General features: G+C 43.4%; 2 protein-coding genes across 2 annotated transcripts; one reads left to right on the top strand and one right to left on the bottom strand.

Moving 5' to 3' along the window:
* Positions 1-2,707: 2,707 nt before the first annotated feature.
* LOC139563446 (cysteine-rich protein 2-like) lies at positions 2,708-7,329 on the top strand. Its single transcript, XM_071382123.1, has 6 exons — positions 2,708-2,900; positions 3,141-3,272; positions 4,254-4,322; positions 4,530-4,624; positions 5,156-5,213; positions 5,544-7,329. Exons 1-6 carry the CDS (start codon positions 2,732-2,734, stop codon positions 5,609-5,611), a joined length of 591 nt encoding a protein of 196 aa, XP_071238224.1. The 5' UTR covers positions 2,708-2,731; the 3' UTR covers positions 5,612-7,329.
* A 17,418-nt stretch (positions 7,330-24,747) lies between these two features.
* Positions 24,748-38,448, bottom strand: LOC139563444 (cysteine-rich protein 1-like). Its single transcript, XM_071382121.1, has 5 exons — positions 38,047-38,448; positions 26,839-26,933; positions 26,087-26,144; positions 25,152-25,205; positions 24,748-25,037 (listed from the first exon to the last, which is right to left on the bottom strand). The coding sequence occupies exons 1-4, from the start codon at positions 38,084-38,086 to the stop codon at positions 25,162-25,164; spliced, it is 237 nt and encodes a 78-aa protein (XP_071238222.1). The 5' UTR covers positions 38,087-38,448; the 3' UTR covers positions 24,748-25,037; positions 25,152-25,161.
* Between the last annotated feature and the right edge of the window lie 16,697 nt (positions 38,449-55,145).

The raw sequence follows: 55,145 nt of genomic DNA, 5'->3' as shown, positions 1-55,145 counted from the left end.
CTCTCTCTTTTTTTTTTTTTTTTTTTCTTTCTTTCTCCAGCCAAGAATGTTTTTATGGGATGTTGCATATAGGTTTGTTATGAAGGAGGTCCTGTGAACAGAACCCTAATGCAGGAGCTATGTGTCAGGTGAGTGAGCATACCATATGAACTCCTGTCAACTAATACCCTTATAGATTATTTAATTAATTTGCTACAAAAGGAAAAAAATACCACTAATAACAGGAAAGGTGAAGGGTATTATTATGTGGATCAAATACTGATTAACATTTAAGACGTTTATAATATCTCATAATGAAAATCAAAAACGAATTGTTATAAGTGAAATGTGATAATGTTGAACAGGACATTGTAGATTAATCAGGAGCCAAGTGGAAAATGGATTTTTTATTTAAGTTAAGGCAGTCAGCTGAATAGTTTATCTGCATCAGCATCATTGGCGGAAATCCATGCTGCCTGTTATTGTTGCACAGTCTCCCCAATCCATTGTCGTTGCGTACAGTGACGAACAGCGAAATGTATCCTTAGAAGCACTATTCTGACTAGCTCTAACTACTGATCACTCTCACACCCTTACTTACATGATGCCATTGAGATGGATCCAGCAGCTTGAGACAATCACTGAGCCATTACCATCCACTAGGTTGATAGGGTTGTCAGGTTTCAAACTAGTGAATGGAGATCTTAGAGATTGGTCAGGTTATGACCGTTGTGGAAAGGTTAGTTGTTGTTGAATTACTTTAGCAGAATGAGCTAGCCACCCAAGAGTAGCAACAGATGCAAATGGTTTATTTATTGTTTAGTATACCAATCAGTTGATCTCCAGGGCGCCTGTGCCAGAAGGAATGATCTCTCTCAGTCCACTCCCCTCCAGGTGACTGTAGCTCACTGTGAGATATGTCCTGAATCAGAAGAGAATAAATGACATTTCCTGTGAGAAAGGACTGTCCTGGATAATCAGAACAGAAAGAGGAGAGTGGAAAACACATCCTCTGTGTGAGACATCGGCTGAACAGAGGAGAGAGTGACATTTGGAATATTTGGGTGGATGAGCTAGGAGATAGGAGGCAGTGACACTCCCGCTAACAATGTCCCTGGCCTGATGACAGAGACCAGACCTGTGTGAAACAACACTGTCCCTGGGCCTGGATCAGAACAGGAAGAAATGTGAATTCTGCATCTTTTTTTCTGACACAAACTCAATTTCCCTGGGTTGTTTCCTCTCTAAATGATTACATCATACATGTTAAATGTCCTCTCTCCGTCCTCGCCACAATTTCCCTCCAGACCCCAGTAGTAAATTTAGCCTGGTCCCAGATCGGTTTGTGCTATATAACCAACTGCAATACAGCACAAACACATCTGGGACCAGGCTATAACCAACTCCTGTACAGCACAAACACATCTGTGACCAGGCTGAAACCAACTGCAATACAGCACAAACACATCTGGGACCAGGCTATAACCAACTCCTGTACAGCACAAACACATCTGGGACCAGACTATAACCAACTCCAGTACAGCACAAACACATCTGTGACCAGGCTATAACCAACTCCAGTACAGCACAAACACATCTGTGACCAGGCTATAACCAACTCCTGTACAGCACAAACACATCTGCGACCAGGCTATAACCAACTCCTGTACAGCACAAACACTGTGACCAGGCTAGTATCTGTGACCAGGCTAGTAATGGATGCTGCCAGACCTGGCCTGGGTTGTTTAATCTCTATATATTACATGTCCTCTAGTCCGTCCTCCTCTCCATGAACAGACAGCAGATTCCACACACACACACACACACACACACACACACACACACACACACACACAGTGATTACATGTTAAATGTCCTCCAGTCCGCCCTCTCCAAGGACAGCATGTCCCAAATCCGCCCTGCGGCCCTAGACTGCATTGACATGGTGATAACCTGGCCGTGGTCTGAAAAGCCTGTAGCTTATCATCATGGAAACTGAAGGGCGGGTTCATAGATGGGGGGGTTATTGGTGTACTATAACGTCAATAAGACGACAAGGACTGTAGCCAGTGATATATGCTGTGAAGAGAACACTTCCAGGCCCAGGAAATCACATATCTCCTGTGAGGAGATTCCTCTCGCCTCCTCCTCAACTGTATTGGAGGAGAGTATCCAAGGTCCCTCCCTCCCCTCAAACCTCCTCCAATCCATTTTGCGAAAGTGGCGAGGTGAGAAATGGAGGAGTGGAGGAAAGATGAATTAGGACTGGACTGGATGTCTGCTCTCTGGTCTAGACCCTGATGAGCCTCCTACTGCCTGGCTGGCTGCCTGACTGGCTGGCCTAGGCCACTCTGTTACATCACCACGGTCTCCTCTTCTGGACGATGGTCTGGTATCTGTCCCAGGCCCTGATCCCTCTGCTGCCTGGCTGCCTGTCCAGTCTGTTACATGTTTGATTTGACCACTGACAACTATTACATGACCACCGATCTGTAATCCTCCAACCAAAACCATTCTCCTGAACAGGACCCGGATGTGAGGCTTTTGGTTTGATCCACACTTTCCATTCTACCATGTCTGTGTGTTGTATCTACACCATATGTCCAAACGTTGTTGTAACCAGGACACCAGTACTGTTGATTTATCAGACTTTCTCAGGAGGCTGTGGTGCTTTTTATCTCTGTCTCAGCCCCTCTCTCCCACACACACACACACACACACGATCCAATAACCATTTTTTTCCCAAAAATGCATGAGTCTGGCTAGAAAAGGGAAATTGCCAAGTAATGGTTGTTGGTCTTGTGTTTTAGACTTGTTATTTCCTCCGTCTGTCATTCTCCTCGTCTTTATTCCCTTTACACAGCACGATGGGAAGCCCTTCTGCCACAAACCATGCTATGCTGCCCTCTTCGGACCAAAAGGTGCAGTACACTTGTATGTCTGTCCAAAGCCCAGTGGTTAAAACTATCTAAAGATCTTCACACTGACTTCCTGATAACCTCCAGTTTGATTGTACTGTTTTAGAAACACACTGTTGTGTAGTAATCAGATGGGCTGAACCACAGCCATATGTTATGATTGTTAAATGTTTGGAAATATGTTATATGAAATAATATGTATCATATACATGTGGCTCTGGGCTGAACCTGTGACCTCTATAGGTGTAAACATCGGTGGAGCAGGGTCCTATGTGTATGAAGCCCCCCTCAACAATAGCCCGACCCCTACTGACGTGGACGCCCCCCCTAAACCTGAGGAGAAGGCGGCATTGGCACCCAGGGTTCCTGTCAAAGGTATATGCTACGTGTGCGCAGACTCTGTGTTGCCCTACTATACAGGCCCTACTATACAGGCTCCGCTATACAGACCCTACTATACAAGCCCTACTATACAGGCCCCGCTATATAGACCCTACTATACAGGCCCCGCTATACAGACCCTACTATACAGACCCTACTATACAGGCCCCGCTATACAGACCCTACTATACAGACCCTACTATACAGGCCCCGCTATACAGACCCTACTATACAGACTGGCTCATAACAGGCTAACACCTTTATCCTAAAGGAGTAGCAGACCCTTGTTGTCTTCCTGTGATTAGAGCCCTACTATACAGGTCAGACTCACTCCAGGGGAAAGGCTAACACCAGTGGAAAGGCTAAGACCAGGCTAAGACCAAGTTCACTTCAGGGGAAAGGCTAAGACCAAGTTCACTTCAGGGGAAAGGCTAAGACCAGGTTCACTTCAGGGGAAAGGCTAAGACCAGGTTCACTTCAGGGGAAAGGCTAAGACCAGGTTCACTTCAGGGGAAAGGCTAAGACCAGGTTCACTTCAGGGGAAAGGCTAAGACCAGGTTCACTTCAGGGAAAAGGCTAAGACCAGGTTCAGTTCAGGGAAAAGGCTAAGACCAGGTTCACTTCAGGGGAAAGGCTAAGACCAGGTTCACTTCAGGGAAAAGGCTAAGACCAGGTTCACTTCAGGGAAAAGGCTAAGACCAGGTTCACTTCAGGGGAAAGGCTAAGACCAGGTTCACTTCAGGGAAAAGGCTAAGACCAGGTTCACTTCAGGGAAAAGGCTAAGACCAGGTTCACTTCAGGGAAAAGGCTAAGACCAGGTTCACTTCAGGGGAAAGGCTAACATCAGGCTAACACCAGGTTCACTCCAGGCTCACTCCAGGGACAGTCACAGGGTCGTTTATTTAGCTGTTAACACTGGGTTTTTGCACCGTTGCAGGCCATAGGCCATACTACTGTGTTTGTGTGTGTGTACAGCTTCCAGCATCACTACCTTCTCTGGTGAGGCCAACCTGTGTCCCAGGTGTAACAAGAAGGTCTACTTTGGTACGTAGCCATTATATTACATAATATTAAGTACCTATCACACACTACCAGGGTGAGAATTATCTGTTGTGCAGTTGCCATGGTATCGTGTGCTCCTGTGTGTCATTCCTTTGAATTACGTTTGAAACATATCCGAGGCACCTGCTGAAGCAACCCTGAGATGAATGCATCTCATTTCTAAGGTGTTTGTGTCTGTGTGTGTGACAGCTGAGAAGGTGACGTCCCTGGGGAAGGACTGGCATCGGCCCTGTCTCCGCTGTGAGAGGTGCAGCAAGACCCTGGCCGCCGGCAGCCATGCAGAGGTAGGAGAGCGAGAGGGATGGATAGGGTGGGAGGTGATGGAGAAAGAAGGAAAGGGGTGTTTAACCAGGAAGGGGCCAGCTATTCAAAGACAATCACAGTGTTCAAAGGAGTTAGCCTGAACAAGGCCCTGACTGCACAGAATCACTGATCTACAAATAAGCTTGCAACCTAAATAACTAGTCATTATTAATATCAGGGAATCTACACAACACCTTGTTAAGGCTGGTCTTCTTGAATGCACCTAAATAGGATTTTTATTTTATTTATTTTACTAGGCAAGTCGGTTAAGAACAAATTCTTATTTTCAATGATGGCCTAGGAACAGTGGGTTAACTGCCTTGTTCAGGGGCAGAACGACAGATGTTTATCTTGTCAGCTGGAGGATTCAATCTTGCAACTTTTCGGTTACTAGCCCAACGCTCTAACCACTAGGCTACCTGTCGCTTGATATATGTGTTCTAATATGGATATCCTCAATGAATACATGGTATGGTTACATTTTCATGTGTATGTTTTATATTTTTTTACAGCATGATGGCCAGCCATACTGCCACAAGCCATGCTATGCTTGTCTCTTTGGACCCAAAGGTAGGGTGTGTCGCTTGTCTTCTTTATTCAACCACCAGGTGGTGCTGTTGTCTGACCTGTATTAGCTGTGCTGTAACTAGTCTATGCACTGTAGAATTGCTTTTTTAAAGAACCCACTCATATTGCTCTTCCGACACAAAGGTGATGCAACTTACTCAGGCTGTTTCAAAACCACCAACTGAAAATAAATTATTTGTTATACTGCAATACATTTTCCGCATGTGATCCTGCCTAGACGTCTGAAAATGTATGCACTCACTACTGTAAGTCGCTCTGGATAAGATCGCCTGCTAAATGACTCAAATGTAAAAGGTGTTCTTGTCTCTCCAGGGGTGAACACTGGTGGTGTAGGAAGCTACATCTACGAGAAGGATGTCAGCACAGAGGCCCAGCCCTGAGCTGCTGCTGTCTGCCCCGTCCAGTCCCCAGCCTCTGAGACCAACCTGACCTCTCCAATACTACTACCACAATCCAACAGTGTTATTATCACTAGGCTCGCCTCTATAAGCAGCCCAGAGACCTGGGACCCTGCCACTAGCCTCTATTTCCTCCCCTCCAACCCCTGATACCTGTACCACCTGGCTATGCCCACCTCAGCCTCCTAGCACAGCGACCTTCTAAATTACATTTTATTTACACTTAATTCAAAAATATGTATTTATTGAAAACAATTTAACCCTGAGTTAGTAAAAACAAAAGCACCAAATTAGTGTATGTGTATGCCATTCTCTCCCCCCACTAAAGCATAAGGGCCAAGAAGCCCATTCTTCACTTTAATGAGGTCATGATCAGTTTATGTAATGTTTATGTATATTTATGAGCGTGGATATATACGTGTTACAACCCCACATAAAATTTAACTTTAAGAACTGCCATAAAACATATTTTATTTCTCTTTAAGTACCCTTAACGGGACAGTTCAGCATAGATCCGTTGAGGGGGAGTTTAGAGACCAGGTGAAAAGTTTAAAATAATCCCTTTCTGTAAACATAACACATTTTAGGCTTTCCTCCGAGAAGTGATACATGGTGTTTTTAAAGGAAGGTGCTGCGTTGTCACGGTAACATGCTGACAGGCCAGGGGTAGGGATCTATCTCACCTGGGAGAGAGGGAGTAGTCTGGCTGCAGGTGCAGATGGTGCTGATCAGGACAGGAGCACTACTTTAACCATTTATCTTAACAGCAGGAATGTAAAGACCCAGATTTATACTGTTTTGGCCGTCCAACTACATTCCTGATCAAATGGATGATATTAAAAGGTTTGTCTGTGGGGTTCTGGTTTCAGAAAGAGTCTGGATGATGTTAAGATATGTTATTTTAGGGTGGTGGGTTTTTGAGGGTAGCCTGGTTCCAGATTCCTGTTTTTCCAATGGATACAATAGGAGTTTGCTATACAGAACAAACACATCTGGACCCAGGCTATTCTGAGATTCCTGTTACTGGTTGGGCAGGGTAAATTGTGTATGTACAGTACTGTATAGAGTTCAGGCATGGAATTCTTTTTAAATTGGTTTGATTGACACAGGATGTATTTATTGATTGGTTAAGAATATACCAGTAAAATTGCATACGGAAATTGCATTGTACTACAGCTACCCCTATGGGACGAAGGAAGGAAAGAAGATGAGGCAACATAAGCTGTTCAGTGACGAAACATAAACTTGTAGAATATAGACCATCCAAAAGCTGTACAATTCTATATGGTCAAAATGTTAGTGTAGTGAGGAACCCTGATGTATTCCCCACATTACTATGAGCTGAAGTATTATAGTTGGAATTAGCCTATAGAACCTTTTGTGTGTCTGAAATAGCACCTTGTTCCCTATATAGTGGCCTGGTCAAAAGGATTCAACTACAGGGTATAGGGTCTGATTTTGGACACAGAGTAACTGGCAGACACTGCAGACAAAGCATTCTGTTAGAATGTGCCTTAGTATTATATATATATAATATGATTGTTATTGATTATGATGATCAGTCATCTGTTTTGTGTAGTAAGGCTTTAAAACACTTCAGGACTCGCTGTTTGTAAAGACAATTGAAAATGGCTGCACTTCTTCAGTCCTGTTGCTTCCGTCTTTTGAACCCATGAATTAAACTTTTTATCTATACGTTTGATCTGATCTCCTGTGGTTTGACCTGTGTGTGAGCCATTCTATATACATATTTACATTATATATGTGTGTGTGTGCATGGCTGTGATTTGTCCCAGGCTGACCTCATAACCCATGTGGTTTTCTCTACAGCCCTCAATAAACACGTGTCATGGGATTCCTTCTACTGTTGACATAATCGGGCATGTGTTTTAAAATACTAGGTTCTGAGTCAAATACTTAAAGGCTGAAGAACACACAAACACATACAGTAAACACTCAAAATGGGTACTTATGCAAAACCGTTATCAGTATTAACATGATAACTTATTAATAGTTGTTTGCTTGCCTGTATCATGTAACCCAGAGCTGTAGATCAAATGTATTTATATAGCCCTTCTTACATCAGCTGATATCTCAAAGTGCTGTCCAGAAACCCAGTCTAAAACCCCAAACAGCAAGCAATGCAGGTGTAGAAGCACCAGATATGACTGGTGTAACCCATGCAGTCAATACAACAGACCTTGTAGCTCACAGTCATAATAAGGACCTTGGGCCGACCCCACCCTGTTGTCTGAGCTGAGCTCAACCCATCCTAACTCTATTCACTACAAGGCCAACCCTGCCTCATTTATAATGCACACCATTATGAATGCCTTGTGGGCTGTTTGTTGGGTGGTTGTCACAATACACTCAGATACACATAGCCGATTCACTGCTCTATTACCACAGAAATCCGTTTCTGTCTGTCAATAAAAGAAAGATACACTGAGTATACAAAACATTAAGAACTCTTTCCATGACAGACTGACCAGGTGAATCCAGGTGAAAGCTATGATCCCGTATTGATGTCACTTGTTAAATCCACTTCAATCAGTGTAGATGAAGGGGTGGAGGCAGGTTAAAGACAGATTATTAAGCCTTGAGACAATTGAGACATGGATTGTGTATGTGTGCCATTCAGAGCATATATGGGCAAGACAAAAGATTTAAGTGCCTTTGAACAGGGTATGGTAGTAGCTGCCATGCACACCGGTTTGTGTCAAGAACTGAAATGCTGGGTTTTTCACGCTCAACAATTTCCCATTTGTATCAAGAATGGTCCACCACCCAATGGACATCCAGCCAACTTGACACAACTGTGGGAAGCATTGGAGTCAACATGGGCCAGCATCCCTGCGGAATGCCTTCAACACCTTGTAGAGTCCATGCCCCGACAAATTGAGGCTGTTCTGAGGACAAAAGGTGTTTCTAATGTTTTGTACGCTCAGTGAATATCCCTCTCCCTGTGAAGACTGTCAAAAATAACAATGTGTATTTTATGGGCATGTTATTGTGTGTAAGGTTTACTGACTTAGTATGCATTGGCTGGGCTGGTTCTGATGATTTACAGCCATAATGTTTTTAGTTATAAATTAACACTAATAGCCCATTTTCAAGCCAAGACACACAGACACAGACACACACACAGAACCGCAGGATATTCCCAGACATGAAGTCAGAGAGCCAGGCTCAAGCCGAGTGTGTGAGGGCAGGGGAGCTCTGTCTGTCTGTCTGTCTGTCCGCACTGAGGTGTACACTATGTAAGGTTTGGCCATCTGGTCCAGAACAATCCACCACAGGGCAGGGTTTCTGTTTGAGTAGCTACATTCCTAGTTTGCAACATAATGATATTAACTACAGAATATAGAGAGGGATGTAAATGTGTTTAAATATCATGTTATTTTGCTAGTCCAGGTTTAATTGCTTATTAATAAGGAGGTCCTCATTAAAACCTACAGGAGCCTGACAGGGTTCAAATAGTATCTGTTTTCTTTTCAAAATACTTTGAACATTTGAATTGAGCCTGCCTGGAATGGCAGATGGGCGAGACTATTCTGTTGGCAAAGCTTATTTTTTTTATCAAGCGCTGCTTAACCATGTTGAAGGAAAACATATCCTATTTGACCCCAGGTCTGGAGTGTAGTTTGTATAGCTAGTGTCAGCCAGGCTATAGTCTGGTGAAGACAGGAAGTCTTACAGCCTACCAGGCTCATCCTCATGCTGCTGCATCCTGGAGCCAGAGTAGTTAAGGAGTGCTTTTGGCAGCTGACACAGTGCTTATGGCAGCTGACACAGTGCTTATGTCAGCTGACACAGTGCTTATGGCAGCTGACACAGTCCTCTTCTCTATACTTCATCCTTATTAGCAATAACAGCAGGCCCTATTTATACACATCTGCTGAAGTGTGTTGTGCTCCATCTAGATGCATCTAACAGCTAGAATCATCACCAGGCCTGCCCTGTTGAGGGAGGGAGGGAGGGAGGGAGGAGAGGTGTGGGAATATCTGAAACTGCCATGCATATTCAATTACTGAAACCAGGTCCAGTTTTGACTGTAATCGCCAATCCTCTCATCCATCCCTGCAACACAAGCTTTGCAAAACCACACAAACACATGCACGCACGCACGCACGCACGCACACACACGCACGCACACACGCACACACACACACACACACACACACACACACACACACACACATCCCTCCAACGCGGGCCTGGAGAATCCACAGTGAATGAATGGATCACTGTTGAAGACAGTCTGTCTTTACACACAATTTACACGTTAAAGATATCTCATAGTTCAAAGTTCAAGCAAAGCACTTTCTGAGTTGCCATTCCACAAGACACTCAATTATTTATTGTTTAACATGAGGTTTGAACGGGTTGCGGAAGTGGTGTAGTCAGTGTTCTGTGAGAAACGTGATTTAACACCAAGCATGCATGTACAGTCCAGATGGAGAGATAATTATTATTCCTCCTGGGAAATGCAGCCTCTGTACAGAAATGGACCATCATTGCAATTTTAAGTAGGATGTCCAAGTGACATAGTAGCTGCATAGTACCTGGTATTGCAGTCATTAGATACATCTGTTCCATAAGCTGTCACCGCAATTGCATACTGTACAGAGGGAAAATTACCATACAGTTTATTTTCTCAGAGCCAAGGCTTGGACAAACTGACAACATTATACATAAAAGACTCAATTATGGTACCCACAATTGAGTCTTTATATTTAATGTCTGTGAAGTGGAAAAAGTACAAAAAAATCTAACTCTGGCCTTCATGTTTAGAGTCAGTACTGTAATGGGTCTTTATTCCTCCACTTCAGAAGTTGGCTGGAGAGAGTGAAACGCATAGGGTTGCTTTCCTGTACATCTACTACACACTGTGACATCAGAGCAGCACTTCAGTTACCAGACGCTACAACTAGAGAGCCTGGAAACTCTGAGTGACATGCAACACATACTGTATGAAACTATGAGTGACATGCAACACATACTGTATGAAACTCTGAGTGACATGCAACACATACTGTATGGAACTCTGAGTGACATGCAACACATACTGTATGAAACTCTGAGTGATATGCAACACATACTGTATGGAACTCTGAGTGATATGCAACACGTACTGTATGAAACTCTGAGTGACATGCAACACATACTGTATGGAACTCTGAGTGACATGCAACACATACTGTATGAAACTCTGAGTGACATGCAACACGTACTGTATGAAACTCTGGGTGATATGCAACACATACTGTATGAAACTCTGAGTGATATGCAACACATACTGTATGAAACTCTGAGTGATATGCAACACATACTGTATAAAACTCTGAGTGATATGCAACACATACTGTATGGAACTCTGAGTGACATGCAACACATACTGTATGAAACTCTGAGTGATATGCAACACATACTGTATGAAACTCTGAGTGACATGCAACACATACTGTATGGAACTCTGAGTGACATGCAACACATACTGTATGAAACTCTGAGTGATATGCAACACATACTGTATGGAACTCTGAGTGATATGCAACACGTACTGTATGAAACTCTGAGTGACATGCAACACATACTGTATGGAACTCTGAGTGACATGCAACACATACTGTATGAAACTCTGAGTGACGTGCAACACATACTGTATGAAACTCTGGGTGATATGCAACACATACTGTATGAAACTCTGAGTGATATGCAACACATACTGTATGAAACTCTGAGTGATATGCAACACATACTGTATAAAACTCTGAGTGATATGCAACACATACTGTATGGAACTCTGAGTGACATGCAACACATACTGTATGAAACTCTGAGTGACATGCAACACGTACTGTATGAAACTCTGAGTGACATGCAACACATACTGTATGGAACTCTGAGTGATATGCAACACATACTGTATAAAACTCTGAGTGATATGCAACACATACTGTATGGAACTCTGAGTGACATGCAACACATACTGTATGAAACTCTGAGTGACATGCAACACGTACTGTATGAAACTCTGAGTGACATGCAACACATACTGTATGGAACTCTGAGTGACATGCAACACATACTGTATGAAACTCTGAGTGACATGCAACACATACTGTATGGAACTCTGAGTGACATGCAACACATACTGTATGAAACTCCGAGTGACATGCAACACATACTGTATGAACCTCTGAGTGACATGCAACACATACTGTATGAACCTCACTAACAACTCCAAAATGATTTACAACTCAAATAAATAGTCTTGCATTAAAGAGATGCTGGAAAAGGTGTGTGTGTGTGTGTGTGTGTGTGTGTGTGTGTGTGTGTGTGTGTGTGTGTGTGTGTGTGTGTGTGTGTGTGTGTGTGTGTGTGTGTGTGTGTGTGTGTGTGTGTGTGTGTGTGTGTGTGTGTGTGTGTGTGTGTGTTTGTGTGTGTTTTATTTTTTATTACAGAGCCTTTAGAATTGGCCAGGTCCACTTCTTTTATGTGAATTCCATGACTCAGTGACTCTGAGTGTGTCGGATACCATCTTAAAGAATTCTGTGGAACGCTGGAGGAAAGAAAATAAACTTCCTTTATTTTCGAGTATTGTGTTTTCCCTGTTAATGTCTGTTTTACTGAGGGGATTTTTTTTTTAATATCCTGCCATAAAACAGTAAAGTTAAAAAGCACAGCCTCTGAGACTTAATCGACCTTCTGTTGTAATCTTGCTGAGTTGTGGAGTTCAGGGGGCCTAGAGCTCTTTCTTACTCAACACCGCAGCTGGCTCTGATGCCCTCTCACTAGAACAATGCCAGAGCACATAGGATGGCAATAGACAAATGATGGTAGAACAGTAGGCTTCTTAGCAAGTAATCCAAACAGATGTTTGTTGCCCCACACACCACCTCACTCTACACACAATAGAGACGCCTTATATGTGATTTCCACTTTGAATACTCATCTGCATTTCTGTATATTATCCAGTATGGGTCTACAGTATACACTGAGTGCACAAAACATTAGGAACATCTTCCTAATATTGAGTTGCACCCCTTTTGCCCTCAGAACAGCCTCAGTTTGTCGGGGCATGGACTCTACAAGTTGTCGAAAGGGTTCCACAGGGATGCCGGCCCATGTTGATCCAATGCTTCCCACAGTTGTGTCAAGTTGGGTGGATGTCCTTTGGGTGGTGGACCATTCTAGATACACACGGGAAACGGTGAGCATGAAAAACTCAGCAGCGTTGCAGCTCTTGACCCAAACCGGTGTGCCTGGCACCTACTACCATACCATGTTCAAAGTCACTTAAATATTTGGTCTTGCCAATTCATCCTCTGAATGGCACACGTCTCAATTGTCTCATGGCTTTAAAAAGTATTATTTAACCTGTCTCCTCCCCTTCATCTACACTGATTGCTAGCTATTCTAGCTATTCCCTCCGCAAGGCAATCAAACAAGCTAAGCGTCAGTATAGAGACAAAGTAGAGTCGCAATTCAACGGCTCAGACACGAGACGTATGTGGCAGGGTCTACAGTCAATCACGGATTACAAAAAGAAAACCAGCCCCGTCGCGGACACCAATGTCTTGCTCCCAGACAAAATAAACAACTTCTTTGCCCGCTTTGAGGACAATACAGTGCCACTGACACGGTCCGCTACCAAAACCTGCGGGCTCTCCTTCACTGCAGCCAATGTGAGTAAAACATTTAAATGTGTTAACCCTCGCATCCCTAGCCGCGTTCTCAGAGCATGCGCAGACCAGCTGGCTGGTGTGTTCACGGACATATTCAATCAATCCTTATCCCAGTCTGCTGTTCCCACATGCTTCAAGAGGGCCACCATTGTTCCTGTCCCCAAGAAAGCTAAGGTAACTGAGCTAAACGACTATCGCCCCATAGCACTCACTTCCGTCATCATGAAGTGCTTTGAGTCAAGGTTCATATCACCTCCACCCTAGACCCACTCCAATTTGCTTACTGCCCCAATAGGTCCACAGACGATGCAATCGCAATAACACTGCACACTGCCCTAACCCATCTGGACAAAAGGAATACCTATGTAAGAATGCTGTTCATCGACTACAGCTCAGCATTTAACACCATAGTACCCTCCAAACTCTTCATTAAGCTCGAGACCCTGGGTATCGACCCCGCCCTGTGCAACTGGGTACTGGACTTCCTGACGGGCCGCCCCCAGGTGGTGAGGGTAGGATACAACATCTCCACCCCGCTGATCCTCAACACTGGGGCCCCACAAGGGTGCGTTCTCAGCCCTCTCCTTTACTCCCTGTTCACCTATGACTGCGTGGCCATGCACACCTCCAACTCAATCATCAAGTTTGCAGATGACACTACAGTGGTAGGCTTGATTACCAACAACGACGAGACGGCCTACAGGGAGGAGGTGAGAGCCCTCGGAGTGTGGTGTCAGGAAAATAACCTCACACTCAACGTCAACAAAACAAAGGAGATGATCGTGGACTTCAGGAAACAGCAGAGGGAGCACCCCCCTATCCACATCGACGGGACAGTAGTGGAGAAGGTGGAAAGTTTTAAGTTCCTCTGCGTACACATCACGGACAAACTGAAATGGTCCACCCACACAGACAGGGTGGTGAAGAAGGCGCAACAGCGCCTCTTCAACCTCAGGAGGCTGAAGAAATTTGGCTTGTTACCAAAAACACTCACAAACTTTTACAGATGCACAATCAGGAGCATCCTGTCGGGCTGTATCACCGTCTGGTACAGCAACTGTTCCGCCCACAACCGTAAGGCTCTCCAGAGGGTAGTGAGGTCTGCACAACGCATCACCGGGGGAAAACTACCTGCCGTCCAGGACACCTACACCACCCGATGTCACAGGAAGGCCATAAAGATCATTTAGGACAACAACCACCCGAGCCACTGCCTGTTCACCCCACTATCATCCAGAAGGCGAGGTCAGTACAGGTGCATCAACGCTGGGACCGAGAGACTGAAAAACAGCTTCTATCTCAAGGCCATCAGACTGTTAAACAGCCACCACTAACATTGTGTTGCTGCTGCCAACATACTGACTCAAATCTCTAGCCACTTTAATAATTAAATATTGGATGTAATAAATGTATCACTAGTCCCTTAAACAATGCCACTTTATATAATGTTTACATACCCTACATTACTCATCTCATATGTATATACTGTACTCTATACCATCTACTGCATCTTGCCATCTTGATGTAATACATGTATCACTAGTCACTTTAAACAATGACACTTTATATAATGTTTACATACCCTACATTACTCATCTCATATGTATATACTGTACTCTATACCATCTACTGCATCTTGCCATCTTGATGTAATACATGTATCACTAGTCACTTTAAACAATGCCACTTTATATCATGTTTACATACCCTACATTACTCATCTCATATGTATATACTGTACTCTATACCATCTACTGCATCTTGCCATCTTGATGTAATACATGTATCACTAGTCACTTTAAACAATGCCACTTTATATAATGTTTACATACCCTACATTATTCATCTCATATGTATATACTGTACTCTATACCATCTACTGTATCTTGACATCTTGATGTAATACATGTATCACTAGTCACTTTAAACAATGCCACTTTATATCATGTTTACATACCCTACATTACTCATCTCATATGTATATACTGTACTCTATACCATCTACTGCATCTTGCCATCTTGATGTAATACATGTATCACTAGTCACTTTAAACAATGCCACTTTATATAATGTTTACATACCCTACATTATTCATCTCATATGTATATACTGTACTCTATACCATCTACTGCATCTTGCCATCTTGATGTAATACATGTATCACTAGTCACTTTAAACAATGCCACTTTATATAATGTTTACATACCCTACATTACTCATCTCATATGTATATACTGTACTCTATACCATCTACTGCATCTTGCCATCTTGATGTAATAAATGTATCACTAGTCACTTTAAACAATGCCACTTTATATAATGTTTACATACCCTACATTACTCATCTCATATGTATATACTGTACTCTATACCATCTACTGCATCTTGCCATCTTGATGTAATAAATGTATCACTAGTCACTTTAAACAATGCCACTTTATATAATGTTTACATACCCTACATTACTCATCTCATATGTATATACTGTACTCTATACCATCTACTGCATCTTGCCATCTTGATGTAATACATGTATCACTAGTCACTTTAAACAATGCCACTTTATATAATGTTTACATACCCTACATTACTCATCTCATATGTATATACTGTACTCTATACCATCTACTGCATCTTGCCATCTTGATGTAATACATGTATCACTAGTCACTTTAAACAATGCCACTTTATATAATGTTTACATACCCTACAGTACTCATCTCATATGTATATACTGTACTCTATACCATCTACTGCATCTTGCCTATGCCGTTCAGCCATCACTCATTCATATATTTATATGTACATCTTCTTATTCATTCCTTTACACTTGTGTGTGTATAAGGTAGCTGTTGTGAAATTGTTTGATTACTTGTTAGATATTACTGCATGGTCGGAACTAGAAGCACAAGCATTTCACTACACTCGCATTAACATCTGCTAATCATGTGTATGTGACCAATAAAATTTTATTTGGATTTGATTTGATTGAAGTGGATGTAACAAGTGACATCAATAAGGGATCATAGCTTTCACCTCGATTCACCTGGTCAGTCTGTCATGGAATAGCAGGTGTTCTTAATGTTTTGTACACTCAGTGAATAAGTAGGGTTGGTGGTGAGACATTTCATCATTCTACCAATTTCCCCAATACCAGTTTTAGTACTTTCGTTCCTTCATGTATCACACCTTTGCTATTAGGGTTGTGATTCATGCTGAAACAGCAGCTTGTTGTTGGATTATTACTCTGACTTGCCTCCAGAGTTGTTGCACACAGCTCACAACATGAACCATCTGACTCTAATGTAGTGCACTACTTTTATCATGACTCAGGATATGACCCAGCTGCAGACACAGGAGGCAGATAGTTTGGTTCTCAGAATAGTTATTATAACAAAGGGGCAGTCAAAGGGCAGGCAGAGGTTCGTAACCCAAGGCAGAGTCAATCAGGGACAGAATGGCAGGCAGGGTCAGGCAGGGACAGAATGTCAGGCAGGGTCAGGCAGGGTCAGGCAGGGACAGAATGTCAGGCAGGGTCAGGCAGGGTCAGGCAGGGACAGAATGTCAGGCAGGGTCAGGCAGGGTCAGGCAGGGACAGAATGTCAGGCAGGGTCAGGCAGGGTCAGGCAGGGTCAATCAGGGTCAGGCAGGGTCAGGCAGAAAGGTCAGAACCGGAAAGACTAGACCACAAACACGAGAAACACTCTGGTAAGACCTGACAAAACAAGACGAAATGGCAACAGACAAACAGAAAATGCAGGTGTTAATACACAGGGGATAATGTGGAAAAATATGAGACACCTGGTGGAGGGTGGAGACAAGCACAAGACAGGTGAAACAGAGCAGGGTGTGACAACTTTTGATCAGGGTCCATAGAAAGTAGTGCCCTATATAGGGAATACAAGGAATAGGGTGCCATCTGGGACAGGGTTCTGATTCTAGACTATAGGAACACTACAGTTTTCACTTCCAGAGCACCACGTCAAATGAGTGTCACCATGACTACCATGGTGGCAGTTAAAGCGCGACTGCCCCTTAAAAGCAACTTCTCACTTTGAAAACAGCTTATGTGGCATCTATAAGAGTCAGAAGCATGTATTCTATTGTCACAATTTACTACGTGTAAATAGGATCATTTTGGTCCTAAAGTCAGTCTCGCTCTCATCCAAAAGTGAAATTTGCAAGATGATAGGAAGATATGACATATCCTGGAATGAAGTGTTTATTTCAATCCTACCCTCATGCCCACAAATAATCAATTCGGAGCTCAACTGCACCCGATCCGATCGTAACGCCTATGGTACATTTTGTTTGACATTCGATATTCTCAATAGGTGGCTAGTTAGGGACAATAAGTAAATTACACAATGTACATGTGACAATATTTAAAAATCTCAAACCAACTATAAATTGTAGAAATGCATATACAGCTAAAAGATGTGCAACATTAAAACATTGTCCCATTTACATATTATAATTTAATGATGGTCCCTAACTAGCCCCAGAGATAGGCTATCCAGTGTCAAACCAATTTTGCCAAGTTGCACAACAGCCTGGCTGAAGCTAATTGGTGAAAGAAGTTAGAGGACTTCAAGACACAAGACCTGGTTAGACTATTTCATTTTATCTAGAAAGGTGAGTGACTAACTGTTTTGGCAGAGTGAATGTACAAATGCTTCCCACATGCGAATGCACGCACAAGAGACACCCACACTGCGAAAGCATGCACAAGAGACACACACATTAAAACAACATCATTAAGAAATGCATCAGCCATGACTGAAGCCAAATGAGAGTTGTCTTGGGGGGATGTTTTAATGTGGGTGTCTCTTGTGCATGCTTTCGCAGTGTGGGTGTCTCTTGTGCGTGCATTCGCATGTGGGAAGCATTTGTACATTCACTCTGCCAAAACAGTACGCAGTTACAGTCACTCACCCGAAAAACAAGGCCAAATCAGGAAGTTCATCCCACCTTTAAGGTCTGTCCTTCCAGTGTTAAAAGATAATTGTCATGAAGAGAGAGAAAGAGAGAGAACACAATCTTCTGCCGTGAAATTGCAGAACAAAAAAAATCATTTTCTCTGACCCTGTAAAAAAAAAACTGACCCACATTTTTTTATGTTGATATATTTCTTAGATTTTTCTGTGCTACCCCCTTTCTAGCCCCCTCACATATAGATGTTGTCCCCCTTTCTATCCCCCTCACAGATAGATGTTGTCCCCCTTTCTAGACCCCTCACAGATAGATGTTGTCCCCCTTTCCTGCCCCCTCACAGATAGATGTTGTCCCCCTTTCTAGCCCCCTCACAGATAGATGTTGTCCCCCTTTCTAGCCCCCTCACAGATAGATGTTGTCCCCCTTTCTAGCCCCCTCACAGATAGATGTTGTCCCCCTTTCCTAGCCCCCTCACAGATAGATGTTGTCCCCCTTTCTAGCCCCCTCACAGATAGATGTTGTCCCCCTTTCCTAGCCCCCTCACAGATAGATGTTGTCCCCCTTTCTCTAGCCCCCTCACAGATAGATGTTGTCCCCCTTTCTAGCCCCCTCACAGATAGATGTTGTCCCCCTTTCTATCCCCCTCACAGATAGATGTTGTCCCCCTTTCTAGCCCCCTCACAGATAGATGTTGTCCCCCTTTCTAGCCCCCTCACAGATAGATGTTGTCCCCCTTTCTAGCCCCCTCACAGATAGATGTTGTCCCCCTTTCTAGCCCCCTCACAGATAGATGTTGTCCCCCTTTCTAGCCCCCTCACAGATAGATGTTGTCCCCCTTTCTAGCCCCCTCACAGATAGATGTTGTCCCCCTTTCTAGCCCCCTCACAGATAGATGTTGTCCCCCTTTCTAGCCCCCTCACAGATAGATGTTGTCCCCCTTTCTATCCCCCTCACAGATAGATGTTGTCCCCCTTTCTAGCCCCCTCACAGATAGATGTTGTCCCCCTTTCTAGCCCCCTCACAGATAGATGTTGTCCCCCTTTCTAGCCCCCTCACAGATAGATGTTGTCCCCCTTTCTAGCCCCCTCACAGATAGATGTTGTCCCCCTTTCTAGCCCCCTCACAGATAGATGTTGTCCCCCTTTCTAACCCCCTCACAGATAGATGTTGTCCCCCTTTCTATCCCCCTCACAGATAGATGTTGTCCCCCTTTCTAACCCCCTCACAGATAGATGTTGTCCCACTTTCTAACCCCCTCACAGATAGATGTTGTCCCCCTTTCTAGCCCCCTCACAGATAGATGTTGTCCCCCTTTCCTTCCCCCTCACAGATAGATGTTGTCCCCCTTTCCTTCCCCCTCACAGATAGATGTTGTCTCCCTTTCCTTCCCCCTCACAGATAGATGTTGTCTCCCTTTCCTTCCCCCTCACAGATAGATGTTGTCCCCCATTCTTCCAAAAGTGTTTAGAAAGAACTCTTTTGTCTTTTGTTATCCTGTTGAACTTGACAGGTTCTTTTGACATGGTTGGCACTGAGCGTATAAGTATGTAAAAAAATATATATTCCAACCACAACTGAAGTCAATTTGTATATTTTTTCTCTGAGTGTGCTGTGCATGGAATTTGTATATGTACTTTATATTCTCTTTTCATTCTAGTTGTCAGTTAGGGGAATATTACAGATAAGAAAAGAGTTGGGAGATAAATGCACTTTTCACAGATGCTATTACTGATCACCCCCCTCCTCGCTCTGTGGCCTCATCAGTTGGGCATACCACCCTGTCTGTGGTATGGCTTGGTGGACTTCGGTGTGACACTGAAGGTCTTTGTTCAAAGAGGAATGTGCGTGGGTGGGGGTGGGTGGGAGAGAGAGAGGGAGGGAGGGAGGGAGGGAGAGAGAGAGAGAGAGAGAGAGAGAGAGAGAGAGAGAGAGAGAGAGAGAGAGAGAGAGAGAGAGAGAGAGAGAGAGAGAGAGAGAGAGAGAGAGAGAGAGAGAGAGAGAGAGAGAGAGAGAGAGAGAGAGAGAGAGAGAGAGAGAGAGAGAGAGAGAGGAAGAGGGGGTCAGGGAGAGAGAGGTGTCTGGGTTGTCAGGTGGCTGTTGGGTCTTGTTTTTGTCTATTACCGTGGTAACAGTGGGCAGTGGGTCGGCCCTGTGACAGCGGAGGGGAGGGAGCGAGGTTAGTGAGGTGGCTGCCAGCCAGTTGCTGGGTGACGGAGGGCGGATGGGCGGCTGGTCGTAGACTCGGAGCTGAAGGCAATGTCCTCGGAACAGGGTGTGGCAGTGGAAGCCACAAAGGTCACGAAAAAGGATCTGGCCTTCCCTTCTTCCCTGCCCTTCTGGCCTTCCCTTCTGGCCTTCCTTTCTGGACTTCCCTTTTGGCCTTCCCTTCTGGCCTGCCCTTCTGGCCTTCCCTTCAGGCCTTCCTTTCAGGACTTCCCTTTTGGCCTTCCCTTTTGGCCTTCCCTTCTGGCCTGCCCTTCAGGCCTTCCCTTCTGGCCTTCCCTTCTGGCCTTCCCTTCTGGCCATGGGATAGTTTGGGAAAAATCCCAGACCCTCCTTTCCCTTCTCTCCCTTTAGGACTCTAGAATAGCCTGGCCTCCCTTGCTCACTCCACTCCCTCCATCTCTCCCGCTCTCCCTACATCCCTCCCTCCCTCAATCCCTCCCTCCCCTAACCTCCCTCCCTTCAAGACGGGTCCAGCTGTTTAGTGGACAGAGTGGGTGGGTGTGAGAAGGAGTAAAGGGATGTGTCCCCTGAATCATGTCTCTAAGAGTGGATGGGGCTGTCCAAGGGAAGTGGATAGGGACTTATTCAGAAGGATAATGTCATACTGTTTGTATCGTGGAAGTGGATAGGGACTTATTCAGAAGGATAATGTCATAATTGTTGTATCGTGGAAGTGGATAGGGACTTATTCAGAAGGATAATGTCAATGTTTGTATTGTGGAAGTGGATAGGGACTTATTCAGAAGGATAATGTCAATGTTTGTATTGTGGAAGTGGATAGGGACTTATTCAGAAGGATAATGTCATAATTGTTGTACTGTGGAAGTGGATAGGGACTTATTCAGAAGGATAATGTCATAATTTTTGTACTGTGGAAGTGGATAGGGACTTATTCAGAAGGATAATGTCATAATATTGATCTATGTTGCTGTCATTAGCAAAAATGTTAACTTTAGTTTATGTGTGGGGTTACAAAGCCACGGTAGACTACAGAAAGGTAAGTCGCTCTGGATAAGAGCGTCTGCTAAATGACTTAAATGTAAATGTAAATGTAAAGGATGACAGTTTCAAGAGTCCATCCTCATCAATAGCTGGAATTTTAATCAAAGTAGATTACCCATGTATTTACTGCAATGTTGAAGGAAAGCTTTCTATTCCTGCTCACATACATAATTCTGTGTCCAGATCCTAATCGAATTAGATTACTGATTGAGTTAGTGATTGTGCCAACTGCCAAGGAATGTGGACAATAAGTATTATCTATGGCTGGCCTGATGCCGATGTGATGTCTTCTGTTTTTCTTCTTGCAGATATGAACACAGTGGAAATAGTGGACATAGTGGACATAGTGGACATAGTGGACATAGTGGGCATAGTGGACATAGTGGACATAGTGGGCATAGTGGACACAGTGGACATAGTGGGCATAGTGGACATAGTGGACATAGTGGGCACAGTGGACATAGTGGGCATAGTGGACACAGTGGACATAGTGGGCATAGTGGACATAGTGGGCATAGTGGACATAGTGGGCATAGTGGACATAGTGGACACAGTGGGCATAGTGGACATAGTGGGCATAGTGGACATAGTGGACATAGTGGGCATAGTGGACATAGTGGGCATAGTGGACATAGTGGGCATAGTGGACATAATGGGCATAGTGGACACAGTGGACATAGTGGGCATAGTGGACATAGTGGGCATAGTGGACATAGTGGGCATAGTGGACATAGTGGACACAGTGGGCATAGTGGACATAGTGGGCATAGTGGACATAGTGGACATAGTGGGCATAGTGGACATAGTGGGCATAGTGGACATAGTGGGCATAGTGGACATAATGGGCACAGTGGACATAGTGGACACAGTGGACATAGTGGGCATAGTGGACATAGTGGGCATAGTGGACATAGTGGACATAGTGGACACAGTGGACATAGTGGACATAGTGGACATAGTGGACATAATGGGCATAGTGGACATAGTGGGCATAGTGGACATAATGGGCATAGTGGACATAGTGGACATAGTGGGCATAGTGGACATAATGGGCACAGTGGACATAATGGGCATAGTGGACATAGTGGACACAGTGGACATAGTGGGCATAGTGGACATAATGGGCACAGTGGACATAATGGGCACAGTGGACATAATGGGCACAGTGGACATAGTGGACATAGTGGACATAGTGGACACAGTGGACATAGTGGACATAGTGGACATAGTGGACATAGTGGACATAGTGGACATAGTGGGCATAGTGGACATAGTGGACACAGTGGACATAGTGGACATAGTGGGCATAGTGGGCATAGTGGACATAGTGGGCACAGTGGACATAGTGGACATAGTGGACACAGTGGACATAGTGGACACAGTGGACATAGTGGACATAGTGGGCATAGTGGACATAGTGGGCACAGTGGACATAGTGGACATAGTGGACATAGTGGACATAATGGGCATAGTGGACATAGTGGGCATAGTGGACATAGTGGACACAGTGGGCAAAGTGGACATAGTGGGCATAGTGGACATAGTGGACATAGTGGGCATAGTGGACACAGTGGACATAGTGGGCATAGTGGACATAGTGGACATAGTGGGCACAGTGGACATAGTGGGCATAGTGGACACAGTGGACATAGTGGGCATAGTGGGCATAGTGGACATAGTGGGCATAGTGGACATAGTGGACACAGTGGGCATAGTGGACATAGTGGGCATAGTGGACATAGTGGACATAGTGGGCATAGTGGACATAGTGGGCATAGTGGACATAGTGGGCATAGTGGACATAATGGGCACAGTGGACATAGTGGACACAGTGGACATAGTGGGCATAGTGGACATAGTGGGCATAGTGGACATAGTGGACATAGTGGACACAGTGGACATAGTGAACATAGTGGACATAGTGGACATAGTGGACACAGTGGACATAGTGGACATAGTGGACATAGTGGACATAATGGGCATAGTGGACATAGTGGGCATAGTGGACATAATGGGCATAGTGGACATAGTGGGCATAGTGGACATAATGGGCACAGTGGACATAATGGGCATAGTGGACATAGTGGACACAGTGGACATAGTGGGCATAGTGGACATAATGGGCACAGTGGACATAATGGGCACAGTGGACATAATGGGCACAGTGGACATAATGGGCACAGTGGACATAGTGGACATAGTGGACATAGTGGACACAGTGGACATAGTGGACATAGTGGGCATAGTGGACATAGTGGACACAGTGGACATAGTGGACATAGTGGGCACAGTGGACATAGTGGACATAGTGGACATAGTGGACACATAGTGGGCATAGTGGACATAGTGGACATAGTGGGCATAGTGGACATAGTGGACATAGTGGACATAGTGGACATAATGGGCACAGTGGACATAATGGGCACAGTGGACATAATGGGCATAGTGGACATAGTGGACACAGTGGACATAGTGGGCATAGTGGACATAGTGGACATAGTGGGCATAGTGGACATAGTGGACACAGTGGACATAGTGGGCATAGTGGACATAGTGGACATAGTGGGCATAGTGGGCATAGTGGGCATAGTGGACATAGTGGACATAATGGGCACAGTGGACATAATGGGCATAGTGGACATAGTGGACACAGTGGACATAGTGGGCATAGTGGACATAGTGGACATAGTGGGCATAGTGGACATAGTGGACATAGTGGACATAATGGGCACAGTGGACATAGTGGGCATAGTGGACATAGTGGGCATAGTGGACATAGTGGGCATAGTGGACATAGTGGACATAGTGGACATAATGGGCACAGTGGACATAGTGGGCATAGTGGACATAATGGGCATAGTGGGCATAGTGGACACAGTGGGCATAGTGGACACAGTGGACACAGTGGACATAGTGGACATAGTGGACATAGTGGGCATAGTGGGCATAGTGGACATAGTGGACATAGTGGGCATAGTGGACATAATGGGCATAGTGGGCATAGTGGACACAGTGGGCATAGTGGACACAGTGGACACAGTGGACATAGTGGACATAGTGGGCATAGTGGACATGTTCAAGTTTCCATGGATTGTAGCAAGTAGAAGTCACAGAAATATTCTCATATTGCTCTGTATGTAACTATCAAGTGTACTAAGGAGGAAACATCTAAATGAGACAGGAGACATTCTATAATATAAAAAGAATGCTGAAGTACTATCTGAGTAAGCCAATGAGGAATGAATGAATAAGAGAGAAGAACATTTTGAAAAAGACTGTTTAATCAGAATTGAAAAACATGTACAGGAACAGAGAGGTTATTGTACAACCCTCCGATTCACTAGTGGGATTATAGTAAACATCTCACTATAGCCAATTAAAACGTGTATTAAGACTGATTCCTCTAGACAACACAAAGACAGAAAATAACACAAAACGGTGGTTCCAAAAAGGAGTCTTTTTGGTTGTTTGTTTTTGTTTAGCATAGTTTGGAGGATGTTGTAGAATGCTGAGTTGCCTTCTTCTTCTAACCCATTTGGTGTGGTGGATGAACCTGTAAACAAAGGAGAAACATGTTAGATTTGTATTTTGTATAACGAAACAACAATCTTTAATGTTTGTAGCATTTGTAAGGTTGAATGAGTACACTGAATGGCCTGTACTGTACCTGAGTTGGTCTACTTAGTGAATGTGTGGCTTTCAGCTCCCCCACGTCCAAATCCTTTGGAGGGAGAGAAAACGAGAGACAGAGAGAAAGAGCGAGAGGGAGAGAGACAGAGAAAGAAAGAGAGAGGGAGAGGGAAGAGACAGAGAGAGAGCGGGAGTGAGTGTGAGAGAGACAGCGAGAAAGAAAGAGAGAGAGTGTTGGGTCTGGGGACTGCATACTGTACGTCGACAAAACATTCTGGGATTATGTTTCAGGTGGCAGCTGAACCACAATAATGGAAACTCCTGTGGTCCCTGTTCCACAGCAGCTCTTCTAGAACCACCACACGGAACCAACATGACCATTGCTATGACTACCGCTGTTCCAATTCCAACAGAACATTCCCACTATTTCTCCCATAGGATATCTGTCAATGTAAGGGGTCCGACTAGCCCTCTTTTCAGAGACAGTGACTGTATTTTGAGGAGAGAGTTTCTAGGTTATCAGTAGATAAAATATAAAATATATTGATTGATAAGATGTTAATGACCCCAATGTTCTTTGTGGAAGTGTGAACCTTACCCACTGAGGTGGGTATCGTAAAGGTTAAAATGAGCTCATTCTGTCACAGGTTCACAATGAACAGGACTTTCCATACAGGATGTTAGGGTCAGGAATACCCGATAGTGAGGTTCTCCTCCCAAAGATTACAGAGTGGAGCTTTATCAGGGTACGTATATATACACACGGCTCCCATATCACTGAACTCAACTTATATATTAACTGTTACCTTCTTACATTGACATGTACTTTGAACCAAAAACATATAACAACCCTAGGTAATATGGTTTACGATAATAGGGTTGTGATCTCTCTCAATTATGATATCCTCATTAAGATAGATTGTTAAGGCACCTGTCACCTCTACTGTCGGATCATTATCAATAGGAACTCACCTTTAGGCCCAAATAGTGCAGAATAACAGGGGCTGTTACAGTAAGGCTTGCCATCGTGCTAGAGAGAGAGAGAGAGAGAGAGAGAGAGAGAGAGAGAGAGAGAGAGAGAGAGAGAGAGAGAGAGAGAGAGAGAGAGAGAGAGAGAGAGAGAGAGAGAGAGAGAGAGAGAGAGAGAGAGAGAGAGAGAGAGAGAGAGAGAGAGAGAGAGAGAGAGAGAGAGAGAGAGAGAGAGAGAGAGAGAGAGAGAGAGAGAGAGAGAGAGAGAGAGAGAGAGAGAGAGAGAGGGTACAGGCTGTATTAGTACCAGCCTGACTGACTGAAAATACCAGCATGTGATTGTATTCAGATGAAAAGCCAAACAATTTCATGAAAGATTAATGGACCAGAATGTGGGCTTAATTGTAGTTTATGACCAATACAATCTATGACAGGAGAACACATATCATAAATACATTATTCCAATATCCTTAATTATTTTCCTTAAAATATTTCTCATCTAATAATTAATTGTGTGTTGTGTGTGAGGATTGTGTGAAGTGTGTGTGTTTGGTTGCACGAGCTTGTGTGTTTGCCCGCATGCTTGCACATGCGTGGGTGTGTGTGTGTGTGTGTGTGTGTGTGTGTGTGTGTGTGTGTGTGTGTGTGTGTGTGTGTGTGTGTGTGTGTGTGTGTGTGTGTGTGTGTGTGTGTGTGTGTGTGTGTGTGTGTGTGTGTGTGTGTGTGTGTGTGTGTGTGTGTGTGTGTCGGCTGACCTCTGCGTGTGATCCGGCCGACAGCGTCTTGTTACACTTCTCACACTTCAGACAGGGTCTGTGCCAGTCCTTCCCCAGTGATGTCACTCTCTCCGCTGTGAGACAAAGAGATAATAGGACACATTTAGCTAATGGACAATGGCCCACTCACAATGACATGCATCTTCCCACACCACACCGAGACGGGCACTGTAGTCTGGTGAGGATACTGTCTGGATGTCAGACTGTAGTCTGGTGAGGATACTGTCTGGATGTTAGACTGTAGTCTGGTGAGGATACTGTCTGGATGTTAGACTGTAGTCTGGTGAGGATACTGTCTGGATGTTAGACTGTAGTCTGGTGAGGATACTGTCTGGATGTTAGACTGTAGTCTGGTGAGGATACTGTCTGGATGTTAGACTGTAGTCTGGTGAGGATACTGTCTGGATGTTAGACTGTAGTCTGGTGAGGATACTGTCTGGATGTTAGACTGTAGTCTGGTGAGGATACTGTCTGGATGTCAGACTGTAGTCTGGTGAGGATACTGTCTGGATGTCAGACTGTAGTCTGGTGAGGATACTGTCTGGATGTCAGACTGTAGTCTGGTGAGGATACTGTCTGGATGTTAGACTGTAGTCTGGTGAGGATACTGTCTGGATGTTAGACTGTAGTCTGGTGAGGATACTGTCTGGATGTTAGACTGTAGTCTGGTGAGGATACTGTCTGGATGTTAGACTGTAGTCTGGTGAGGATACTGTCTGGATGTTAGACTGTAGTCTGGTGAGGATACTGTCTGGATGTTAGACTGTAGTCTGGTGAGGATACTGTCTGGATGTTAGACTGTAGTCTGGTGAGGATACTGTCTGGATGTTAGACTGTAGTCTGGTGAGGATACTGTCTGGATGTTAGACTGTAGTCTGGTGAGGATACTGTCTGGATGTCAGACTGTAGTCTGGTGAGGATACTGTCTGGATGTTAGACTGTAGTCTGGTGAGGATACTGTCTGGATGTTAGACTGTAGTCTGGTGAGGATACTGTCTGGATGTTAGACTGTAGTCTGGTGAGGATACTGTCTGGATGTTAGACTGTAGTCTGGTGAGGATACTGTCTGGATGTCAGACTGTAGTCTGGTGAGGATACTGTCTGGATGTTAGACTGTAGTCTGGTGAGGATACTGTCTGGATGTTAGACTGTAGTCTGGTGAGGATACTGTCTGGATGTCAGACTGTAGTCTGGTGAGGATACTGTCTGGATGTTAGACTGTAGTCTGGTGAGGATACTGTCTGGATGTTAGACTGTAGTCTGGTGAGGATACTGTCTGGATGTTAGACTGTAGTCTGGTGAGGATACTGTCTGGATGTCAGACTGTAGTCTGGTGAGGATACTGTCTGGATGTTAGACTGTAGTCTGGTGAGGATACTGTCTGGATGTTAGACTGTAGTCTGGTGAGGATACTGTCTGGATGTCAGACTGTAGTCTGGTGAGGATACTGTCTGGATGTTAGACTGTAGTCTGGTGAGGATACTGTCTGGATGTTAGACTGTAGTCTGGTGAGGATACTGTCTGGATGTTAGACTGTAGTCTGGTGAGGATACTGTCTGGATGTTAGACTGTAGTCTGGTGAGGATACTGTCTGGATGTTAGACTGTAGTCTGGTGAGGATACTGTCTGGATGTTAGACTGTAGTCTGGTGAGGATACTGTCTGGATGTTAGACTGTAGTCTGGTGAGGATACTGTCTGGATGTTAGACTGTAGTCTGGTGAGGATACTGTCTGGATGTTAGACTGTAGTCTGGTGAGGATACTGTCTGGATGTCAGACTGTAGTCTGGTGAGGATACTGTCTGGATGTTAGACTGTAGTCTGGTGAGGATACTGTCTGGATGTTAGACTGTAGTCTGGTGAGGATACTGTCTGGATGTCAGACTGTAGTCTGGTGAGGATACTGTCTGGATGTTAGACTGTAGTCTGGTGAGGATACTGTCTGGATGTTAGACTGTAGTCTGGTGAGGATACTGTCTGGATGTTAGACTGTAGTCTGGTGAGGATACTGTCTGGATGTTAGACTGTAGTCTGGTGAGGATACTGTCTGGATGTTAGACTGTAGTCTGGTGAGGATACTGTCTGGATGTTAGACTGTAGTCTGGTGAGGATACTGTCTGGATGTTAGACTGTAGTCTGGTGAGGATACTGTCTGGATGTTAGACTGTAGTCTGGTGAGGATACTGTCTGGATGTTAGACTGTAGTCTGGTGAGGATACTGTCTGGATGTCAGACTGTAGTCTGGTGAGGATACTGTCTGGATGTTAGACTGTAGTCTGGTGAGGATACTGTCTGGATGTCAGACTGTAGTCTGGTGAGGATACTGTCTGGATGTTAGACTGTAGTCTGGTGAGGATACTGTCTGGATGTCAGACTGTAGTCTGGTGAGGATACTGTCTGGATGTTAGACTGTAGTCTGGTGAGGATACTGTCTGGATGTTAGACTGTAGTCTGGTGAGGATACTGTCTGGATGTTAGACTGTAGTCTGGTGAGGATACTGTCTGGATGTTAGACTGTAGTCTGGTGAGGATACTGTCTGGATGTTAGACTGTAGACTGGTGAGGATACTGTCTGGATGTTAGACTGTAGTCTGGTGAGGATACTGTCTGGATGTTAGACTGTAGTCTGGTGAGGATACTGTCTGGATGTTAGACTGTAGTCTGGTGAGGATACTGTCTGGATGTTAGACTGTAGTCTGGTGAGGATACTGTCTGGATGTCAGACTGTAGTCTGGTGAGGATACTGTCTGGATGTTAGACTGTAGTCTGGTGAGGATACTGCTTGTGAGCTCCATGATGTAACGTTACAGGCCTCGTTTAGACCAGCACACAGATAACACTTTAGTCACAAGAATATTGGGAGGGTGTGGTGCTTGGCTGAGTGTCTGAGGAGAGAGAGAGAGGAGACTCCCTGAGGAATATGCCCTCCCTTCCCTCCCTATTTCCCCTCCTCCCTTGGAAATATAAAAACCTGATAAAGAGAGTATTTATCTTCGGGCTGAGCTGTGAGGAACGATTTGCAACAAACAGCCATCATGGAGACGGTCGTTAAACAGGGGGGTAAGCCATGGTCATGGGTTTTATGGTTTTTATGAGCAGAAATGTTCAAGCTCGGAGGGCGGTCTGGTGAGATCTATCCCACGATGCAATGGGAGAGAGGGCCAACTAAGCATCTGCTGTGTCTGATGGGAGCCAAATGCTGTAAAGTTCATCAAACTGAGCACACACACTCAAACACATATACACATACATACGTCACACACACTCAAACACATATACACATACATACGTCACACACACTCAAACACATATACACATACATACGTCACACACACTCAAACACATATACACATACATACGTCACACACACTGAGCACATAAACACATACACACATCACACACACTGAGCACATAAACACATACACACATCACACACACTGAGCACATAAACACATACACACATCACACACACTGAGCACATAAACACATGCACACATCACACACACTGAGCACATAAACACATGCACACATCACACACACTGAGCACATAAACACATACACACATCACACACACTGAGCACATAAACACATGCACACATCACACACACTGAGCACATAAACACATGCACACATCACACACACTGAGCACATAAACACATACACACATCACACACACTGAGCACATAAACACATGCACACATCACACACACTGAGCACATAAACACATGCACACATCACACACACTGAGCACATAAACACATACACACATCACACGCACTGAGCACATAAACACATGCACACATCACACACACTGAGCACATAAACACATACACACATCACACACACTGAGCACATAAACACATATACACATGCAAAGCATCGCACACACAATTTCAAAACATAAGGACAGGAGGTGCTGAAAGCAAAACGACATTCTAATACATTTTGGTCATAAATAAAGTAGAGAAAATTCAAAACACACTGGAGCATAACATGATCACTACCATCTATGGATATGAATGAGGGTCCTGCTAAAGTCTTACTCAATACACGATTTAAAGTAAATGTTTAACCAAGAGATTACAGATCCATCATGGGAACTCTTGCTTCATATTTGGAATTACTGTAAATGATTCTGAAGGTCTCTACATATTGTAGAATTGCATTTGACTATACTGTATTACTGAGTTCATGCACAGTAGTCAATAGTTATTTGTCAGTGGTGGAAAAAGTACCCAATTGTCATATTTGAGTAAAAGTAAAAATTCCTTAATAGAAAATGACTAAAGTAAAAGTGAAAGTCACCTAGTAAAATACTACTTAAGTAAAAGTCTAAAAGTATTTGGTTTTAAATGTACTTAAGTATCAAAAGTAAAAGTACAAGTATAAATAATTTCAAATTCCATTATATTGAGCAAACCAAACGGCACGATTTTCTTGTTTTTTTAAATGTACGGATAGCCAGGGGCACACTCCAACACTCAGACATCATTTACAAACTAAGCATTTGTGTTTAGTGAGTCTGCCAGATCAGAGGCAGTAGGGATGACCAGGGATTTTCTCTTTAAGTGCGTGAATTAGACCATTTTCCTGTCCTGCTAAGCATTCATAATGTAGCAAGTACTTTTAGGAGTCAGGGAAATGTATGGAGTAGAAAGTACATTATATTCTTTAGGAATGTAGTGATGTATAAGTAAAAGTTATCAAAAATATAAATAGTAAAGTAAAGTACAGATACCCCAAAAAAACACTTAAGTAGTACTTTGAAGTATTTTTACTTAAGTACTTAACAATAATCTGGTATTTGTCATGGCAGTGATTTAGGGCTCGATTCAATCCGTAGTGCTGAAGATCCGCACTGTAGCGCAAATTCAATGTAAAGATAATTTCCCGATTATGCCGACATATGCAGCATTTACCGTGAATCCAGTCTCTGTGAACGCAGGAACATTGCCTTCACCTTTCTATGGAGATGTAGCACAATTCTTCAGCGCTACGGATTAAATCGAGCCCCTAGTGTGAGTATGGATCCACGCTGTCAGATTATTGTTTCCAGTGTCTCAGTACAATCAGTCGGTCAGTCAGTCAGCCAGTCAGTCAGTCAATCAGTGTCTCAGTGCAGTCAGTAAGCCAGTCAGTCAGTCTTCCAGTCAGCCAGTCAGTCAGTCAGTCAGCAATCAAATTCTACTGGGGCGGCAGGTAGCCTAGTGGTTAGAGCGTTGGACTTGTAACCGAAAGGTTGCTAGATTGAATCACTGAGCTGACAAGGTAAAAATATGTTGTTCTGCCCCTGAACAAGGCAGTTAACCCACTGTTCCTAGGCTGTCATTGTAAATAAGAATTTGTTCTTAACTGACTTGCCTAGTTAAATAAAGGTTAAATAAAAAAAATCTGTCAGTCAATCAGTGTCTCAGTGCAGTCAGTCAGTAAGCCAGTCAGTCTTCCAGTCAGTCAGTCCTACAGCATTCCAGCTGGCTCTGTAGAGGCTGGGTGGAATGGAACCAGGTCCAAGGTTTGGCCTCCCTCTAGGCCACAGTAATCACCAGAGGTTTGGACTCGAGTCAGACTCGAGTCACAAATATGATGACTTGCAACTCGACTTTGACTTTAATAACACCAATGACTCGTGACTTGACTTGGACTTGAGCCTTATGACTCGACCTGACTTGATACCCTCCCCAAGCTGACTTGATACCCTCCCCAAGCTGACTTGATACCCTCCCCAAGCTGACTTGATACCCTCCCCAAACTGACTTGATACCCTCCCCAAGCTGACTTGATACCCTCCCCAAGCTGACTTGATACCCTCCCCAAACTGACTTGATACCCTCCTCAAACTGTCTTGATACCCTCCCCAAACTGACTTGATACCCTCCCCAAGCCCAAATATTAAAAGTGATGCTATTTAAAAAAGTGTGCAGCGCATCAACTCTTCATTTAACGGATTACAGTTTGAATCAGACAGCAGCCAATCAAATTGTGCCAGCTGAGAAACAGTTGTGCGTGTCAGTGCAGAGGAACGTCGGCGGGTGAATTCAGATGGAGCCCTTGGAAAGATGATACCCAGAATTATTATTTTCGGATATGAAGACTACACTGTATCAACAGAAAACGGATTGCAACTTGCAAAACATGCGGGAAGAAAATTACAGACGGAGGCGGAACAACTTCCAACTTTGTTCGACATTTGAAGCTGCACAAAGACCGGTAAGTTGTGGCTAATATAGCCGACAGCTATATATTTGATTACTTTACTAGTGTATCATGTAGGCTAACGTAATGTTACATCAATGAGCCTCCACACAGTCAGTCAGTGCGGGAACGTGATCATTGCACCCAAGATTGAGCTACAACTGGCTAGGCAGTTGGTAGCCTACATCCTGCCTGATGTTACTGCTGTTCCTTAAACCATTGACATACGTTATCCTACTGTAACCACACAGAGAGAGAGTGTGTGTGTGTGTGTGTGTGTGTGTGTGTGTGTGTGTGTGTGTGTGTGTGTGTGTGTGTGTGTGTGTGTGTGTGTGTGTGTGTGTGTGTGTGTGTGTGTGTGTGTGTGTGTGTGTGTGTGTGTGTGTGTTAAGGTTGGGCGATTGTGTACAAGCCTACATCGCTCGAATGCGCCCCACAGCGATCCTTGATAGTCGATCACTATTGTGGGGGGGGGGGGGGGGGGGTCTTTCTCATGGCTACCCATCTATATCCATGGAAATATAACATTTATTTGGAAAGTAATACATATATAGATATTTATAAAAACATTCATGATTTGCGTAAATGTAATATACTTACTATTGCTCTTGTTAAAAATATTAAATATTATTAAATTTGGTGAAGAGCACATTATGACTTGTTTAGGACACTAAACTCAAAGTTTAGGACTTGAGACTTGCCTGTCTTGACTTGGGACATGACTTGGGACATTGAGTGCTAAGACTTGAGACTTACTTCTGACTTGTAAAACAATGACTTGGTTCCACCTCTGGTAATTACTGTACTTCCACTAACAAAATGAGGAAACCGAGAAAGGATGTCCCTCTCCACTACCCTGGGACAGAACATAATGGAACCGAGAAAGGATGTCCCTCTCCACTACCCTGGGACAGAACATAATGAAACCGAGAAAGGATGTCCCTCTCCACTACCCTGGGACAGAATATAATGGAACCGAGAAAGGATGTCCCTCTCCACTACCCTGGGACAGAACATAATGAAACCGAGAAAGGATGTCCCTCTCCACTACCCTGGGACAGAATATAATGGAACCGAGAAAGGATGTCCCTCTCCACTACCCTGGGACAGAATATAATGGAACCGAGAAAGGATGTCCCTCTCCACTACCCTGGGACAGAATATAATGGTGCTGCTGTGTCTCAAGTGCTCTTGGTTGACTTACAGTGTCAGAGGGTAACAGAGGCAACACTGTTGGGTTACAGTAATTGACCTTATTCACACAGAGGTTTTCATTCCTACTCTGGAGCAATCATGGCCGACACGTGAATAAGGTCTATTGTGATTCATCGAACAACACTCCTTCACTTCGTGTTGTCACCACTGGTTATGAATGGTCAGCTCATTCCTCAGGCACTCAGAGCTGTTGTCCATCTGTCTGTCTGTAGGTGGGTGTGTGTGTGAATGAAGTTTATATACAGACACAGATCCTTCAGTCCCCTTGATGTCAATGTCATAGGGTGTGTCTACTGTAATTGGGGTGTGTCTACTGTAATTGGCGTGTGTCTAATGTGATTGGGGTGTGTCTAATGTGATTGGCGTGTGTCTACTGTAATGGGGGTGTGTCTACTCTAATTGGGATGTGTCTACTGTTACTGGGGTGTGTTTCCTGTAATTAGGGTGTGTTTACTGTAATTAGGGTGTGTTTACAGTAATTGGGGTGTGCTTACTGTAATGGGGGTGTGTGAGAAAGACCAACTACCATGAATAACACTTCTTACACCACTCCAACTACCATGAATAACACTTCTTACACCACTCCAACTACCATGAATAACACTTCTTACACCACTCCAACTACCATGAATAACACTTCTTACACCACTCCAACTACCATGAATAACACTTCTTACACCACTCCAACTACCATGAATAACACTTCTTACACCACTCCAACTACCATGAATAACACTTCTTACACCACTCCAACTACCATGAATAACACTTCTTACACCACTCACTGGGGGAGCTATGAGGTGGGTAGAGAGAAGATCAACCAAGACAAAAGACAGTTTAGAAAGAGAGGAGATGGGGAGATAAATGATATGTATAGAACAGGAAATAGGCCTCGTCAGGTAGGAAAACAGGCCTACAGTGGAACAGGTTGTGAAAAGCGTGAAGATGGAGTTGCTGCATAAGCATTCCCAAGCTAGATAGGGTGTCAAATCAAATCAAAGTGTATTTGTCACGTGCGCGGAATACAACAGGTACCTTACAGTGAAATGCTTACTTCCATAACCAACAGTGCAAAAAAGGTATTCGGTGAACAATAGGTAAGTAAAGAAATAAAACAACAGTAAAAAGACAGTGAAAAATAACAGTAGCGAGGCTATATACAGTAGCGAGGCTATATACAGTAGCGAGGCTATAAAAGTAGCGAGGCTACATACAGACACCGGTTAGTCAGGCTGATTGAGGTAGTATGTACATGTAGATATGGTTAAAGTGACTATGCATATATGATGAACAGAGAGTAGCAGTAGCGTCAGGTTGCTTAGCGGTTAAGATTGTTGGGCCATGAACCGAAAGGTTGCTGGTTCAGATCCCCAAGCCAACTAGGTGAAAAATGTGCTGATTTGCCCTTGAGCAAAGCATTTAATCCTAATTGATACTTTAAGTTTCTCTGCATAAGAGTGTCTACTAAAATGTAAGATAGTATAGCTGCTCCCTTGAGCAATGACAGATACTTTCTGAAAACAAGTATTTTATAGATTTATGAAAGAGAAAACTGATAATACCCTACAAGCCAAAAAACCGAAGCTCAGCTTCAATGCCCTTTTGCCCTGAGACATTTTATTCAAGAGCTGCAGAGAGACGCAGACCTGTTTTTTCATGAAAAAAAACGAAAAGTTAATCCGCAGAAGGAAGGTATGGCTCCCCAGCCAGCAGGGTCAATTCCTCTGACTGACAGGCCAACCTTACTGTAGAGAGAGAGACAGAGAGAGAGAGAGAGAGGTGGGGGAGTTATGAGGTGGCTCTATTCACAAACACAAACAGACCCCACAAACACAAACCAACCAAATCACGAGAAAACTAAATTTGGTGGAATCTGAGCTGTACTTCCTAACCTCCTGCCAATGTATGACCATATTAGAGACACATATTTCCCTCAGATTACACAGACACACAAAGAATTTGAAAACAAACCCAATTTTGATAAACTCCCATATCTACTGGGTGAAATACCACAGTGTGCCATCACAGCAGCAAGATTTGTGACCTGTTGCCACAAGAAAAGGGCAACCAGTGAAGAACAAACACCATTGTAAATACAACCCATATTTGTGTTTATTTATTTTCCCTTTTGTACTTTAACCATTTGCACATTGTTACAACACTGTATATAGACATAATATGACATTTGAAATATCTTTATTATTTTGGAACTTCTGTGAGTTTAATGTTTACTGTTCATTTTAATTGTTTATTTCACTTTATTTATTATCTACTTCACTTGCTTTGGAAATGTAAACATATGTTTCCCATGACAATAAAGCCCCTTGAATTGAATTGAGAGAGACAGAGAGAGAGAGGGGGGGGGGGGGGTATGGCAGAGTCAATTCATCTGACTGACAGGCCAACCTTACTGTGGGGAGAGAGACAGAGAGAGACAGAGCCTTTGTGCTATGTACCATGGCTTTGTGTGTCTCCAGCGATGACAGACTGACTCTGTTAAGCTACTGAAGTGAAGGAAATGTGCTAAATGGATCAAGACACATAAAATGGTCCGTCCAACCAGTTCCTTCCTCCATGGAGCTCCAGACAGAGGGAGACCAAGGTTCTTGGGATTCACCGGGTAAAACATGACAGACTCTGGAAATACTGATTTCCTCTTCTTCTCATCTGTCATTTAAGTCGTCACTTAAAATAAGTACAAAAGCAATATTTTCCATGCGGAATATTAGTTTACAAGACGGAACCAGTGGTTGTAGTTTCATGGCACTCGTTTTCCTTCCTTAGCCTTGATCATAACAATATTAGTTTACAAGACGGAACCAGTGGTTGTAGTTTCATGGCACTCGTTTTCCTTCCTTAGCCTTGATCATAACAATATTAGTTTACAAGACGGAACCAGTGGTTGTAGTTTCATGGCACTCGTTTTCCTTCCTTAGCCTTGATCATAACAATATTAGTTTACACCGTGCCCATCTGAGATGTCATCTCCCTCACAGTGTTTGTGCTTGTCAGTACACTTCCTTACTATATCAGTTGTTGAAAGATCAGACGGGTAGGCTCCAACACAAACAGATGGTTACTGCCAACTTGAACATATATGAATTTCCCATTTCAAACCTGATATATAACTAGTGATTTCCTATTCCAGTACAAGTCTGAGAGAGATATTGTATTGGGATGTCTTAATGCCCGCTGTAGTCTTTTATCCCTATGTTATTTTATCCCCTCTCTCCCTAATGCACTAAGTGCCGTATGCTAAGTCACTGACTTAGCAGGACCTACAGTACCGCAGCTAGTCTGTTGTCAAGATGTTATCACTGTTGGAAAATCTCCAGAGTCTGAGGGGGGAAAGACTCCCATTAAATTCACTGCATCAGATTTTTGTAGAATTATGTCTTCCTCTTTTGGGAAGGGCAAATAAACAATGCAGTCATTAACCAATTAGTCAACGAGTATTACTAAAATTGTTATGAACTAGTTACTAAAAGTTTGCATGCCAAAAATATTCTGCAGTCACAGACATGTTCATTCTATATATAATTCCTAACAGGAAATTGCTCAAGAGAAGCATTGCTCCTTTTCTCTCTCACAATCTCTCAAGAGCTTTTTTACAGCTACAGACAAGTTGGTTAACTAAACTGTATTGAACTGTCCGCAGGTTTCGTCAAATGTGAAATATGGTACGATAACTCAAAGCAGGTATGTTGAATAAAATAAGTGCACCCCTGTTTAGCAAAAATAATGAATAATAATTTTGATCGACAAAATAAAGATGTCTTACCGAAGTAAACTTCCTTCGTGCATTTTGGGCACTTCGGCATGGTGATGTGTTGGTCTCCGGGATAGATAGAAATATCCTAGTTGAATTAATGCTCACAGCAGTTATACAGCAGTAGCAGCCCACCTGTTCGTTCTAAACCACGCCTCGTTGTGAAATGCAGATGTTTGCGCGCCTTAGTATTTATACCGCTCAGGAAATAGTTGCTCACCACGGAACTGAATAGAGGGTGAGGCTTTGACAGCGTGTGTGTGTGCGTGCGTGCGTGCGTGTGTGTGTGTTTTTGTGTGTGTGTGAGATATAATATATATATATATATATATATTATGAGGGAGAGAGAGAGAGAGAGAGAGAGAGAGAGAGAGAGAGAGAGAGAGAGAGAGAGAGAGAGAGAGAGAGAGAGAGAGAGAGAGAGAGAGAGAGAGAGAGAGAGAGAGAGAGAGAGAGAGAGAGAGAGGGGGGGGCAAAATACGGAAATGATTGGAGTTGAGTCAGTGTGCATTTAAGATCTAAGTCAGGAAATCATGTCAGAAACGTTTTTGTGCACTAGCCTATACCTTTAGGATAGTTATAGCTTTATTCACTATAGGCTATATTCTAAATGATTGAATTGAATAAAAAAAGATATACATATATATATATAGCAGTTATTAAAAACATGTTGAAACTTACAGTGCCTTCAGAAAATATTCAGAAAGTGTTCAGACCCCTCGACTTATTCCACTTTTTGTTGTTTTACAGCCTGAATTCAACATGTATTAAATATATTTTCTCCTCACCCATCTACACACATTACCCCCATAATGACAAAGTAAAAACATGTTTTTAGAAATGTTTGCAAATTTATTGAAAATGAAATACAGAAATATCTAATTTACATAAGTATTCACACATGTTCGAATTATCTTTGGCAGCGATTACAGTTGTGAGTCTCTCTGGGTAAGTCTCTAAGGACTTTGCATGCCTGGATTGTACAATATTTGCCCATTATTCTTTTCAAAATTCTCCAAGCTCTGTCAAATTCTTTGTTGACCATTGCTAGAGAACCATTTTTAAATCTTATTTCAAGCAGATTTAATTCAAAACTGTAATTAGGCCACTCAGGAACATTCCCTGTGTAGATTTCACCTTGTGTTTTGGGTTATTGTCCTGCTGAACGGTGAATTCATCACCCAGTGTCGGGTGGAAAGCAGACTGAACCAGGTTTTGCCTGTACTTAGCTACATTTATTTTTTATCCTGACAAACTCCCACTTTCTTTAACGATTACAAGCATACCCATAACATGATGCCGCAAGCACTGTGCTTGAAAATATGGAGAGTGGGACTCAGTGATGTGTTGGATTTTCCCCAAAGATAACAATTTGTATTTAGGACAAAAAGTACATTTATTTTGTCACATTTTATGCAGTATTACTTTAATGCCTTGTTGCAGGATGCATGTTTTGTAATATTTTTTTTCTTCTGCATAGGCTTCCATCTTTTCACTCTGTCAATTAGGTTAGTATTGTGGAGTAACTACAATGTTGTTGATCCATCCTTAGTTTTCTCCTATCACAGCCAATCAACTCTGTAACTGTTTTAAAGTCACCATTGGACTCATGGTGAAATCCCTGAGTGGTTTCCTTTCTCTCTGGCAACTGAAGGATTCCTGTAAATTTGTAGAGACTGGGTACAGTATATTGATACACCATCCAAGGTGTAATTAATAACTTCACCATGCTCAAAGGGATATTCAATTTCTGCTTTTTAAAATGTTTACCCATCTACTAATAGGTGCCGTTCTTAGCGAGGCATTGGAAAACCTCACTGGTCTTTGTGGTTGAATCTGTATTTGAAATTCACTGCTCGACTGAGGGATCTTACAGATAATTGTATGTGTGGGGTACAGAGATAAAGTCGTCATTAAAAATCATGTTAAACACTGTTGTGGCACACTGAGTGACTCCATGCAACTTATTATGTGACTTGTTAAGCACATTTTTACTCAAGAATTTCTATCAGCATGTTAAATGTGCAACCAGAGGGAAAATAACTCTGGACCACCTTTACTCCACACACAGAGACGCATACAAATCTTTCCCTTGCCCTCCATTTGGCAAATCTTACCATAATTCTATCCTCCTGATTCCTGCTTACAAGCAAAAATTAAAGCAGGAAGCACCAGTGACTAGATCAATAAAAAAGTGGTCAGATGAAGCAGATGCCAAGCTACAGTACTGTTTTGCTAGCACAGACTGGAATATGTCCCGGGATTCCTCCGATGGCATTGAGGAGTACCACACATCAGTCATTGGCTTCATCAATAAGTGCATCGATGATGTCGTCCCCACAGTGACTGTACGTACATACCCCAACCAGAAGCCATGGATTACATGCAGCATCCGCACTGAGCTAAAGGCTAGAGCTTCCACTTTCAAGGAGCGGGCTTCTAACCCGGAAGCTTATAAGAAATCCCGCTATGCCCTCAGACGACCCATCAAACAGGCAAAGCATCAATACAGGACTAAGATCGAATCGTACTACACCGGCTCTGACGCTCGTCGGATGTGGCAGGGCTTGTAAACCATTACAGACTACAAAGGGAAGCACAGCCGAGAGCTGCCTAGTGACACGAGCCTACCAGACGAGCAAAACCTCTTCTATGCTTGCTTTGAGGCAAATAACACTGAAACATGCATGAGAGCACCAGCTGTTCCGGAAGACTGTGTGATCACGCTCTCAGCAGCCGATGTGAGTAAGACCTTTAAACATGTCTGTAGCCATGAAGTGCTTTGCAAGGCTGATCATGGCTCACATCAACACCATCATCCCAGAAACCCTAGACCCACTCCAATTTGCGTACCACCCCAACAGATCCACAGATGATGCAATCTCTATTGCACTCCACACTGCCCTTTCTCACTTGGACAAAAGGAACACCTATGTGAGAATGCTATTCATTGACTACAGCTCAGCATTCAACACCATAGTGCCCTCAAAGCTCACCAATAAGCTAAGGACCCTGGGACTAAACACCTCCCTCTGCAACTGGATCCTGGACTTCCTGACGGGCCGCCCCCAGGTGGTAAGGGTAGGTAACAACACATCCGCCACGATGATCCTCAACACTGGGGCCCCTCAGGGGTGCGTGCTCAGTCCCCTACTGTACTCCCTGTTCACTCATGACTGTACGGCCATGCACAACTCCCACACCATCATTAAATTTGCCGATTACACAACAGTGGTAGGCCTGATCACCGACAACAACGAGAGAGCCTATAGGGAGGAGGTCAGAGACCTGGCCGTGTGGTGCCAGGACAACAACCTCTCCCTCAACGTGATCAAGACAAAGGAGATGATTGTGGACGACAGGAAAAAGAGGACTGAGCACGCCCCCATTTTCATCGACGGGGCTGCAGTGGAGCAGGTTGAGAGCTTCAAGTTCCTTGGTGTCCACATCATCATCAAACTAAAATGGTCCAAGCACACCAAAACAGTCGTGAAGACGGTACGACAAAACCTATTCCCCCTCAGGAGACTGAAAAGATTTGGCCTGGGTCCTCAGATCCTCAAAATGTTCTACAGCTGCACCATCGAGAGCATCCTGATTGGTTGCATCACTGACTCCAGTCACCCAAGTCATAGACTGCTCTCTCTGCTACTGCACGGCAAGCGGTTCTGGAGCGTCAAGTCTAGGACCAAAAGGCTCCTTAACAGCTTCTACCCCCAAACCATAAGACTGCTGAACAATTAATCAAATGGCCACCAGACTATTTAGATTGACCCCCCCCCTTTGTTTTTACACAGCTGCTACTCGCTGTTTATTATCTAGTCACTTTACAAATTACCTTGACTAACCTGTACTCACATTGACTCGGTACCGGTACCCCCTGTATAAAGCCTCGCTATTGTTGTGTACATTTCTTGTTACTTTTTGATTGATTAAATTTTTTTAACTTTAGTTTATTTAGTAGATATGTTACTGACTCTATTTCTTGAACTGCATTGTTGGTTAAGGGATTGCAAGTAAGCATTTCACGGTAAGGTCTACATCTGTTGTATTCGGCGCATGTGACAAATAAAAATGATTTAATATCAGACGCTGTTTAGGGCAATTGGATGTGTGTGTGTGTGTGTGTGTGTGTGTGTGTGTGTGTGTGTGTGTGTGTGTGTGTGTGTGTGTGTGTGTGTGTGTGTGTGTGTGTGTGTGTGTGTGTGTGTGTGTGTGTGTGTGTGTGTGTGTGTGTGTGTGTGTGTGTGTGTGTGTGTGTGTGTGTGTGTGTGTGTGTGTGTGTGTGTGTGTTGAAGTGCAGACAGGCCCTGATGTGTTAACAATCCATTGAAAGGTGAGGCACTCTCTCCATTCTAAAAAAATATATAAAGTTATTATTATACGTTTATTATAAAGTTTAAAAAATGATGGTCGTATTCCCTCACATGACTTTTCCTGTTTGATTTTCTATCAGCGTTGATTCACTGCGGTGTTCAGTATGTTACAGCTTGCAGCGGACATGGGAGGGGGTTGTATTGAAAGATCAGCACCTGCACACTAAGGAAGGAAATGGAACTTTGAAGCTGGGTGTTGCCTTGTGAGCAGAGTACTGTGTCTTCAGAAAGTAGTTACACCCCTTGACTTTTTCCTCATTTTGTTGTGTTACAGCCTGAATTTAAAATGGATTAAATGTATATATTTTTATGTCACTGGCCTACATACAATACCCCATGATATCAAAGTGGAATTATGTTTTTAGACATTTTTAAATTAGTTAAAAATGAAAAGCTGAAATGTCTTGAGTCAAAAACTATGCAACCCCTTTGTTATGGCAAGCCTAAATCAAATAAAATCAAATAAAAGGTTATTAGTCACATGCACCGAATACAACAGGTATTCTACTTACAGTGAAATGCTTACTTACAAGCCCCTAACCAACAACGCAGTTAAAAAAAATATGGATAAGAATAAGAGATAAAAGTAACAAGTAATTAAAGAGCAGCAGTAAAATAATAATTGCGAGACTATTTACAGGAGGTACCGATACAGATTCAATGTGCGGGGTCACCGGTTAGTTGAGGTAGTATGTACATGTAGGTAGAGTTATTAAAGTGACTATGCATAGATAATAACAGAGAGTAGCAGTGGTGTAAAGAGGGGGAGAGGGGGGCAATGCAAATAGTCTGGGGGGATATTCGATTAGATGTTCAGGAGTCTTATGGCTTGGGGGTAGAAGCTGTTTAGAAGCCTCTTGGACCTAGACTTGGCGCTCCAGGACCGCTTGCCGTACGGTAGCAGAGAGAACAGTCTATGACTAGGGTGGCTGGTGTCTTTGACAATTTTTACAGGCCTTCCTCTGACACCGCCTGGTATAGAGGTCCTGGATGGCAGGAAGCTTGGCCCCAGTGATGTACTAGCCCCTCTGTAGTGCCTCGGAGGCCGAGCAGCATACCAGGCAGTGATGCAATCAATCAGGATGCTCTCGATGGTGCAGCTGTAGAACCTTTTGAAGATCTGAGGACCCATGCCAAATCTTTTGCTGATAAATGATCAAAAAGGTTACATAATTTCTATAGATGATTGAAGACATCCTCCTGGCCTGGGCTGCGTTCAGCAGGGCACAATGTTGGGGAACACTCAGGCAGAAATATATCACGCCGAATAAAGATGGGCTCCCCGAGTGGCGCAGCGGTCTAAGGCACTGCATCTCAGTGCAAGAGGTGTCACTACAGTCTCTGGTTTGAATCCAGGCTGTACCACATCCGGCCGTGATTGGGAGTCCCATAGGGCGGCACACAATTGGCCCAGCGTCGTCCGGGTTTGGCAGTGGTAGGCCGTCAATGTAAATAATAATTAGTTTTTAACTGACTTGCCTAGTTAAACAATAATAATAATAATAATCTTACATGTAGAACACGGACTCAGCTCTATATCATGACAACCTTCCACAACGTTTAAATATTTATTTTACCTTTATTTTCATTTTAACAGGGAGTCCCATTGAGACCAAGGTCTATTTAGCAAGGGAGCCATGCATCTCACAGATTACACAACAATTACACAATCACGGCAGCATTGATCATGCCTCTGTTCTTGGGTTACGCTGCAGTTGGCCTTTACTACAGCCTAGTAACCATGCTTCTACCCATGTGATCACAGCTACTGTGTGTTTGTTGGTTACAGTCTCTAACAGACAGTCTAGGACAGCGTAGGAGTTTAATTGGCTTGTGCCTACAGTGATTACGGTGTGGTGTCGTCACAAATGTCTTTGCCAAAGAGACAGGGAGTGTTTTGAGTTCCGGGCCTGCCCTGTCAGGCTTGTGTAATGATTACAACATGTCGCACACCCCGCCTAGGTTCAGAGAACAGTTAAAACACACCTGAACCTACAGTACATGAAGTGTGTGTTTCAAATGCAAACATCTACCAAGCTCTATGAGCACACGCACGCATGCACGCACCCACCACACCACACACCACCACACCACACACCACCACACGACACACCACCACTCACCACCACGCACCATCACACACCGCCACACCACCACACCCCACACACCACACCACCACACCACACCACAACACACCACCACACCACCACACACCATGACACCACCACACCACACCACGCCACCACACCATCACACCACCAAACCACCGCACAATCACACACCACCACCACACACCACACCACCACCACACACCACACCACACACCACACCACCTTTGACTTGTTCATGGAGGTTTTGTGTACTAGAGCTCCTTCTCTCTCCTTCTCTCCCTCCCTTTCTCCCTTATCTCCAACATTCTTCACCTCCCTACCCCTCTCTCTCTCCCTCTCTCACTCCCTCCTCTCCCTATCTCTCCTCTCTTTTCTACCTCCCTACCCCTCTCTCTATCCCTCCTTCTCTCCCTCTCTCTCTCCTTCCTTCTCTCCCTATCTCTCCTCTTCCCCCTTCACCACCTCCCTACCCCTCTCTATCCCTCCTTCTCTCTCTCCCTCTCTCTCTCCCTCTTTCTCTCTCTATTGCTCCTCCCTTCTCCGTCTCCCTACTCCTCTCTCTATCCCTCCTTCTCTCTCTATCCCTCCGTCTCTCTCTCTCCCTCCTTCTCCCCCTCTCTTCCTCCCTCCTTCTCTCCCTACCTATCCTCTCTTCTCTTCTCCACCTCCCAACCCCTCTCTCTATCCCTCCTTGTCTCCCTATCTCTCCACTCCTCCCTTCTCTACTTCTCTACCCCTCTCTCTCTCCCTCCTTCTCTCCCTCCTTCACTCCTTATCTTTCCACTCCTCCTTTCTCCCCCTACCTACTCCTCTCCCTCTAGACTGATGTTTACAGTTGACCAACCGGGCCACGCTATACTAAAGACCTTCCAGCACATGGCAGAGGCACAGCTATGTCTCTTTTCCCTCTGGGACTCACTCATCATCTCCATTCGGATGCTTTTAGCCCGTTCTAACACACACACACACACACACACACACACACACACACACACACACACACACACACACACACACACACACACACACACACACACACACACACACACACACACACACACACACACACACACACACACACACACACACACACACACACACACACACACACACACACACACACACACACACACTTTCAGCCCATTCCCATCAGGCCTCTCCCAGTCTGTAGCCTGCAGCACGGGGCTGTGACAGACAGAGACACGCTCGCTAAAGCTGGATCAGAGGATAAGAGAGGGAGAGAGAGAGAGAGATAGAGAGGGGGGGAGAGAGAGGAGAGGTGGGAAAGAGGACAGGGGAGGAGTAAGAGAGGAGAGAAAGATTGGAACAGATTATATAGAATACAGCATGCAGAGGGGATCCTTAAAACTGTCACTGTCAGGACAACCAAGGAGATTAAGAAAAATAATATGGATAGAAATGATTTTACCGTGTAACTACCCACTGGTCAAAACAATGTTGAATCAATGTTGTTACCATGTCTTTTTATCTAAATAATTCAACCTAATTTAACCTAAATCCAATGACAGGGTGACATGTTTTGTTGATTTCACGTTGAATTCACATTAACTGACCACTCAATCAAATGTAAATGAAATATAGATGTTAAACTGATGTCTTTGCCCAGTGGGTAAGTTCACATCAACTACCTCTCTCTAAGCTAATAAAAACTATCCATTTCCTGCAATGAATCTGTTAAGAATCTCCGGTAGCTTATTTTATTGAAACCGGGACATTTTTGTCCTCTTTTATTTGCAGGAGTAGCAGCTCCACAGAATGATGGATAGGGGTCTATCCAGCGGGCTGAGAGCAGAGAGAGAGGAGAGTTCAACACAAGAAAACATACAGGCTGGGATCAAGACTGTTAGTAAAACAAGCCACGGCATGGTTCAGTTCATCAGTCCTGCAAACCTGTCAGACAGAGAAGGAGGGAGACATGTAAAGAGAAAGAGCCACGATTGAGTGGAGAATATGCTGCAGACAGAGGGAGGGAGGGAGGGAGGGAGGGTTGAGAGGAGAACATGCTGCAGACAGAGAGATGAAAAAGAGAGAGAGGAAGGGATAGAGAGAGGGATACACGGAGGGAGGCCGGCCATTACTGTTGGCCAGTAGATTCAAGCTACAGGACTCAGTGTCCTCTTCTTTGAGGCTTGGACAGAGACAAAGGGACAGTGAGGAGCTGTCAGAGCATGGGAAGTGATTGTTATTCACATGCTCTCTCTCTCACACACACCACACACACACACACACACAGACAGAGACAAACAGACAGACAAACACAGGCACACACACACACGCACACACACACACACACACACACACACACACACACACACACACACACACACACACACACACACACACACACACACACACACACACACACACACACACACACACACACACACACACACACACACACACACACACACACACACACACACACACACACACACACACACACACACACACACACACACACACACACACACACACACACACACACACACACACACACAAGAGAGGTTCTGTAGGGTCACCAACTGTGGCTGTCCTATCTATTCTCTCTTAATACTCCCATTACCTCATTATACTGATAACCCCACATTATGATGTCATCATCATGGCAAACTTTGAGCCACTAGCGATGCTTTGATGAGGTTGCTAGGCGGATTAATGTTCCTACCACATCAGAGCTTGTCCTGATAGGCTCCATAAACACCTGTGCTGTAAATCAACTGGGTAATGACACATCACTAAGTAGCAGACAGACTGTAACCACTGTGTACCACACCCATGCGTCAAATGTTACAAACGTCTTCCACAGATGTATGATTGATTGTCACACCAGTGGCAGCTCTGGTGGTAAAATGAAGCAGAAGCAACCCCTTTTTATTGATATACTGTAGGATTTAAACATATCATATCCTGAAAGAGTTTTTACCCAAAATCCCTAAATGTTGCTCTTACTATTATACTTGACATGTTTATGGGATTTATGTAGGTCTTTTGTATCATGTCGTTTTATCTGAGGCTTCGCTTTCTTCCTTTTATCCCTCCAGCCCCTCAGAGCAGATCCAGCCTGTCCACATACACTGTATTTGTCATGGATAGCTGTAGGACCTCAGAGCAGATCCAGCCTGTCCACATACACTGCAACTATTGTAAAGTGGCTATTCCACTGGATGTCATAAGGTGAATGCACCAATTTGTAAGTCGCTCTGGATAAGAGCGTCTGCTAAATGACTTAAATGTAATGTAAATGTACACTGTATTTGTCATGGATAGCTGTAGGACCTCAGAGCAGATCCAGGACTAACAAGTCATAGAGATCAAAATGTTGGCTACATCCTTGTTGTTACAGAAACACTTGTCTCTGTGAAAGAGTTGACGACTGCACGAACAACAACTTGAATTGTTTGCGACTTTTTCGACTTTGCGTCATAGTATTATGATTGGTGTTTCTGTGTAGTTTCTCACATAGAAAACATTCCTCTCTGCAAGAAGTGAGAGACTGCAGACAACTTCAATTTGTGTTTGACTTGGATATGTGTCAAGAAGTGGCTTATTGTCAAAACAAATATACTAACCACACATGCAGACACACACTCTCATACACTCTGGACACCAATATGGGAGCAGGTAAATAGTGTATCTGTCCTTGTCTGTACTGGGTTCTAAGCATGTACAGTATATGTGAATGTTTAATATTAGCTTTTAGTATTTGTAAGGTGATCTACAATAAAAGGCAACATGTAACAAGAACATTTCACAGAAGTTTCTCATAATTGGATAATAGGATAATCACATGGAAGCCATTGAGAATAGGTTCAGAAAACAATTATCTAAACCCAAACCCACCACCCTCAAACTGTTGTCATAAAGAGCAATTTCAAGCCGGGCACAATGTTGGCAGGAACACAGCTATTTGTCAGAAAAACACCAAACAAACAACAGGAGTAAAAATGACGGTTTGCTAGGCAACGGGTAATTATTTACCATGGTTGTGTGTCCTGTGCCATGGTTACGAGAAGCTCCATCAAAACAGGATATGAAACGGTGGTGTGCTGTTGATGATTGTCTACAGTTACTTCCTGTTCTCTCTGGGTAGAGTCAGATTTGATGAATTTAAAAAATGTATTTTGTATTTCTATTTGTAATTATTATTTATGTATTATTATTTACTATGGATTCTAATTAGCTACTGCCAAGGCAGGAGTTACTGTTCCTGGGGTCCAGCAAAATGAAGGCAGTTAAAACATGACATTACATTTCACAACACATTAAGTGTGTGCCCTCAGGGCACTACTCTACTACCACATACAGTATGTACAATACAAGATCCATGTGTACGTGAGTGTATAGTTTGTATGTTATCATGTGTGTGTGTATGCGTGTGTCTTGGCCTGTGTGTGTGTGAAGAGACCTCTGGTGACATGTCTTGTGGGGTATGCATGGGTGTCTGAGCTGTGGGCTAGTAGTTTAAACAGACAGCTCGGTGCATTCAACATGTCAATACCTCTCATAAATACAGCTACTGATGAAGTCAATATCTCCTCTACTTTGAGCAAGGAGAAATTGACATGCACATTATTAATGTTAGCTCACTGTGTACATTTAAGGGCCAGTCGTGCTGCCCTGTTCTGAGAATTTTCCTAAGTCCCTCTTTGTGGCACCTGACCACACGGCTGAACAGTAGTCCAGGTGAGACAAAACTAGGGCCTGTAGGACCTGCCTTGTTGATAGTGTTGTAAAGAAGGCAGAGCAGCGCTTCATTATGGACAGACTTCTACCCATCTTAGCTACTGTTGTATCAATATGTTTTGACCATGACAGTTTACAATCCAGGGTTACTCCAAAAAGTTTAGTCTTCTCAACTTGCTCAATTTCCACATTATTCAATAGAAGATATAGTTGAGATTTAGGGTTTAATTAATGATTTATATGCGCATATAATATGCACATACATTTACACTGATTCTAACGCACACACACTCACATACAAGCTGCTGCTACTCTGTTTATCTTATATCCTGTTGCCTAGTAACCTTACCCCTATACATATCTACCTCCATCACTCCAGTATCCCTGTCACCTTACCCCTATACATATCTACCTCTAACTCTCCAGTATCCCTGTCACCTTACCCCTATACATATCTACCTCCATCACTCCAGTATCCCTGTCACCTTACCCCTATACATATCTACCTCCATCACTCCAGTATCCCTGTCACCTTACCCCTATACATATCTACCTCCATCACTCCAGTATCCCTGTCACCTTACCCCTATACATATCTACCTCCATCACTCCAGTATCCCTGTCACCTTACCCCTATACATATCTACCTCCATCACTCCAGTATCCCTGTCACCTTACCCCTATACATATCTACCTCTAACTCTCCAGTATCCCTGTCACCTTACCCCTATACATATCTACCTCTAACTCTCCAGTATCCCTGTCACCTTACCCCTATACATATCTACCTCCATCACTCCAGTATCCCTGTCACCTTACCCCTGTACATATCTACCTCCATCACTCCAGTATCCCTGTCACCTTACCCCTATACATATCTACCTCCATCACTCCAGTATCCCTGCACATTGTAAATATGGTATTGGAACTGACCCTGTATATAGTATGTTTACCCCTATACATATCTACCTCCATCACTCCAGTATCCCTGCACATTGTAAATATGGTATTGGAACTGACCCTGTATATAGTATGTTTACCCCTATACATATCTACCTCCATCACTCCAGTATTCCTGCACATTGTAAATATGGTATTGGAACTGACCCTGTATATAGTATGTTTACCCCTGTACATATCTACCTCCATCACTCCAGTATCCATGCACATTGTAAATATGGTATTGGAACTGACCCTGTATATAGTATGTTTACCCCTAGACATATCTACCTCCATCACTCCAGTATCCCTGCACATTGTAAATATGGTATTGGAACTGACCCTGTATATAGTATGCTTATTGTGTTCTTCACATTTCTTCTTATTTCTAGTTTGTTTTTTCTAGTATTACATTGTTATTGATTATTGTTGGATTTTGAGTTTTAAAGATAGGCATTTCAATGTACTTGAAACTTAAAGCTTGAAACTTGAAAATACAAAGCGTTTAGTTTTTGAAATATTTAGGACTAATTTATTGTTTGCCCACATTCTGAAACTGACTGCAGCTCTTTGTTAAGTGTTGCAGTGATTTCACTTGCTGTGGTAGCTGACATACATACTGTTGAGTTATCAGCAAAGACACACAGGCTTTACTCAGAGCCAGCGGCAGGTCATTATTAAAGATTGAAAAAAGTAAGGGGCCTAGACAGCTGCCCTGGGGAATGCCTGACTCTACCTGGATTATTTTGGAGTTTCCATTAAAGAACACTCTCTGTTCAGCAGATTATGATTGAAAATGTAAAAAGCTACACTGAAGTCTAACAAAACAGCTTCCATAATATTTTTTTTATACATTTCTCTCAGCCAATCATCAGTAATTGGTGTAAGTGTCATTCATGCTGAAAGCCTTTTTCTATAAGAGTGCTGAAAATCTGTTGTTAATTTGTTTACTGTGAAATAGCATTGTATCTTGTCAAACACAATTGTTTCCAAACGTTTTCTAAGGGTTGGTAACAGGGTGATTGGTCAGCTGTTTGAGCCAGTAAAGGGTGCTTTTCTATTTTGGGTAGTGGAATGACTTTTGCTTCCCTCCAGGCCTGAGGGCACACACTTTCCTGTAGGCTTAGATTGACGAGATGGAAAATAAGAGCGCCAATATAGTCTGCTACCATCCTCAATCATTTTCCATCCAAGTTGTCAGACCCAGGTGGCTTGTCATCAATGGAATACTGTCTCTTATCAATGAAATACAACATTCTATCAATGAAATACAATATTTTATCAATGAAATACAATATTTTATCAATGAAATACAATCTCTCTGTCACGTTCTGACCTTAGTTCTTTTGTTATTTCTTTGTTTTAGTATGGTCAGGGCGTGAGTTGGGTGGGTTATCTATGTTTTGTGTTTCTATGTTGGGTTTTTCGTTTGGCCTGATGTGGTTCTCAATCAGAGCCAGGTGTTAGTCATTGTCTCTGATCGGGAACCATATTTAGGTAGCCTGTTTTCTGTTGTGTTTTGTGGGTGGTTGTCTTCCGTGTCTGTGTGTTCCACACGGAACTGTTTCGGTTTTCAGTAGTTCACTTTATTGTTTTGTATCTCAGTGTTCAGTTTGTTCTATTAAAGATTCATCATGAACACTTACCACGCTGCACTTTGGTCCTCCTCTCTTTCTCCCAACGAAGGTCGTTACACTCTCAATCAAAGTGAATTTTGCCTGAATCAAAGTGGACTTCATGATGCAAAAACAATATTGTTTCAGTGTGAAAAGGCAAAGCATGTTTTGGAAAATATAGCATGTCATCCAGAAGCATCTAAATGTCATCACCATCTGGCCTCAGGAAGCGTTAATTATCACTTAGAAATGGCTATGGAGGAGAAAGTGGCGCTCTCAGAAACGTTCAACCGCATTGTCCTAAATCACTCTATATACTGTATGGCTCTGTATAGAACTGCTATAGGTCATTGGTCTGTGGCTACTGGTGTAATATGGAGCATTCCAGAACCCTCTAGACTAGTGCATTAAATACTGTGCTGCTGTTGCTGCTGCTACAGTTGTAAAACAAAGTTTCCTGCTAATAAACGTTGACAGGAAGGAGCCCTGATTACCACCACAGGGTGTTTTATTATTAAACGTAATGTCTCCAATTGTCTCCACACTAAGGCAATAGCCCTTTGCTATACAATTCATGTTTGGAATTCCTTATGAGTAGAACCAGGAGGTTTCCCTGAATACATGACCTGACCAGGAAAAGCTCTGGGCCTTAGTTATTAAACATTACTTCTTGAGAAGGTACAACAATGTTGCTGGACCCCAGGAAGCGTAGCTGTTGTTTCGGCAGGAACTAATGGAGATCCATAATAAATACAGGTAGAAACACACTAGATGTAGATATTAGGACCAATAAAACCCAGACTATCCACAGCGTTTTGGGACCTCAACAACTGTCAATAAGAGTATAGGTCTACCTACTATCAGAACAGCGGAATAAAAATAGCATATTCAAATATTTATCCTAGAAACTTTATTGATAGCCTAGCTCCCTGGGTGTCTCCAGTGATTTGTGTGAATGATCTGTCAAGAAAGACAGAAGAAAAGAGAAATAGAGAGAAAGAGAGAGAAAAAATATGCGCAGGGTGAAATTGTTTCTTGAGTATTTATGCTTTGTTTTGTCTGGAGTGGATTCCCCCAGACAGCAAGAAATCAAAACGATACAATTCCTTCTTTGTGCTGAGGCCTGTATAAAATTAATTGTTAATATACAGTACATCTACTCCCCTCTACTTGGCCCCAAAATCACCCAAAAATACAATGTAAAAACTCAGGGTTGTAGGTTTTGTTCAATAAAGCAAAAGCCTTGTTATTGATCAAAATACTGAACATTGAGAGGTGCTGACTGTCTGCTGACTTTGGTCTAGTTAATAACACCTGCCATCACATTTCCTATCCAATAACCTACAAATGCTGAGATTCGTATACACTGCAGGGATACATTTATCAATAATACAAGCACATGTTGTTTTATTACTGTGCTATTGGGGATTTCTATTGGTTAGAGTGATACTATATATTTTCTGCAGCAAAAATTAAAAGTCGCACAAACTTTTTTGTGTCTCCTTGTCAAGTGTTCATTTATAATGTTGAGGACCTGAATGTGTCTACTCTCATTTGTGGGTTTGCCCAGCTCAGGGCCATCATCGGCCAAACAAACTCTCTATCCTACAATCTGGAGGCAGTTCCCACACTGTGCTGAGACTGTGTTGAGTCCCAAACCACCCATTTACCCACCGTTTTAGCCTCAACATAAAAGGTAGTCAGTCAGTCACAAAATAGGCCTAGATTCAAAACCCATTTCTGGCTAGATCAACAGAGTGGGCTCCATAAATCATTTTCGCACAATTGTACAACTTCTGGTCACATTGTCCATGTTCTAGGGCCCATTTGTGGTGCCAGTTTGTCCTCACAGGGTTATATTTCAGGAGCAGACAGTCTCTCTGGGGAAGTCTTGGGTCTCTGTGTGTTTCTGCCATGGTAACCAAAGATTATTGAAGGATGACATCATCAGTGCTCTCCTGTTTGAAAAGAGCGCAGCAGTCGTGACAGTCCTGAAGGTTTCTGTTGTGGGTGTGTGAAAAGTCAAGCCTAAAGAACTGGCTTCTGTCAACTGTGGAAACTCTCTCCCATGTGAATGGTATCACTCATTTCCCAGCAACCTACTCTGGGTAGCCTACAAAGACAGAGGAAAATTCAGCATTGAATTCACAACCCTAAATAGTCCTGATAAGTGGTGAACGTTGAATAGACATTAGTTTAAAGGTGTTGTTATGGCGAGGTTCCACAGAGCAGAGGGAGACAGGATGGAGTGAAGGAGAGAAGTAAGGAGAGGTGGAAGGAGGGAAGAAAGGAGGGAAGGCCCTTACAAAAAAAGATTGCAGTTTTGAAACTGCAGTAAAAGTGCAGTAACTGCAGTCAACTGTGGTATTTTGGACGCAGTAATTGCAAAATAACTGCCGTGTACTGCAGTTGAACTGCAGTTGAACTGCAGTTATACCGCACTCTAACTGCAGTTACACTGCTAAAATTACTGCAGTAAAAAAAACTGTGTTATTTTGGACGCATATTTGCCGCATACTGCAGTTATACTGCACTCTAATTGCAATCTTTTTTCGTAAGGGAGGGATTATATTTATTTTGATTAAGAATTATAGGGTCTCCTTTATGGCTTATTGCACCATTGAGGAGGACATACTGCTACAGTACATCAGAAAGTTCTCCATGACAACCCCCACCATTCAGAAAGTCCTGCACTCCTCCACTTTAACAGGCAATTTCAAATTACACAGTGGTTTTCTTTTGATTATTTGAAAAGCTTTATGGTTGGTTTGAATCTCAACTGAAATTGTATTTAAACCCTGGACACTCTAGCGTGCTGTACAGTATTTAAGTAATCATCTAGCTACCAGAGCTTTGAAGGTATTCATTTCCATCCCGTCGTATACGCCACATAAATCCCCTTTCAGATCAATCACTGTACCCATACTTCACAAACTGCAGGAAATTGCATGTCTCCGCAATTTTTTTCACCCATAAGTCATTCGAGGGGACAAGCTAACAAACCTGGCCCTGTACAGTAGTTCCACTAATACAATAACTATTAACATAGTCGAAGGTAGGATTAATTTAGGGGAAATATTATAGGACTATGATATTTCACCTAGATAGTATTGAATATTGTATTGATTCCTGTCCAGGGATTGTGGAAGTTGTTTATATTATGGGAACGTCCGTTGGCTTTGATCCAACAGACAGAGGTTCTGGTGGAGTAACAGACCAGAGGGAAGCTTGAAACACAGGGTGCATCGTCTTAGGGCTGGATTCATTCCATATCGCGGAAGTCTCGCGGAAGATCCACGTTAAAATGTAAAGGAAATGTCCGATTGAGCCGACATATGCAGCGTTTACCCTGAATGTAGTATCCG

The sequence above is a fragment of the Salvelinus alpinus genome, chromosome 34, assembly GCF_045679555.1.
Source record: "Salvelinus alpinus chromosome 34, SLU_Salpinus.1, whole genome shotgun sequence".
Classification (NCBI taxonomy): Eukaryota; Metazoa; Chordata; class Actinopteri; order Salmoniformes; family Salmonidae; genus Salvelinus; species Salvelinus alpinus.
This window is presented reverse-complemented; position numbering and strand designations above follow the sequence as displayed.

Excerpts from the sequence above, each read along its gene's own strand:
- LOC139563446 (XM_071382123.1), top strand. The coding sequence starts at position 2,732 with ATGAGTCTGGCTAGAAAAGGGAAATTGCCAAGTAATGGTTGTTGGTCT. Across the intron at positions 4,323-4,529 it reads TAACAAGAAGGTCTACTTTG|CTGAGAAGGTGACGTCCCTG; the intron begins GTACGTAGCCAT and ends TGTGTGTGACAG. Across the intron at positions 5,214-5,543 it reads TTGTCTCTTTGGACCCAAAG|GGGTGAACACTGGTGGTGTA; the intron begins GTAGGGTGTGTC and ends TTGTCTCTCCAG.
- LOC139563444 (XM_071382121.1), bottom strand. The coding sequence starts at position 38,086 with ATGCCGAAGTGCCCAAAATGCACGAAGGAAGTTTACTTCG. Across the intron at positions 26,934-38,046 it reads CACGAAGGAAGTTTACTTCG|CGGAGAGAGTGACATCACTG; the intron begins GTAAGACATCTT and ends TTTGTCTCACAG. Across the intron at positions 26,145-26,838 it reads CGGCCGGATCACACGCAGAG|CACGATGGCAAGCCTTACTG; the intron begins GTCAGCCGACAC and ends CTCTCTCTCTAG.